The sequence below is a fragment of the Pongo abelii genome, chromosome 11 (genome assembly GCF_028885655.2).
Source record: "Pongo abelii isolate AG06213 chromosome 11, NHGRI_mPonAbe1-v2.0_pri, whole genome shotgun sequence".
Classification (NCBI taxonomy): domain Eukaryota; kingdom Metazoa; phylum Chordata; class Mammalia; order Primates; family Hominidae; genus Pongo; species Pongo abelii.
In genome coordinates, this window is record NC_071996.2 from 89,319,075 (window position 1) to 89,391,163 (window position 72,089).

The 72,089-nt window shown below is 36.4% G+C and overlaps 1 protein-coding gene across 1 annotated transcript; it reads left to right on the forward strand.

Moving 5' to 3' along the window:
• The first annotated feature begins 30,368 nt into the window (after window positions 1-30,368).
• On the forward strand, window positions 30,369-53,954 carry ZC3H15 (zinc finger CCCH-type containing 15). Its single transcript, XM_002812661.5, has 10 exons — window positions 30,369-31,015; window positions 39,773-39,874; window positions 44,725-44,836; window positions 45,832-45,984; window positions 47,063-47,154; window positions 48,588-48,770; window positions 50,001-50,147; window positions 50,290-50,391; window positions 51,266-51,389; window positions 53,139-53,954. Exons 1-10 carry the CDS (start codon window positions 30,941-30,943, stop codon window positions 53,327-53,329), a joined length of 1,281 nt encoding a protein of 426 aa, XP_002812707.1. The 5' UTR covers window positions 30,369-30,940; the 3' UTR covers window positions 53,330-53,954.
• Window positions 53,955-72,089: the final 18,135 nt, after the last annotated feature.

The following is a 72,089-nucleotide window of genomic DNA, read 5'->3' on the forward strand; positions in this document are numbered from 1 at the left end:
TGCTTTGTGTCTCCCTTTTGGGGAGATGGTGAGTATATTTTTACGTTTAAGATATAGTTGCATTATGCTGCATGACATAGTTATTATTGCCTAAATGTGTATAGTTCAAATTTGGATGATGTGGACTCTGCTAGATAATGTGTGTTGATACTCAATGGGATAATATGTAATCCCAAGGGCCATATAAATATAATACATATTGCATGTTTTAAAATATACATTGATGGTGTCATGAATATGTCATCAAAGATATTCAAAGTCATCCTTGCCTGTCTAAGTAAATACTTCCCTCTATCACAAGAATTAAGAGCCTAAAAACTGTATTTGCCAGACACTCTTACAAGAAATTTTCTGGCTTAAATTCTGCCAAGAAGATGCACTCTCATAAAATGTGGAAGTTTGAAAAGAAAGAGAAGCATTGTCCTCCTCCAAAAGCAATGCATAAATCATGTCTTAACTATGAACAAGACTTGAGAGCAGATAGCTTATTTTGGAGTTCATCCAGAAGCAGATAGCTTATTTTGGAGTTCATCCAGAAGCAGAAGAGGTGGAAAAGTGACACAAGGAAGGGAAGAAAGCCAATAAAGGGACATCGACATATGGATTACAGCTGTAGTCAACTGAGGCTCAATCCTGCTGGAAACCCTTGGAGGGATTATATAGAATAGACTTCAGAATTGTTCCACTTTGAGTAAGGAGCTGCCATGTTCATTCACCAACTTCTGATCCTCAGTGGTTGAAGGTTGCTCCTGGAGCATTCATTTTCTGACACTCATGTCCTGCCCCACATGCAGCATGTCTGTACAGCCAGATAAAGCCCTCAGACAGAGAGACATAGCTTCTGAATGTATAGGAACTGATCCCACAAAGCTTCAAGGGGTATTTTAGAGGGACCAAGATCTATAATGAGTACAGAGCTCTTAGAACTCACTTCAGCCCTGCAGGAGGTTGAGATTATTGGCATCAACTTTATGATTCCTGCATTTCTGGGTTCTCTAAATACCAGAGCACTTTCTTCTGATGTTTCCTGCCTCTGATTTCCAACCATGTTGTGTCTAATTTCCTGCATTAAATACCTTCTACCTAAAGTGGTTTCTGTTTTCCTGACCATACTAGCTGATATGGGCAGGATAGGAATAAAGATGTGGAGATATTCAAGAAATATTTAATATCTAAAAAAAATCACCTCAGTCAATAATTACATGACAGAAAGGTGAAAGAGGAAAAATCTATAATGATTAAAGTAGAATAGAAGAAATACATTTGTTCATATTAGACTGAGGGGCAAGGTGAGGGAAATAACTATTTTTCAGATATGTAGAGTTTGATGAAACTTCAATACACTTAATGGGAATTATATTTAGGAGGCAGTTTGATAGATGCATGAATCTGCATTTCAAAAGAGATGTTGGGTTGGTGTCATAGATTTAGAAATCTGAGTTCCAACAATATTTGATACTAGGTAAGATTTCCTATGAAGACTATTTAAAACAAGAATAGATACAAAAATTGAAGGTGCAAGTAAGGGAGTACCTGGGGAGAAAATTGAGGAACTATCAGTAAAATGTAAAAAAAAAAAATAGAAAAGAAGGCAAGGAAGAAGAAAATTTCAAGACTGACCACAGTATCAAATAGAACAGATCTGGAGCGAAAAAAGAAAACCAGAGAGAGAGATTCTAAAGTATCCTTTGAAATGGACAACAATTAGATCATTGGTAATTGAAGCAAAAGCATTCTCAGTCGTATAATTGGAACAACATTTGACAGAAATAGGTTGAAATTTTTAAATTTAGCTGTAACAGCAAGAGAACAAGGGAGGTTACTAGAAAAAATACATATATGTGTAAATATATGTATTATGAGTTCCATAACAAATTTTTGTGGTATTCATTTACCTATCTGTATATTCAACTTCATAAAAACACTATAAATACAAATACTTATTAACTTTTTAAATATTTATTCAATATTGTTTCAGGTTTTTTTGAAGACTTTGTTATTTCTTTTACAAAAGAATCATTTTGTCTTGATTTATATCTGGGTGGTCATTTTACATGTACAAGTTTTCCTTAAGTTTAAGTAATATTAAATAAAAGTTTGTTCTTTCTTACATACTCTAATTATTTAGCTTCTATGCTACTTCCATGTTGAAAGTGATAAAGCTTTTAATACACGAGAGCTGCCTACTAGAAGCTCAGAAATGCTTGTGTTAATTGAGAATCTGTCAGTATGTTACTCCTGGATGCACGTGGATAAATCATACTGGTATTAGTAGGATTACAATAATGCAATGCAATAAGGCTTTATAGCTCTTTATTTTTAACACAATTTATGGCTTGTGGCACACAATACTACTTAAAATGTGAATTTAGAAAATCCTATGCTAAGCACAGTGGAAGCAGCATTTTTTTTCCTGTTTTAGAATTTACATCTGCAGTACTCAAAAAATTCCACGGGTCTGTCATCAATAAACAGTACTAGATTATATGCTAAACACCGGAGATACAAGGATCAGAGAGATATGCCTTAGGACTTTTTTTTCAAACCACAGCTTGACACCAATTAGAGATTTGTTAAATCAGTATCTTAGGTTGCACTGATGTTTCTAATGGGATGGAAAGGAAGGAATGACAATGGAATGGGATGGAAAATATTTGTATACATTACCTATTACAAATATAAATATTATTTCATGAAATTGAATTTCAGTTTTATACATTACTCATGTAAGGATGTGTTTGGTGATAGACATGCAAATAGAGCATTTCAAAGTAATAATATAAGTGCTATGATGAAAAGATATTCCAGTCATATATAAGCTAGAGAAAAGGAATTTAACCCAGCCTGCAGAGACACAGGAATCTTTAAGAAGGAAATAAATGCAGTATTTACCAGTTATACTAATCAACATCAGGTTATTCATTAAATAAAATCCTAAATGTATTGTGGAAGAACAATTTGAAGTGGTGCTATTGGAAATATTTTTATGCCTTATAAAATTCTGTAAAATACTGCTTAGATATTAAGCTACAATGACGTGACCGTTAACCCCACTGAAAAATAGTTATAGCCAGTTATGGCAGCCTGTGCCTATAAATCTTAACGATTTGGGAGGCTGAGGTGGGAGGATGGCTTGAGACCAGGAGTTCAAGACCACCCTGGGCAACATAGTGACATCCTATCTAATCAAAAATAAAATAAAATTAGCCAGGCATGGTGGTTCAAGCCTGTAGTCTTTACTACTCAAGAGGCTACGGCAGAGGATTGCTTGAGTCCCGGAGTTCAAGGCTGCAGTGAGCTATGATCACAGCCCAGATGACAGACCAAGACTTTGTCTCTAAAAGAAAAAAAAAAATTAAACAAAATACTAATATAATAATTTTTTCCACAATTTTCGTTTTACAGTTCACTTTTCTTTTTTTTTTTTTTCTTTTTTTTCTTTTTTTGAGATGGAGTCTATGTCGCCCAGGCTGGAGTACAGTGGCACGATCTCAGCTCAATACAACCTCGACCTCCCAGGGTCAAGAGATTCTTCTGCCTCAGCCTCCTAAGTAGCTGGGATTGCATCTGGCTAATTTTTGTATTTTTAGTAGAGATGGAGTTTCACCCTGTTGGCCAGGCTGGTCTCAAAACTCCTGACCTCGGGTGATCGCCCATCTCAGCCTCCCAAAGTGTTGGGATTACAGGCATGAGCCACTACACCCGGCCTAGAGTATACTTTTCAATTTATAGTTAAAAATATGTCTTGAAAGAAATAATATGTTACTCCTATTTGGATTTTTTTCAAATTAACTTTTTTACTATTTAAAGTCGGTAGCTCTATATTAAGAAGAGGAAGCATAAATACTGAATGCAGCATACAAATTTGAAACATTTACATTAGGTTTCAGAACATTTTCACCAATGTTCTATGGAACAATGGACATATTCTATGTTCAATGGACATACTCACCTTGATTCTATCTTTGATTTTTTTTACAATTCTGCAAGGCCTCTAAGTAATAAAATGCTACAGGTTTCAATAACCAGTTACATGGTGATGATACTCAAGTCTATATTCAGTTCCAGGTCTGCATTTTCCAGTATTGAACAGCTCCTTTTGTATATTCCACAAATACCTCAAAATCAGCCATCTTCTAAATAAATTTATTATTTTATACCAAAAATAAGATTCCCTATGTACAGTAGAGTACATAACCAGCTACATGGTTAGTAGCACCATCATCTAACTAGTCACTTGAGCAAGAAAACTAGTAGTTATCTGAGATTCTCTCCTCTCCATTATATTACCATTTTCAATTAGTTAATAAGACTAGAGGATTTTCCAAACTCACTTTACCCCTCCCTCCCTCCCTCTTCTTTATTCACCTTCCACTGCTTTAGTTCAACTCCTCACTTACACAAATTTAGTATCCTCCCTACCTCCCATCTTCTTCTCTAACTCAACCTCTTCTCTGCTGTCAGAGTAACATTTCTGTAACAGAAATTAAACTACGTCATTCCTCTACTTAAAATTCTGTAATGGCTCCTTATTTCTGATAAAATAAGATCCTTAGTATATAAGGCCCTTCTACTACCTACTGCCTTGTCTCAAAAACAGTAATTCTATCTTAACATCATTATATCTGCAGCCCAACTCTTTAACAAGCTTACTGTTGGTACCTGCTTTCTAGCCACAACTCCCATCACCCTTTCTGCCTCACATGATGCACATCATTTTTCTAGCAGGACTAAATCATCCGCCAGTGCCAGAGGACATAAATCTATCTCAAGCTGTGACTTTTCACAGGCTGGTCCTTTACCTGCTGTTACAGGTTTCTTTTTACAATTCATGCTCCAAGACTCAGTAAAATGTTCCTATATGGTTTCATGCCTTTTTTCCTAATTTTTTTGGATTTTTTTCCAAAATTTCCAACTTTTCAAGACAAAATTAACTATTGCCTCTTCTCTATTACTGTTGCCCTTTGTAGATTTATTATTATTATATTTATTATTAGTATTTTATCAACATAATTGATTTGATTATTTTAACACTTATAATATTGCTGTAACTGCTCAGGTTTTTAACACCACTCCTAGATATTGAACCTTCAAAGTTCAGGATTCTATTCATTTTTATATCTCCAGCATCCATCACAGTCTGGCTCCCAGGAAGTGAACTTAATAAAGGTCTGTTGAATAAACATATCAACATGAGACAAAAATAATATAATTAAGTGATTGGTTGTTACTTTAAATGTTCTCCTCTGAAAAGACATTATGATTAGGGTGTGTGATCATTAGGCTACATCCAAATTAATCTTGGAGATGATCATTGTTGTCATATGTTTATATGCAATCAAAATATTATGGTTATTAGGTTGCTTTTGTCTTTTCCATATCAGAGAGACAAATTTCAACTTTGTCAGGATTTTTTTGTACACCACATCATGTACTTTGCAGCATGGAATATTCTTTTTCAACCCCTAACAGCAAGGGGTAAGGAGGTGGACATAAGAAAGGCTAACTGGGTATGAATGGATCTTGGGACAATTATGCCTCTCTCCATGGCTTGGTTAACAGGACCCTCGACATTTTGCTCATGATCCATTTATCAGACTGTAATTTCTAGTATTCACTTTCTTCCTTCATGGAAATCCAAACTGTTTATCTTTAGGTGCTTACCTTAAAAACAAAAGTTGCTCAGGCTGGGTGTGGTGGCACACTCCTTTTTTGGAGGAGCATTTTGGGAGGCATGGTGGGCAGACTGCTTGAGCCCAGGAGTTTGAGACCAGCCTGGGAAACATGGAGAAACCCCGTCTCTACAAAACAAAACAAAACAAAACAAAACAAAAGTTAGTCAGCCTGGTGGCATGCATCTGTGATCCCAGCTACTCAGGAGCCTGATGTGGAAGAAACACCTGAGCCTGGGAAGTCGAGGCTGCAGTGAATCGTGATTGCACCACTGTACCTCCAGCCTGGGTGATGGAGTAAGACCCTATCACTAAATAAATAAATAAACTAAAATTTTTTTAAGTTGCTAATCAAATAGGATTGGACCACAAACCCATGAGTGAGCCCAGCTAACATTAAGTAGACCCAACCAGCCTACCCATACATTCACAAGCAAAAAATCAGTGCATGTTTTATGTCACTGCTATTTTGTGGTTGCTTATCTCATAGCATTATTGTGGCAATGGATAGCTGAAACAGAATCCTAGTTCAGAAAGTCTCCATTTAAAGTATATCAGTAACAGGTATTTGTGAGAGTTTGCCAGCCCTTTAGTATCCATTTATAGCAATCTTTGGAGAGATGTAGATTTGCCTTCTCTTCTCCCACTGATGGGAGACCAGGCACAGTAGGCAATATAAAAAGAATTAGACCTGAATGTCTGGAAAGCAAAGTTTTAGCTGTGGCTGTACTACTAGGTAATAGGGGCCTCAGACAAGTTAAAATAAGATAATATTAAGATTACAGTTGTTCCCAAATCTGACTATAAAAGTACTGGAGAAATTTTCCAGTGACATTGTTTTTGACATAAATTCCCAGTAGTTGAGAGGTGGTACTATAAAAAAGCTTTTAAAAGTTGGTTTTCTCCAAGATTAGGGGTCTCAAATCCTCATTTGTATTTGCAAGTTATTTTTATGGGTCATTCCAGATTATTTTTTATCATTCTTTTCTTTGGTGAGCTATTGGTATGAATAATATTACTTAGAAAATAAGTGGTGCATTAACACCAAAAAATGAATACAGCCCCTCTCTAATGATGAATTAACCACTCCAATGTGAAAAGGTCTACGTATTTTCTAAGTAAAATGGTGTTTACAATCTACAGTCTGGTTGTGATAGGCAGAATTCTAAGATTTCTGGTCCCTGGTGTATACAAACACCTTCTCTCATTCAAACAAACACTAATCTAGGTGCTAGTGTGAAAGCATTTTATAGATGTAATTAAGCTCCCAAATCAGTTGACCTTAAAGTAGAAAGACTACAATCGCAGAGAGTCTGGCCTAATCACATGAGCCCTAAAAAGGATACAGGTTCTTCCTGATAGAAAAGATTCAAAGCATCAGAGGACTCCATGTCAGGGAGATTATCTAATGCTGGCTTTGAATATAGAGAGGGCCACAGAGCAAAGAATGCAGGTGGCCTCTAGGAGTGGAGAGCAGCCCCTAGATGACTGTCAGCAAGGAAATGTGGACCTCAGTACTACAACCACAAGAAATTAAATCTTGCCACAACCACATGAGCTCCAGACAAGAAGACAGCTAAAACAACATCTTGATTTTAGCTTTCTGGGACCTTCAGCTAAGCCATGGTCAGACTTCTGACCTATAGCAGTGTGGGATAATAAATGGCTATTTCTTCAAGCAGTAAAGTTTGTGGAAATTTGTTGTACAACATTACAAACCTAACACACTAATATAAAGGGTTCTGTATTTGAATTTTGGAATTTAGGAAAGCTGAGTTCCTGGGTCCATTACTGTAATTGATTAGATAGCCTAAAACAAGGCAATGGCTTTCCTTAATGCCTTCCCTTAGCCTGTAGAATCCCATAACAAAGCAGCTTAATATTACACAAAGTAATATATTCAGAATTTAAATACCTCCTTAAAACAAATGAAGAAATAAAATATTCACTTTGTTTTTCTTTTCTTACATTGTGAAGAAACCCTCCTATCTGTCATAAAAATGACTTGATTTTAATTAGGAGTCTAACAAAAAAAGTAACTACAATATTCCAAAAAAAGCTCAGCCATCAGTTCTGGCAAACATTCTATTAATAAATGATGTTACTAGTATTTTATGTATTTAATTTTAATGCTTCTGAAATAATTATTGATATTATAATTTATTATTTAAGTCTACTATTCTATAAGTAAATCTAGGTTAATCTGGCAGAAACCACTGCTCTGAACTCAGTGGAAAAAAAGGAGAGAGAGAAATCTATTCAGTTTACCTTGTAAAATACTCTGAGCAATCTCTTTAAAGCACACATACAAAAATAAGAATTTAGAATTTAACAATTCAGAATTTCAGCGATTTTCATTTAGAATTTCAGCAATTTACATTCTTTTAATAATTGCTTCAGTGTTGATGTTATTAAAATAAAGTACCTGCATTTGCCGTGATGAAGTATCAACACAAGTCATTTGTTTTACAAAAGGTATTGGCTGCCATCTCTTGGACTGTGTGAGCATTGTGCTTCAAAAAGAATAAACAAATTAAACCCTCAGCCTTTGCAAAAATTTCTTCACAAAAGAAATTAAAAAAAAAGGGTAAATAGTTGAGCAGCAAACAAATATTAATTGCATGTATTTGATTATTTCACTTAGAAATATGACTTACGTATGTGGTTAATTTTTCTTGGATGTGTTTTTAAAAGGTTCCAAACAGGAGGCAAATAAATGTATACATTATCCTAATTTTAGATTTTATGTTTTTATTTAAAATATTATTTGCACACTTTCGCTTAATGATTTTTCCATCTTATTCTATAGTTATGGCTACAACACTAGTCACTTCTCTCTTTAATATATGAGTTAAGATGCCAAGTCTGATTCCTTTCTTCTGAACCTAATTGACAGTACAAATCCTTCAGAGATAAATAATTATGGTTTCTCACTAGAATCAAGTTTATTTTCATCTTACAGATATCATGTGGTTGAAACTAATAGGACAAAGAGAACGCATAATTATTGATATAAAACTAAACTACACTCATTTTATGGAAGTTAGTGATAAAAACTCACATTTCAATCTTCTCTCCATTCATGATTGATTCTGTATGGCATCTGTACATACTTTTTTAAATTTTATAAATTAATGATTTTCTAAAAGAAGAAAGTATTTGAGAAGACTCAGTCTCTAAATATATATTTAATTTTACCTATAAGATACCTAACGTGAAAGACTATAAAAGTAAAAACCAAAAAATATTAAAAACAAAGGCAGTTTTTCTGTCATATAAAAGGAAATTGTATCACAACCTACAAATAACCAAATGTAAATTAAATGAGTCTGTTTTTATAGTAATAACTGTGAATAAATGCAAACATCATACTCCCATCGGAGCTCACTATGTATGTGAGAAGTAGAAACCTCCCTTGGCAATTATTGTGTAGTAACAGTGTGTAGTTTTGTAATAGAACATTTTGTTACTTTTTAAAACTTTGGGTTTCTATTATTAAATGTTCTATTAAACAATTTGAGATAGTAAAAAGAAAACCATTTAATTGCTTCTGAGGTTGTGAAAACTCCTTGGGTATTTGAAATGATCTAACTTTAAAATAATTATTATTATGTTGTTAAGAATTGAGTGTTCATGTAATTCATAATTATTTGCCTTCTCACCAGGCAGATCATCTAGGATGAAATTACAGAAAAATTAAGGAATGGTGTATCAGATATACAAGCAGTTTTGAATTCAAATTTGATTATTTAAGTAGTAAAACTCACATGGCTTAATTTCTTAATTACCTAGGCAAAAACTTCAATTGAAATACCAAATATGTGGAAAGAAGAAAATATATGAATACAAAGAGAATCCTGACTCTTCTCACCAAGAGAAGAACAGGGTTGATGTTGCTGGTTTAGAGCTGTAAAGTTGTGACACCTGGTGGATATTGTTGAAAAGGCACGTGATACAGCAAAAGAAACTACTGACAGAGTAAACAGACAACCTACAGAATGGAAGAAAATATTTGCAAACTATGCATCTGACAAATCTATAAGTAACTTCAAACAAATTTAGAAGAGAAAAATAACCCCTTAAATAGTGGGCAAAGGACATGAACAGACACTTCTCAAAAGAAGACATACATGCAGCCAACGAGCATATGAAGAAAAGCTCAACATCACTGGTCATTAGAGAAATACAAATCAAAACCACAATGAGATACCATCTCACACCGGTCAGATGGCTATTATTAAAAAGTCAAAAAATAACAGATGCTGGCAAGGTTGTGGAGAAAAGGGAACCTTTATACACTGTCGGTGGGAGTGTAAATTAATTCAACCATTGTGGAAAACAGTATGGCAATTCCTTAAGAGCTAAAAGGAGAACTACCATTCCACCCAGCAATCCCATTACTGCGTATATACCAGAGGAATATAAATCATTCTATCACAAAGACACATGCTCATTAATGTTCACTGCAGCACTATTCACAATAGCAAAGACATGCAATCAACCTAAACGCCCATCAATGACAGATTGGATAAAGAAAATATGGTACATACCTTGGAATACTATGCAGCCATAAAAAAGAATGCGATAATGTCTTTTGTGGGAAAATAGATGGAGCTGGAGGCTATTATCCTTAGCAAACTAATGCAGAAACAGAAAACCAAATACTGCATGTTCTCACTTATAAGTGGGAGTTAGATGATAAGGACTTATGAACACAAAGAAAGAAACAACAGACACTGGGATCTACTTGACAGGAGAGGGTGGGAGAAGGGGGAGGAGCAGAAAAGATAACTAATGGGTACTGGCTTAATACCCCAGTGATGAAGTAATATGCACAACAAACCCCTGTGACACATGTTTACCTATGTAACAAACCTTCACTTGTACCCCAAAACCTAAAATAAAAGTTAAAAAAAAAGAGAAAAGGCATGTGATAGCCATGTGCAGTTAAATTCAGCAGCCAAGAGCCCCTTGTGGCCATTGAGCACTTGAGGTGCAGCCAGCCAAAATGGAGATGTAGTATTCAAAGACCTTGTATTTAAAAAAATACATAACATCTAATAATATTTTATATTGGTTACATGTTGAGATGATAATATTCTGGCTATATTTATTAAATAAAATATATTAAAATTGATTTCACCTGTTGTTCTCTTAATTTTTCCTATTTGGCTACTAAATTTTAAAGTTATATATGTGGTTCACATTTGTGGTTTATATTTCTATTGGATAGTGCTGTGATAAAATCTAAGGCTTAAATACTATTAAGGTATAAAATTTCTCAGTGTCTTTTTGAGAATAGGAAAAAATGTATGTAATGTATGATTAACACATGGTAGACAAAATTTTAACATGGCTTCCACTGGTCCACATCCTTTTATACCTCCCCACTGGGGTAGGCAGTTTCTGTAAATAGAATGGGATTTCATTCCCTTCAATGAGGGTATATTGTATGGCAACGGTAAAGGGATTTTTGCAGATGTAATTAAGGTTTCTAATTAGTTGACTTTGAGTTAATCAAAAGGGAGATTATGCTGGATGGGGCCTGGCCTAATCAGATGATTTCTTAAAAGACACTCAAAGCAGCAGCAGACACTCACCTACCGGCCTATAAGAAGCAAACTGCCATGTTGTAGGGAAAGCCACGGCCTCCCAAAATGCTAGCGGTATTACAGGCATGAGCCATCTCACCCAGCTGTGTTTCTTCTCTTGACCAGGGATTGCAAAGATGCACACCTAGGCTTCCCTCAATTGCATGTTGTAATTATAGGGTGTTACACATCTCATTTTTGTTATACCTGCCTGTGTCTGCTGATATTAGGTCAATTGATCTGTTTTCTCATATCCTTGCATTTTGGCTTCTTATTTTTGGAAGAGGCCTTTTTTCCCTTAAATTAGTTTTTACTATGTCAACACATTTCCAAAATACTATAAGACCTACTTTTATATTAAATTAATTTCTTGTTACCCTAAGGCAGAGTTAGTTGTTCTTGGCACTATAGTTTCAGAACACTTTGCAGAGTTCTGTCACAGAATTTACCATGTTGTATAGTAACTACTTCATGTCTAGATCTACCATTAAATTAAGAATAGGGGCCACACCTTATTCAACATTGCTTCCCTAACATGTGGCAGGCAATAAAATAAAACAAAATAGAATATACTATCAATTTGAATTAAAACCTCAGTGAACTTCATCAAAACATTTAAAACAAACCTGCATTATTTCCAGTAGTAAACTTCCTTCCCTCTGCAATAAGCTGATTATTTCATTGGTTGAACTAGATCTACAATGGGGTGGTGTGACAAACGGGAAATTGGGGAAGGGGAGGGAGGAGTGGGCGTGGGTTACAATTGTTTTGTGTCTTCTTCCCCCTGCCCTCCACACCCCTATGCCTAATCAACTAACCACTGTCATTGTCTAAGGTTTCAGGGCCAGAACCTCTTAAACAAGTTATTTAAGAAGTTAAGAAGTTGTCAAAAACATGACTTTCCTGCAGGTGAATTTGATGTTTTAGATTACAGAAATTGAAAGTGAGAGTAGGTAAAAAGAAGAATATAGTTCTTAAGGGAAAGAAAAGATTAAAACTATGCTCCTATTTTCCACAGTGAAGGTCGTAAGTGTCCCTGAGGTATTTTGGTTAGCTTCACTTCTCATAACTGGTGATATTTATTTTCATAATTACAGTGTAGAAAGGTTTTTTTAAAGGGAACATTTTCTGACTCCTATATTTATCTGAGTTATTATCTTTCTATGAGACTAGCTATTGTTTGAGCCCATCTCAGCCAAGTTTATTGGCAATTCCAGTCTATTTGCCAACAACTTAAGCACTTATTTTAAACTAAAGTACACCCCAATCCTTAGATGAAATCCTGCCTCAGGTTCATAACGCCAAATCAATAGAATCATTCAAATCCAAGGTTAACCCTTATCTCAGAACCAAGCTCATTCCTATTGATTAAACTTTTATTTTTGTCTTATTATGAAGAAGAGAAGGACCTTGGAAGTGGCTGCAGAAAGAAGGGTGCAATAAACAATCCATTTATGTCCCTTTGAATCAATCGATTTATGTCCCTATGAATCAATTAATTCATATAATTTTTGCTTTCAATTTTATTCCAAATATAACAGTATGTCTCCTTGTCTATAAGAATTATTTTTTCCTGATTGATGGAGTTTTTCAAATACCAACTATTATCAGTGTTTTTAAAAAAATGCTGGGGGAATAAGAGGAATGAGAATAAAACAGACATGTAGCACATGAAACAGTCACAGCAGATTTCTATAAAATTAGAGAAAAAAAAGTTTTTGAATGTTTAAAGAAATAATCTGTTTTTCTGTATGGAGAGTCCTTAAATAGCTAAAAGTAGATCAATCATTCAATCTGGTGATCCCCCTATTGGGTATCTACCCAAAGGAAAAGTCATTATATGAAAAACACACTGCACACATATGTTTATAGCAGCACAATTCACAATTGCAAAGATGTGGAACCAACCTAAATGCCCATCCACTAATGAGTGGATAAAGAAAATGTGGTATATATGCATGATGGAATACCACTCAGCCATTAAAAGGAATGAAATAATGTCTTTTTGCAACAACTTGGATGGAGCTGTAGGCCATTATTCTAAGTGAAGTAACACAGGAGTGGAAAATCAAAAACCATATGCCCTCACTTGTAAGTGGGATCTAAGCTATGAGTAAATAAAGGCATACAGAGTGATATAATGGACTTTAGAGACTCAGAAGTAGGAGGGTGGGAAGGGGGCTAGGGATAAAAAGCCACACGTTAGGTATAATGTGTACTACTCTGGTGATGGCTACACTAAAATCTCAGAATTCACCACCATATGGTTCATCCATGTAACAAAAAGCCACTTGTACCCCAAAAGCTATTGAAATAAAAAAAAATGCTGTATACCTTAAGTAAATACAATTTTGTTTTTAAAAAAATCTGTTTTTAAAAGAATTTTAGTTTACAAAACTTGGCACTAGCAAATGCTTGATGTTTTTATTCTCCCTATCTTTTCCTTGTAGACATTTTGATATACTTTTTATTTTGTCTATGATGACAAAAGCAAATATACAGGTAACCATAATAATAAAAGATTTATAGAGCAAAACTAAAGTTTTTCAGAGAAGAAATTCTGCCTCAAGACTGCAGTATCAATTCTTGCCTGAATTTCCATCCTTCTGCCCTGCCCTACAAATTTTCAGACTCATCAGCCCCCAAAAACACATGAACCAATTCAAAAATAAAGAAACTAATTAATTAATTTTATATCCCTGGAGAACCCTCACGGATAAAATAGGTATGAATGGTATTTTCACCTACAAACAGGTATGCAAGAAATATCAAATTTATTTTATTTAAATCAAATTAATTCCAACTCCAAGTGTCCATCACATAGGCCAGCAGGAAATTCAACCTAGGTCCTAAGAGGTCACAAGCACCCTTTCATCTTTCAATATCATGTTCTCCTTTGATATCTCATTTTCCAAGGTCACTTAGTCGCTGCTATAATTTCAATAGTTGTACCCTCCAAAATTCATGTTGAAATTTAATCCACAATGTGGCAGTGTTGAGAGGTGGGTCCTTTAAGAGGTGAATGGGTCATGAGGGCTCTGCCTTCATAAATACATTAACATATTCATGAATCAATGGGTTAAAAGGTAAATGGATTACTAGGTTATCATGGGATTGGAATTTGTGGCCTTATAAGAAAAGCAAAAAAGACCTGAGCTACCATGTTAGCACATTCAGCCCCCTCACCCTGTGCCACTTTGAGACTCTGCAGAGAGCCCCCACCAGTAAGAAAATCCTCACCAGATGCAGCCCCTCAACCTTGGACTTCTCAGCCTCCACAACCATAAGAAATAAATTCCTTTTCTTTACAAATTATCCAGTTTCAAGTATTCTGTTATAAGCAACATAAAACAGACTAATACAATCAGTCCCTAAAGGAAGACAGCTCTGCTCATCCTATGTCAAACCTCGGTGCAGGAATATTTGTCAAAGCAGACAGTCCCATTGCCCTGGGCCCAGGAGAAACACAAAGTAAAACCACTCAAATGTCTTGCCAGTTCCTGCGGTTACTGTCAGGGAATATAGTGTAGATCACCACTATTCTTGGGAGTCATAAACCTCTAGTCTCAGTTTTGGAGAATTAATCTTCCCTCACTCATTTCCATCAAAGGAATTCAGCTTTCTCCTCTATCCTGAATATTTTTCAGAAGCTCTCTCCATCAAACAAAATCTAAGAAGGCAAGTTATTGACAAGCAACATCTCCTATCAAGTTATAAAAATTCGTCTTGAGAAAGAACAAAGACAAAATTTTCTACCAGTAATGGAGTATAAACATCAGAGGAACAAAATTCAATGTATCAAAAAATGATCATATTCAGTGATATGTTAACCAACAAGCTCTGTGGGAAAGAGGGAAAAAGAACTCTAATTTGTAGGATTTGCCTGCTTCCGTGTTGTAAATGTTCCCATTGCAGATGATTTCAAGATAACCATGTGAACTGAACACAGAGTTGGAAAGAGATGTTCAGTAGCACATAATTATGTAATATGCCTACTACATAGATACAATAGACATAACCTCAAGAGCATGGATAATGCTGATATGTATTACCTTTGTTAACAATACAAATTATTTTCTTGTACATTTGAATTATTTAGTTTTTTAATAATGGCTTTTTCATGGCTGGGGCACACAATTTCTGAAAATTTATCAATCCACTTTTATGAACCAATACTAGCTACAAAAAATGTCAAAAGTCAAATGGCAAGCTGCAGTACAACATTGATCTTAACTACACAATGAAAGACCACAAGCATGACTTTGATAAGAACACTGTTGCTATGCTGTGAATGTCTGTATTCCTCCAAAATTCACATTGAAACTTAAACCCCAAGTTGATGGTATTTAGAGGTTGGGCCTTTTGGGCAGTGATTAAGTCATGAGGTCTCTGTCATCATGAGTGGGATTAACTCCCTTTTAAAAGAGACTTCACAGAGTTGCCTGGCCCATCCATCTCTTTTGCAATGTAAGGACATAGCATTGTCTCTTCTGCCATGTGAGGACACAACAACAAGGCACCACCTTGGAAGCAAAGAGCAAATTCTTACCAGAGGCTGGTGCCTTGACCTTGGACTTCCCAGCCTCCAGAACTGTGAGAAATAAATTTCTGTTATAGTCTATTATTTATAAATTACCTGTCTGTGGTATTTTGTTATAGTAGCAGGAATAGACTAAGACTACCCGTGTAATGAAAATTGGCTCAGCCTCTGTAAACAAGGTAAGTAGACCTAAAGTTTTTTTTTCACTTCTTCAGGACAGACAGACAAATCTGGCCTGCTCAAATGAGAACAGCCCCCCAGGCCATGAGATCAACTTGTTGCTTACCATTTATAACAGCTGCACTCAAACTTCTTGTTCTCATGACCATTTTGAACTCTTAAAAACATTGGGAAACCAAAGAGCTTCTGTTTATGAGAGTTAATCTCTCAATACCTGCCATATTAGAAATTAATTCTGAAATGTTTCATTAATATTTATTCATTTTTAAATAACAATAGTAAACAAATAGGTTGACATGTTTAGTACATTGGAATTTACATAAGAGCATATTTTATGAAAAATAACTATATTTTCCAGAAAAATAAAGTAATAAGAAAGGTAGCATTGTTTCACAATTTTTCAAATCTCTTTAATGTCTCTCTTAATAGAAAACAGTTGGAAAATGGATTAACATAGTCTTATAGTCCATGAGGATCTGAATATTGTCAACAACCACTTAAGTGAACTTAGAAGTGGATCTTCTCCTATTCAAGTCTTCAGATAAGATCACAGCCCTGGCAACCCCTTGATTGCAGCCAGAAAGCCAGAAGTCACAGTAAGCCAAGAGCAGATTTCTTTTTTTTTTGAGACAGAGTCTTTCTGTGTCACCCAGGCTGGAGTGCAGTGGTGCAATCTGGGTTTACTGCAAGCTCCGCCTCCTAGATTCACACCATTCTTCTGCCTCAGCCTCCCAAGTAGCTGGGACTACAGGCACCCGCCACCACGCCTGGCTACTTTTTTGTGTGTATTTTTAGTAGAGACAGAGTTTCACCATGTTAGCCAGGATGGTCTCCATCTCCTGATCTCATGATCCGCCCACCTCGGCCTCCAAAGTGCTGGGATTACAGGCATGAGCCACCACCCCCGGCCAAAGACCAGATTTCTGACAGACAAAAAGTATGAGATGGTAGATGTTTGTTGTTTTAAACCAATGAGTTTTGGGGAATTCATTACATTGCCATTGAGAACTAATACAAATGGAATAGTTGCTCAACATTCATTTATTTATTCAATGAATATATACGTTGAATGTGTGTGTACCAGTTACTGTAAGAGGAGAGGAGAAGCAGATGTGATTCTGACATGGGCCCTCTATCCTTAAGGTACCAGTCTGATGAGGGAGATAAATAGGAAAATAGATGGCATACAATATCTATAATGCAAACATAGGAACAAATTATGTGAGACCATAAAAAGGAAAATAACTAACTCTATTTGAGAAGGCTTCACTAACTACCATTTTGAATAGTTCATAAAGGTTGAGCACTTTTAAGACTCTGGCAAGTGGCACTGATTCAATAGGAGCTGCTACTTCAGGAATCAAATCAAGGAGTCTACATGTAATCATTTCTGAACCACCTACATGCAGTTATTAGATAAAGCCATGAGAGGAAATAAGATTTCTTCAGAAAAAAAGCATATGGAGAAAACCCAAAACTTAAGACTCATGCAGGTGAAATATGAGAAGACAATACTTGATTGATTTGATAATAAATATGATGTCATGCAGTGTTTGCCAGAGACGACTTTGAGGGAAGAAAAAAAAGGCAATTGAAAAAGCTTGCTGAAGGAGATTTTAAGAATTGTTTAAATTATGTATAGAAAATGTTTGCCCATACAAATAAGAAGGAAAATTACTCCCCATCCCCTTTGGTAAAAATGGTGAATCACAGTTTTTACATAGTAAAAATGATGTTTTTAATATTAAGAAATTTAACATCTGAAATCAGCAAAATTGACTGTTACATCTTATTAATATGTCAAGTTAATATCACATGCAAAAACTGGAGTTGTTTTTTTAAATAAACTTTATGGACAGAAAAACATATAATTTTCTAAGTTAATTTAAAACTACAAAACAAAAATTTTTGCAGTTATAAGTTAATCACTTTTTAAGAAAACAATTTCACTAAGGTATATCAAGCAGAGTATCAAGAAGAAAGTTGATAAATACTGGTCAAACTGAAAACCAAACACTAGTAGAGTCTGTGCTACCTAATGAATTAAAAACCTGGACTTTGAAGTAGGAAGAGGGTCCTGGCTCTTCTACTTAAAAAATGACTAGACAATTAATGTAAGCCCCAGTTTTCTAACAAAAACAGAGATTATCATAACTATACCTTCAAAACCAGGTTTTCAGAACTCATATTAGGTAAGATGTGTGAATACACGTTGAAACATTTAACTCATTATATGATTCTTGTAGTTATCCAGGAAAAGATATCACAAATAGCCATTAAAACTATTTTTCGTATTACAGCAATTTAAAAACTTACTTTCTATTTAACCGACAAAAAGGGTATCTTGATTTTTAGCCTCGACATATGGCAGTAAAACACGAATTACAAATTGGATTTGCAAATAAATGTCAGAAAAACTTCCCTGATTTTTCATCTGAAATGTATTTTATTTGGAGGATCTGGTACATTTCCATAGGAAATTAATAACTTGATCAAAGCCATGAAATAAGGTTTGTTGCATTTATTTAGTCTCCTTTTACACAATGGCTTTTCCAAATCTGTGTGTGCTACTTTTGCCCCACAATGTGAAAAGGAGACCATTAACTGCAGGATACCATTTGCTGTGTAGATTTTTGGGTCTTGTTTGCACTTGACATTTGAATTAATATATCCCAATTCTCCCTCCAATTTACTTGTACATTTATTGTAGTTGGTTAAAAGAAAAAAAACTGCAGGTAAGTCAGGTAATAAACTGTGAGTTAGTAGGCCATTTATCTTCTGTAATAAATAGGAGTCAGAAAGTCGCACAGAAAATTGGGCTATAGCATTCAATAAGGCATTCAGTAATGAATCAACGTGTTACTTCCTCCACCCTATTCTGTAGGCCTCAATGAAGTAACAAAAATGTTTTTCCTCTAATAAAAGTTAGTAGTATATTCCTTTTTTAAAAAGTCCTTTCCTCACAAGAACACATCGAAAAGGATATATTTAAATACATTAAAAACACCAATTAGGATGATTTTCTCTAGCAGTACTCAGTAGGAGATGAAAGGAAAGGAGAGAAAAGGTAGACTGTGGAAAGATAGATCAAAAGGAGGGAAAGATGACTTTACATGGGCTCAGCATGCATCCCAGTAAGTTCATAAGTTACCACAATCCCTGCCCCCTTACTTTTAGCCAATGACCACTTCAAAAAAAACAGTCAACTATTGAAAGAAACTCACCTCTGCTTACATCTACCTACAAATACCTATATTTTTGTCCATTCATACTCCAGTTCCTCTTATCTCACAGAGACTGGTACTTTCTTCACTTTCCTAATGAGAACACCTCTCTCTATGTTCTCTATCTTTTCTTCTGCCTCCCTGATTGTGCTTTGTCAATAATTCAGTTATAATTTCTGCATGTAGGCTACCTTCAACCTCTCAGTCTATAAACACATTCAAGCTCCCCACAATCTTAAATATATCTTTTCTTACTTTTTGTCATTCCCACAATCTACTTTAACAGCCAATATCCTTAAGTCATTTATATTTACCGTTCCCACATTCTATTTGATTGTTCTACCCATTATAATACGGCTTCCATCACCATCAACTCCAATCAAGTTGATCTCATTTAAGCCACCCAGTGTCCTTCCAACCACACCCAAAGGGCTTCTTCAATTGTATCATGATCATTTTCCTATAGCATTTGACACCATTTCTCTTCTGAAAACTCTTCCTTCTTGGTTTTCTCAACACAACTCTTTCCTTATCTCCCTTCTACTTCTTTGTTAACTCCTTGTCTTTTCTTCTTCAATGTCTTCTTCAATGTCTTTGTGTTAATTATCTATTACTGTGTAACAAATTATCCTAAGACTTAGTGGCTTGACACAAAAAGAATCAAATACCTAGGAATACAGCTAACCAGAGAGGTAAAAGGTCTGTACAATAAAAATTATAGAACACTGCTCAAAGAAATCAGATGTGATACAAATATATGGGAAAACATTCCATGATCATGGATAGGAAGAATCAATATCATCAAAATGGCCATACTGCACAGCCAATATATAGATTCAATGCTATTCCTATTAAACTACCAATGACATTCTTCATGGAACTAGAAAAAAACTATTTTAAAATTCATATGGAATCAAAAAAGGGACAAAATAGCCAAGGTGATCCTAAGCAAAAAGAACAAAGCTGGAGGAATCATGTTACCCAACTTCAGACTATACTACAAGGCTACAGTAACCAAAACAGCATGGTACTGGTACAAAAACAGACACACAGACCAATGGAATAGAATGGAGAGCCCAGAAATGAAGATGCATGCCTACAACCATCTGATCTTCAACAAAGCTGACAAAAACAAGCAATGGGGAAAGGATTTCCTATTCAATAAATGGTGCTGGGATAGCTGGCTAGCTATATGCAGAAGATTAAAACTGGACCCCCTCCTTAAACCATATACAAAAATTAACTCACAATGGATTAAAGACTTAAATGTAAAACCCAAAACTATAAAAACCCTAGAAGACAACAGTATTAGTCTTTTCTCATGCTGCTAATAAAGACAGTTTATAAAGGTAGTTTATAAGGGAAAGAGGTTTAATTGACTCACAGTTGCACATGGCTGGGGAGGCCTCACAATCATTGTAGAAGGTGAATGGGGAGCAAAGTCACATTTTACATGGCAGCAGGCAAGACAGCTTGTGCAGGGGAAATCCACCTTATAAAACCATCGTGTGAGACTTATTCACTACCATGAGAACAGTATGGGGTAAACCATCCCCATGATTCACTTATCTCCACTTGGCCCTGCCCTTGACACTTGGCTATTATTATAATTCAAGGTGAGATTTGGGTGGGGACACAGCCGAACCATATGAACAACCTATGCAATGCTGCTCTGGACATAGGACCTGCAAAGATTTCATGACAAAGACATCAAAAGCAATTGCAACAAAAGCAAAAATTGACAAATGGGATCTAATTAAACTTAAGAGCTTCTTCACAGCAAAATAAACTATAAACAGTAAACAGACAACCTACAGAATGGGTGAAAATATTTACAAACTATGCATTTGACATAAGTTTAATATTCAGCATCTATAAGGAACTTAAATTTACAAGCAAAAAACAACCACATTAAAAAGTGGACAAAGGACATGAGCAGACACTTTTCAAAAGAAGACATACATGTGGCAAACAAGCATATGAACAAAAGCTCAACATCACTGATCATTAGAGAAACGCAAATCAAAACCACAATGAGGTATCATCTCACACCAGTCAGAAGGGCTTTCATTAAAAAGTAAAAAAAAATGCTGTTGAGGTTACAGAGAAAAGGAAATGCTTATACACTGTTGGTGGGAGTGTAAATTAGTTCCATTGTAGAAAGCAGTGTGATGATTCCTCAAAGAGCTATAAGCAGAACTATCATTCAACCCAGCAATCCCATTACTGGGTATACACCCAAAGGAATATAAATTGTTCTACCACAAAGACACATGCTCGTGAATGTTCACTGAAGCATTGTTCACAATAGCAAAGATGTGGAATCAACCTAAAAGCCCATCAACAGCAGACGGTATAAAGAACATGTGGTACATATACACCATAGAATACTATGCAGCCATAAAAAAGAACAAGATCATGTCCTTTACAGGAACATGGATGGAGCTGGAGGCCATTATGTTTAGCAAACTAATGCAGGAACAGTAAATCAGATACTGCATGTTTTCACTTGTAAGTGGGAGCTAAATAATGAGAACCAATAGAAATAGAGGGGAACAACAGACTCTGGGCCTACTTGAGGGTAGAGGGTGGGAGGAGGGAGAGGATCTGGAAAAGTGACTATCAGACACTATGCTTAGTACCTGGATGACAAAAAATCTATACATCAAACCCTCATGACACGAGTTTACCTGTATAACAAACCTGCCCATGTACCCCTGAACCTAAGTAAAAGTTAAAATAATTTAATAGGGCCAGGTGCTATGGCTCATGCCTGTAATCTCAGCACTTTGGAAAGCCGAGGTGGGTGGATTACCTGAGGTCAAAAGTTCAAGACCAGCGTGGCCAACATGGCAAAACCCCGTCTCTACTAAAAATATAAAAATGAGCTGGGCTTGGTGGCTCAAGCCTTTAATCCCAGCTACTCAGGAGGCTGAGGCAGGAGAATTGCTTGAACCCAGGAGGTGGAGATTGCAGTGAATGGAGATTGCACCACTGCACTCCAGCCCAGGCAACAAGCACAAAACTCCATCTCAAAAAATAATAATAACAATTAAATAGACAATAACTTACTGGCTTGAAACAGCAAACATTAATTACCTCAAAGTTTCTGTTGGTCAGGAATTTAGAAACGTCTTGGGGAAAAGGGAAAACACCCTTCTGGCTTAGAGTCTCTCACGAGGTTACAGTCAAGATATTGGCTGGGGCTACAGTGATCTAAAGGCTTGAGTGGGACTAGAGAATTCATTTCCACAATGGTTCACCCATGTGGCTGTTGGTAAAGGTCTTAGTCTGTCGCTAGCTTTTTACAGATGTCTCAGTTCCTCACTGGCTATTAGCAAGAAGCCTTGGTTCCTCACCACATGGATCTCTTCACAGGCTGCTTGAGTGTTTTCACATGACAAATAGATTTCACCAGATCAAACAATGAGGGAGAGAGAGAGGGAGACAGAGAGAGTGAGAGAGAGAGCGAGCGAGCCAGAGAGAGACAGAGAAAGCTACAATACTTTTTATGCCATAGAAATTATACACTGTTACTTCTGCTTTAATTTTATTTATTGGCAGTAAGCCATTAAATCCAGCCCAACACTAAAAAAAAGGGGAATTAAGCTCCACCTCTTAAGAGTATCAATTAATTTATGAATGTATTTTATACTACCACAGACTTCTACATTTTATTTCCTGAATGTTGCTGTTACTTAAGGGTCTTACCTCTGCCCTCTTATCATCGTATTCACCCTCCCTGGGTGATCTCAACTATTCCCATTGTTTCAATTGTCATCTATATTATAGATGAATCTAAAATCAGTTTCTAGCCTCGATCCCTTTCCCAAACCCATATTTGTATTTTCAACTGCCGATTATCCTACGTCTCCACCTAGAAAGCCAATACAATCTGTCCAAAACTAAACTTCTGTTTTTCTTCCCCCTTGCTCCAATTTGGCTCTTTATATCTTCAACCCAATTAATTACCCACGTTAGAAAACATGAATCATTCTCAATTCCTACTTCTTCTTCTTACCTCTCATAACATTTGATATGGATTTATCCCTACTGTTTATGCCTTCTAAATAACTCTCAATATATTTTCTTCTCATCATCATTACCATCTTTGTACAGGCTGTCATCATTCCTCTCCAAGTCTACTGCAGTAGCCTAATAATTGATTTCCCTATGTCTAGTCTCTCCCCATTCTAATTTACTTTTTGTCAGATTTATCTTGGCTAAAATATAGATGTGAGATCATATATCTCTATAAAAGCCTTGAATGGCTCACCAATAACCAGTTTAAAGAGCTCAAGCTCTTTAAAATGATATATAAGGCCCTTTAAAATCTGATCCTAATACGTTTTAGCTTCATCTCGTCACTGTCTCAACAAACCTTCACCAAATAATTGTCATTCCCTGAAAATGCCATGTAGTTGCACACATTCACATATTTGCATATGCTATTTCCTCTGCCTGCAATACCCACTACTCTCTGCTCTGCTAGGGAAACTCCTGTTTCCAGAGTTCAAATACCACCTCTTTCACGAAGCTCTCTCTGACTTCCCTAGGTGGGAAGTCATTTCATCTACTATGGTTTCACATTATCTTGCATATACTGATGGCATATCTTTGTTAACCTATACTTTGTGAATGACTTTAGGACTGATTCAGTTTCAAACGTTTTGTCCTTTTGTCTTTGTATGAACATGAATAAATGTTTCAGACTGTTTTCCATTATTTAATTCAGAAAATATAATTGCTAGTGACAATTGCTGGCCCCCTCCAGGACTTCCAGAATAATCTGTTGCTGGAAAAGACCTGTCTCACAGAATTTTTGAAATCTTTTCTCATTTTGTGTTGTTAATCTGCATCATTGAAGAAGACAAAGTGCTATTTCGCGTCCACAGCATAAGTAAATATATTAGCAACGTTTTCCTTTCCACGTTGCCCATTTCCCATTCCCCACTATTACAAACCCACATTCCATGATAAGCAGCTGAGGTATCATCAGGAGAACTCAAAAGAAAAGGCACCTACAAATGTATGCATACACGTAGTTAAAGACATTTATCCTTGTAAGTGCCATCTATTAATTTTGTTCCTTTATTGTGTAATCTTGGACTTAGGGACAAATAGCACATCACCATTATTATTGGAAAAATCCCCAGATGTATCAGGGTGATCATAACATCTTGGCACAGAAGCTTTTGTTAAATTTATATTCAAAAGATAAGATAAATACCAAAACTAAATATACTCTTATAGCACAAATGGGGCAAGAACTCTCAGTCAGCTCTAGTTCTCACCCATCTTCTTTTTTTTTTCCAAGACCGAGTCTCGCTCCTTGCGCAGGCTGGAGTGCAGTGGCACAATCTCCGCTCACTGCAACCTCCCCCTCCTAGGTTCAGGCTATTCTCGTGCCTCAGCCTTCCAAGTAACTGGGATTACAGGCATGTGCCACCACGACCAGCTAATTTTTGTGTTTTTAGTAGAGACGGGGTATCACCATGTTGCCAAACTAGTCTCGAACTCCTGGGCTCAAGTGATTCACATTCAGCCTCCCAAAGTGCTGAGATTATAGGCATGAGCCACTGCACCCGGCCGCCATCACTCATTTTTAAAAGCACATTTATTGAGCTCTTTCTAAGAGACAGGTTGCATTAGGCACCTGATGAGAGCCAAGGTTCCTGCTACCATGAAGCTTATATTCTGGGACAAGAGACACCCAAGTAAGAAATGAAGACATAAAAACACAAAGTAATTACAAATTAAGATAAATCTAAAATTAAAGGAGTGAAACACGTGATGACATAGATATTAACTAGGGGCAGAGGGTAGGAGTTGTTTAGATGTAGTGGTCAGGGATAACCGTTTAGAAGAATTGCCACTTGAGCTGCTATCTGTAGGATGAAAATGAGCCAGCCATGTGGAGACCTGTGGGAAGAATATATCCAAAAAGGGAACAAGGGAAATGATACCTTAAATACAATGTCAAAATTACAAAAAAGACCCCTCAAAAATGCCAGTTATCAGCAGACGGCAGTATCCATATATGTAAGAAAAGAAATATAGGTCAATAGAGTTTGAAATATACACTTGTTTCAGATAGCCATGTCTTAAATTGGATGTCCAGTATGATTCATCCTAATTTGGAATGAGTAAGTAGCCGTATTTAAGCCAACTCAAGGCAAAATTACCAGGCCCTGTTGATACTCTACTACCCGAAAAGTTCTTCTCCCTAGGGTCCCTGCCACAGTTGCCTCTTTTCACTTTCCTCCCTAAACTTCTTCTTCTGTATTTACCTTTTAAACATTGTTCCTCACATTTTTATTCTTTTTTGGCTCTCTACAATCTTTCTCAAAGTAATCCATTCCCATTGGCCCCCATGTTCTAAACTCTCTTCTGAGTTTACAAGTCAAATATATACCATTGGATTTTGCCACATAAATGATGCACTAGGACCATAAATTCAGCAGAGCCAAAACTGGATATGTTGTTTCTTGTCCTGGCCACACATTCCAATCATTGCCTATGTAACCTCCCTGGCACCCACATTGATCACTTGCCCATGCTTGCCACCTGGATCCTCTTCTACTTTCTGACTTCTTCCCCTCAGCTCCCACATTCAGTCACCCAATCTCCTGATTTTATATTCTCCATATTTACTGGAGTAAGCTCATTTAGAAATTAATGTATCAATGCTGAATTATTTACTTATCTACACTATGACCTGAATTATATAGTAGTATCCACTAATTATGTGTTTACATGTGCCAAGTACTCTAATAAGTGACTCACATGCATTATGTCATTTCATCCTTCCAATAGCCCTATGAGCTAGGAACAGTATTATTCCTCTTTTATACATAAGAAGAGTAAAGCTTACCAATGTACAACAATTTGCCTAAAGTCACCTATATAAGTGGAAGGGAAGAAATTTAACCCACATATTTTGACTCTAAAACATGACCTTTTATACAGTGTCTCATAAAAAAGAAATGGAAAATTAGCTTTCATAAGAAGAATCTAATTTGATAGTTCTTTTAGGAACAACTTTCCCACTTCAAAGGTTTTAGGATTCAAGGATAAATGACACTAAAACCAGCTATAAGGTGAGATGGTATACAATCCATTAAAACAGTGGTTCTGAAATGTTTTCAGGTAGCAAATACCTGGAACTTATGGTGTTATATGGAAAAATTTTAAATATATTAATAAATTTAATTTCATCAAAAAGACTGTAACATAAGACCATATTTTACATAAATGTCCCCACATTATTTTGAATATATAGGTTTTTCAGTCACATGAAATATTTGATCCATTACTGTTTCTTTTTCTTTAATCTGCTAGCTGAAAAATGCTAGCAATCTACTAATTTTTTAAGAATGACTATGAGGGAAAAAAGCTTAAAATTGAAAAAAAAAAATTTTCTGTTAATTAGAAATACATCATCATTCAATTTAGTAGATCATCTTAGTCCAACCTACTGAACTCTTTCATATGAGCATCATTTGAGAACCACTGAAATATACATTTATTAAGCACCTATATTTAAGAAAATATGCAATGTGTTATGGGAAAACAGAATAAAATATCATGTCTCAGTTTACAAACTTACCGAGAAGAAAAAAAAATTCCTTACAGGGTTTTGATTTTGTCTTCTAAGACTATATAAACGTATGAAAAATGTTTACGCTTACTATAGGAAAATTAACGATTGTAGCTATGGAATAATCATCAATGCAAATTAAAACCTGTATATATGTATATGGGAGGTCTTCAAAGAAGTTATGAAATAGGGTGACACTATCAAATTCATACATTAGAAAATTTACTTTTGGAGTAATGCATTGTGAAAAATTAGATCAAGAGAAACAAGAGGCACTTGCAATAGTCCAAGTAAAAATGTGGCCCTGAAATAGGATAGTAAAGTAGGAAGGAAATAATTTGAAAGAGGATCCTTAAAATATAGAATCACTATGAATTGACTTGACTGGATTTGGAGGTTGAAAAAAGAATCAAAGATGACTCACCAAAGTTTCTAGTTATGATACCTAGATGGAAGGTAGATAGGTTTTTTTTTGGGCGGGGAGGGTGGGGGAGGTATACACATAAGACTATGAAAAGTTCTAAGGCACATAAGAGTAGTGAGGGAATATGAAGGTGGGGAATAGGAAAAGCTGGCCTAAAATGAGGAGTAAGAACTGAAATAACAGAAGATAAAAAGCAGATATTATAGGCTGAGGAAGATGTGGAATCCCTCATACTGCCTTTAGAAAGACACCCATTAGAAAACTATTACTAGGGAAATGACATGGTTGATTTAAATCATTGGAAATGATTTTAGTGTCAACGACGCAAAAAATATTTGGAAATCGTACATCTTGGTTTCTTGACAAATGCCATAACAACTATTATCATAATGGTACCAAGAAATATTTCAAATAGAAACAGAGAATTCACCCACTTAAGTCACCTACTTAAGAAAATTTTGCATCAGTGTAGGCTGGAGTGAAAGTTTACAGTATTGAAATTCAAACTGACAAGGTAAAAGACATTTTATATGCTTTACTGAAACACTGGCAAATCTTTTGTAATATCTTAATTCAGAGGGAAAAAAGTCTTAAAGGAGACTGACTACATGTCAGAATTTTGAAGCATTCACTATTTAAATCAAAATACTTCCTAATATGTACTGCCTCAACCCATAAAACAGATCAGCAATTTATATGGCCAAACGAGTCCCGTCTTTATGACAAAAATTTACTTAGATAAACTAGTAGTCTTGTCTCTGCCCACCACCCCATAGCACAGTTTGGTCTGTTATCAATCAAAGTCTGTCTTAGTTTACTAGGGCTGCAATAACAAACTACCACAGACTGGGTGGCTTAAAAAACAGAAATTTATTTTCTCATAGTTTTGGGGGCTAGTAGTCCGAGATCAAGGTGTCAGCATGTTTGGTTTCTTCTGAGGCGTCTCTCTTCGCTTGCAGATGGCCACCTTCTAGCTATGTCTTCAAATGTGTTTATGGAAATATTGCTCACAGAATCTATAGGAAGCCTGGAAAATCAGGCTTGGAAAATAAAAGAAGCAAGAAATAAAAGCAAAGAATGAAGTAAGGACTTGTATGGATCTTGCCACACTGGCTTGCCACCACCACTGGACTGGTAATACCATATATGCATTCTAATGCCCTGAAAAATTCCTACACTTTGAGTCTTTGTCTCGTTTTCTTGAGATTAAAAGCCTGAGGCATAGGGCTTCCTTCTGTAAGAAGGGCTTCCTTCCTATACAGAAGGACATTAAAATGCTGGATAGCAAACAATAATTTCTATTCAGTACAAAATCTACTGCCTTAATCTATTACATCTGATACATTCCAATAAATGTAAAGTTATCCAAATGGCTATATCCAAGGCAGTGAATTCACAGCCTGTCTACCAAATCGAAGCAGTCAGGTTTGGCAGTTTTTCTTTTAGTTCTTTTATGGTGGGCATTTACCTCAGGTTTAACACTGTTCCCACAACTTCCTAATGTATTTCACTCATCCTGACGCTCAAGTTTATAGCCCTGCTTTCTTGGGTATTTGAATTGTAACCCTTGGACTATGCCTTCTAAGCATTGTTTTGTGAAAGTTTCGTTTGAATTGTAAGGTCAGTAAAAATAGCAGTAGAAGACATAAAATTCCCAGCCCTGCTACCATTTGCTATTTGAGACCAGGAAAAACCATTTACCTTATTTCAAAAAGTAGTGAATTCAATGAGTTGGACTTCATTATTTCTAAAATGTATGAAGAAATAATGTATGAGGGAGAGTGCTATGAGAGCATGTACTATATTCAGAAATATGTATTTTCCACTTGAGGCAAGAAAGGATCTTTGTTCTCTACCTGGGCTACACTTCAGAGGAAAAACCGAAAGCAAAGGTCAGAAGGAGGCAGAGGAAGTTATGAACCATGAAACTGGAGCCATTATCATAACATTATGAGATTCTAGATTCTTTGTAACTTCCCCATATTTGTTACTTATAATTCATTTGCCTCATAATAATAAACAGTAAAATTACTCAAAATCAAAGGCCCAAAGGGTATCTTTGGGGCACTAAAAGTAGGAAGTTAAGACAACTACATTCCATATGCAAAGTCTCAAAGGAGACGATCCCCAAATAATCAAATGGATAATAATACTGAGTAAATAGGGAGCTGGCTGCATCCCTCCATCCTCTGACAAGAACTATGACAATTACAAAAAATAAAGATGAAAATATGTAAAAGGGGGGGAGCCCATTACTCTGCAATAGGAGCCCAAATGAAAAAAAGTGTGTCAACACACACACACCTACCATTCTCGACACAATTCTTTTTAGTAGCTATCACATTTCTTCTACACACACACATACACAAAACATACTTGGGGTTCCTTGACATTATCTTACGTAGAAAATTACTAAGCAAATAATCAATTTGACTAAGTAGGGGGGCTTATCATTTTCTCCCTATTCAATTAATGAAAAAGATAAAAAACTTTTATCTATAAAGATGATTCTTGGTTCCACAATGCTTCTTAACAGAAATAGCTTAAACAATAATCATTTAAAAAAATAACAGCTAAGCATTGTACATTTTTAAAAAATAGTATTTTCGTTTGTACAAATATCAGCGGGTCCCATTCATCATTCAGGTACCTTTTCAAACAGGATCTAACTTTGTAATGTTAGGTAATAGGCATATAGGCTGAAGCCGGACTGCCAAGATTACAATTTCTGGCTCTGTCCTTAATATAACTTTGGGCATCTTTCTTCCTTTCTCTACTTCCTCTATAAAACGAAAACAGTAAGAATTCCCACCTAAGTGTCGTTGTGATAACTAAGTGAAATAGTGTGTGTAATGTGCCAAGGAATTTCTGGAGCTACCAAGCACTTAAACTAAGTTCAAACTAAGTTTGGTTACTTTCACGTTATAAAGGAATTTTTAGGAGTCACCTAGGCACTCTCCTAAAGTCTCAAAATAACTTAATACAGTACTTCTAAGGAGTTCAAGTGCCTCCTTATCTGCGACGCCATCTCAGATGCTCTTCAAATGAAAGGGACCCTTCAAATCAGAGTTAACTTTTTCCATTTTTTTAATAATCCTTGGCAGGAATCTGAAGGACGCTGCACTCACGGGCCATTCAGCTCCGCCTCTCCAGGGAACAAGAAGGTAACTGAGTAACGTGGTCACGGAGCAACCCCGAGTCGCTGCGGCTGCTTAGTAGTCACTCAGGATGGGGATGGTACAGGAGACCATTAACTGGGCCGGCAGGAAAAGTTTCCAGGTGAGGCGACGATGGACAAGAGTCGCCCCATCGTAAGCGAAAGTGGACTGAGAGGAAGCACAAACGCATGGACTCAACCAGCTCGCCCAGATTCATCCTCAGGCCTTTTGCCATCTGGAAAGGGCCTATCGGATGCGCGACATCACGGGTGACGCGTAGTCATTTTCCCACGTCCCGTCCCTGCCCCCTCCTAGTCGGACGCAGTGGGCGCGCACGCGCAGCTCCGCTTCCGGGAGCCGCTCCTCGCTACCCACTATGCTCTGCGACATCGACCTGTCGCAAAGGCCGCGTTTGCGGGGCGAATGAGCGACTCGCTTTCCGTGCGGTGCGGCGAGTGAGGCCCCGTCCTCCTCCTCGTCTTGCCGCAGGGCCAGAACCCCTGACGGTATTCAGCGGCGCTTAAGTCTGGCCGGTGTCATCTGTCTCCGCAATGCCCCCCAAGAAACAGGCTCAGGCCGGGGGCAGCAAAAAGGCGGAGCAAAAAAAGAAGGAGAAGATTATCGAAGTGAGTACCCACCCCTCCCCCACTCACGCCGCGAGCCCTCCGGAAAGCCACTTCCCGGCTCCGGGCTTCCCTGGGAGCCGGCTCCCTTCCTCTGGCCACGTGTTCCTCCCTTAGGCCTCTGTGGCCCACTGCCCCTTCTCCAGCCCCTGATGACGCTAGCTGTCTCTCATTACTATAGTGACGCTGCTGGCGCCCCCGCACCTGGGCTTTGCTCTCCGCCCACACGCCCGTGTTCACCCACCCATGCACCCGGGTGCGAAATGACCCCTCGGGACTGGCACAGGGTTTATCCTTCGCTAGTCCTCTCAGAATTGAGGAGATTTTCCAGGGTTATGTGTGAAGAAATACGCTGAAAGGTCTCGGGCCAGCGTCTTTCTGGAAGACCGACTCATGACGAGTCTTTGTGTTCCTTATTTCTTTACCCGTCACCCAGGGGTGGTACTGTTAGTTCTTTCGAACCAACAAATTACGACCTGGTGGCTTTTTCGATCCACCTCTGAACTGTTTAAAGTCCCATAAAGAATGGAAGGACTTTCCATCACAACCCAGGGTCTTGAACGCAGAGCTTGATACTTACATTCTGAAGTGGATTAAATAGAATAACGCCTTAAAAGAGATTAGGTTTCAGTGTCACTAATTGTGTGAAGTCCCGTAACCCAGTTTGAGATATATATGTGTGTGTGTGTGTGTCTGTATACGTATATATGTATACATCTATGTATGTATATATGTGTGTGTATATATATTCGTTTAACACATTGAGCCTGTAGCCCTTTAATGGCCACGGAACGCTATTGACGTTCTTACATGTTGTGCACTTGTTTTCCAACAACTGAATTGAGTTTCCTTAAAAGATGAACCATATTTGACATTACATAAACATACCATACAGACCCCAACGAGGTATTTCTTCCCTCGATTTCTGCTATTAACCCTCCTAATTAAATAGGACCTCTTGTACTATGGATATAATTAGAAAAAGCCATGACCATTTTACCGCATAAGGTGTAAAGTCTGCTCATTGGATTTAAGAAAATGCTTAAGAATTTTGGTATCTTTGGCCAGGTTCCAACTTTGAAGCGGAACTGGTATTCTTATTGCTAATTTGTACAGTTTAAAACTGTCATGAAGTACTATAGCCAGACACTTAAAAACGAAATATTACCTTCACATCTGTGTTTTCTATTACCTTATTTGAGCAATCTGGATTGGTGGCACTTAGGTAAATTTCAGGGGTTGTTGATCTGATGGCATTCACTTTTATGAAAACCAAGGACATTTTAGGGATGTCGTTTTCCTTGAGATTGGACCGTGGTACGAAGTAAAACTCCCATTGAAATTAAATGTTATGTAATAATTTAGGCAATTTAAATTATACTTCATGCATTGTAGAGCTTTCTCTATATCTAATTGTTTTATTTTTAATGAGTAGGACTAGTATTCTTATTTTAAGGAATTATGTGTGAAAGTTGTTTATAGTATCCATCAACTTTTAAAATGATGCATATGTTATGATTCTAGTCATCTTGTGACAAAATTATTTTTTAGGTAAAGAGAAAGCAATTTTAGTTTCAATAATGAAGGTATCTCCAAAGAAAAATGCAAAATAAGACAACTGCACTTTTTAACTAAAAATATTAACAACAACAAAGTGGTGAAATTAAGCCTGATTCTGTGTTTTCCACATTTAATATATATGTTTTTTAATTTATTTTTTGTTGAGGTATAACTTATGTAAAATAAAATGTACAGGTTCTAGATGTATAGTTCTATGTGTTTTGAGGAATGTATTCACCCAGGTAGCTGCCACCCTAATTAAGACTTGAAACATTTCTATCACCCCACTAAATTTGTTTTGTGCCTCTTTATATTCTTTCCACACGTGCAACCACTAATTTTTTTGACAGGATAGATTAGTTTTTACCACTCCAGGAATTCATATAAATTATACAGTAGGTAGCCTTTGTGTCCTTCTTTTTGCTTTCACACCACGCAGTGTTTTTGAGATCCACCCGTGTTGTGTATATTTCTAGTATGTTCCTTATTGCTGAAAAGTATTCTCTTGTATGGGAACCATTACAATATGTCACCTTTTGTGTTTAGTGCCTCTCTCTACTTGGAGGAGCCAAAAGACATTATAATTGACGCTTGAAAAACAAACTTAGGATTCCAAATTGAGTTAGAGGCAGTGTTTGTTAAAATCTCGGCAGCCAGAATGGATTATTTTGTGGCTAATGGAGTCATCTGTAGGGACCGTAACCTTGGGGCATACGCTGAGTTGGCATGAGAGTGTCCAATCATTTGTATACATTAGAGCTACAGGATAGGCATCATTAGGGGATCTGGGTGGTGTGTCTATATTTCTCTGGGAAAGACTGGTCTTGACTACACCCTCAGGTAATTGCAGTTGTTGAGCTTCTTGCTTTTGCTGAATATGCTTGCATTTTGCTTTCTTGTGTTTTGTGCTATCATTCTTTAACCTAACCTGCAGTACCGTTGGATGTATGTCTTTGAGGCCATTTCTTTCTGAAGACTGAGGTTTGGGTATGGGTTCTTAGTGAACAAGATGTTCAGATCTTCCATTTGTTTCTCAGTGATCATAGTTTGTTTCCTTTGAAATGTGTCCGCTTGCCTTTAAGAAGGTCCTCCTAGCCTGACGTCTTGTAATCTAGATGTTCTTTTATGTTCCACTCCACCGACCTGATGAGCTTTTTCAAAAAATACTGCAATAAAGTTTGTCAGACTCAGGTGCAACATTGATATTTGCTACTACTGGAGAGGCACAACAATATTTTGAATTGTAGTGTTAAGTTACAGCATTTGTGAAATTAGATTTATGAGACTATTCTGTTATTCGGCCTGGTTAGGAAATGATATAGTCTGCTTCATTATATAGGCAACTTTTTTTTTAAAGTTCCCTAAAAGCCTAGCACGTCTTAGTGACTATTCCGAGAAGATAATTGATCTCTGTGACTGTTATAATTTTGGAGGGGGAAATACTACTTTTTTATAGTCTATTTTGACATATAAAGACTGATACTTATTTCAGAATCTGGTTAACTTTGGGAGGTTTTATAGCTGTATGACCTGAAATTCTAAATTGCTTAAAATTAATAGTTAACTAAAACATGTATTTTTAAGCAGCACTTTTCAATAGACTTGAAAATAATGGTAGCCCTACCCACCTCTTTCCTCTTCTGTACCTGTTCTGCTGCCACCTCTATGGACCCTCACTGTGCAAAAATCAACATGCAGGTTTTGGGAACTTTAAGGAAGTAAAAGAGACATCAGATAGCACAATTTAATGAAAGGAGCAGTAGCTTTGGAGTCAGAGACCTGGGTTTGAGTCCCATGTTTCAAATTACTAGCTCTAGTTTTAGACAAGTTACAAAATCTAGCTGGAACGCAATTCTCATCTGCAAAATGCAGCTAGTTCCCGTGAGTTAAATGAGATAATACATGTAAAGTGCCTGCCATATGGTGTATATATTCATTAAATGGCAGCTATTGTTATTGCCTATTTTGATAGTGTATTATAAATAAAAACTAGAGGACATCAGACTGATCTGTACAGTCTATACAGTGCTTAGTTCCTGCCCATTTTTTAATATTGCCTCCATTTTTTTATTTGCCTCTTCACATGCCCCAAAACTTTATGAATTCATTTGTATTAATACTTTCCAAAATGAATACGTCAAACAGGATTATGGTTCTGTTAGAAATTAGCACATTAGTCCGAAATGGCATATACCATTTGCTTTCTTACAACTAAAATTTAGTGACAAATGGAGTCAGTATTGAGCAATAGAAAGTTTGAATATGGAAAGAGGGAAATAATCTTGGGCTTAGGGCAAGCAAATAAAAGATAACCAGCTAAGAACTTGTATCAGCAAGGAAATAGTAATAGGGACCTATAGAGACAGGATCCAAGTGTTGTGAAGGATGGAGCAAGAGAAATTGGTTGCCAGTGTAGAACAGCTACCAGTAGCCAAAATCAAATGTTGAATACTTGAAGCTGGATTAACCAGTTGCATAATATATATTGCATGGATGGACAACAAAACTACATTAATGCATTTGGGAGAAAACTAATGAGGTAAAACCGTGACAGCCTCTGCCTACCCGAATGTCCCAAGAGGTAGACTCCATTATCTTGGAGCACTATTCAGTGTTGACCTGCCCTTCCGCTGCTTCCCTTTTTCCAAACATCTTATTTAAGGAGTGGAGGCTGGCCCGTAAAAGAAATGGGATTACTTACGGATGGGAGGGGAGTTTTAAGTGAAGCCTGGAATTTACTGAGTGTTAAGGCTCTTGGAGCCTCAGGAAGTCATCCTTTTCTTTCTAGACTCCTCTCTATTCATGTCCCAAGTTGTCTTCTGAAACACACGTAAACACGCAGTTCCTTTACTATCATGTTAACTTTTGGGACCTTATTAATACAATGAGGACCATTATTCTCCTAGTTTTATTTTAACTGTGGTTTGGGGTTGACTGTAACCTCCTTTTTTTCTACCTTGTAATTCAGGTTAATCTTTAGATAGGGCTGTGTCCTAAACTCAGGAAGAAGCCTTTTTGAACTTCTCCAAATTGCAAATCATTCTATTTTCAAGAGGTGCTATTGGTATCTCAGATCTGCAGTGTGATATTTAGAAAGCTTATTGCGCACCAACCAGCCCAATAACTTAATGAGGTTTCTCTGAGAAGTAGTTTATTAAAAACTGTAGAAAGAACAAGGAATTTGCTTGGAGTCAAATATACCTAGGTTCAAATATCATCTGTCACTTAATAGTTAACATTTACTGGCCCAGACAGGGTTCTCAGTGTTTTGGGGAGAAGGAGAGAAGACAGACAAGCCAACTACAAGTGATAAATATACTAGCTCCTTTGATTCTCTCAGTGGGATATGTATTATTACCCTTTTTACGGTTTTGAAAACAGGCATAGATATTAAATAACTTGCCCAAGTTTACTAACCTGGCAAGTAACTGTGCCAGGGATTCTGACACAGGAAGTCTGCCTCTAGAGTCCTTGCTGTCCACCACTGTCTCTCTGAGGTAAATCTTTTAACTTTCACAACAACCCTAAGTGAGACTCACTTTACAAATAAGAAACTGTGGCAAAGAGGGTAATTTCCACAGCTCTGTTTGGGATTAAAATTTGGGCAGTTTGGCTCCAGAGTTTATGCTTCTAAATCTTTGCACTATACAGCCAGCCCCTTATTAATGACTTAACTTCAAATGAATTTATCATTTCTGAGTTTCTGTGTATCATAGAATTGTTGAGAAGATTCAATAAAGTATATATTCAGAGGTTATGTTTATGTTTAGTGAATGCTAGATAAATAAGTGTCCCCTTTCTCTGTGGAAAAATGTTAATTTCTGAGCTCTAACTTAGAGGTGAACACAACTCACTTATTATCTCTTTAAACTGGTTATTTATGTGCCAGAGCAGTGTAATGAAACCTGATTTTTTTTTTCTTCTGGGATCGGGAGTTTATACAGCTTTACCAGAAACTGCCATTGTGAGTGCTTTCTTTTCTTACTGGCCAGGTCCCCTTAGGGGACATTTTTCTTTCCTAAGTCTATCTGGCAGTATCTACTTCGCTATTTGGCCTTATTTATTCGTTGTTTCTTCTATATAGTTACAGATGGAGCATGGGTTGAACCGCAGTTTATTTTCTCTGGCAGAGCACCTGTAGATGCTGTTTAATCCTGATCACATTTTTTTCTAGAGCCTCCTCTCCCTCCCGTGAGAGCTCACTTTTTGTAAAGGAAAAGTATGGCGTTTTATACTTAGTTGCTGCACTGTGTTCATCTGTATATATCACATTATGTTGACCATCTTTCTTCAAATTGAATTGAGTGTTAAACTTTATAGAAACAAGGGAAGCCATCCATAAAAGGCTCAGTGCAGAAACATCCAGCTTGTTTGTGCTTCCTACCTTTTTTCATACACATAGGCTGTAGAAAATTCACGTAGAATTTTGTATAATACCATGTTGGGATGTTAAATCATGAAACAAGCATTTAAGTAGAGGAAAGCAAAGTTTTGGTATATGGATATAGATGTCATGTATAAAGAGATATTTCCCAATGAGAGACAACCATTTAGAAGCAAAACCCTCTGTACTTTTTTGTCTTAAGACTATTGAAAGATCTTTTACTGATTTTGAGGTTGCTGTAAACATTATGTCATGTTGGATGTTTTTAAATACTAATTGTTTCAGTACTATTGTTTTCTTTTTCTAGCTTGTCCACATGGTGGTATTTTGTATCTATTATTCTTTCTACTCATTATTACTTTTCCTTTCCCTTAGAAATAATAGCAAAATAAAGACTATAAAATGACCACTTGTTTCATACTAAATGCCACTCAGAGGGTCTCAGATTACTTTGAGAAGACCTTTTTGCCTCTTCTTCCTCTCTAAAACCACCCATAAACAAGAGAATGAGAAAGAAATACAAATTCTATTTTGAAATTAGAAGACATCTGTAATCTTGAACTTCAACATATGAAGATTGGTAGTGGATGGATGAGTTGGTAACTGACTTAGAGCAGAGCGGTTATGTCTGAGTGCCTGTCTAGGAGTGTGCCTGTAAGAAGCAAGTGCATTTCCTCTGCAAAATTATGGGGAAAAAAAACTCAACAATGGGAAGCACTAGGTAATACAGAAGGCAAGAGGCTGAAAACTAGAAGTTAAAAGTGTTAGGAGTAATTAATAATTCTTACCTACTACAACTCAGCCAGGTGACTGCCTCTGCAAGAAACAGGAAGGGTCTTCTTGGAGGTGGGAGGTGGCGGGGAACAGGCCTCTCTGCTTCTGGAACACTAAGCACAGAGGAGGTGGGATGTGAGCCTGAAAATGGAGGCTAGTAAGTCTGTACAGTAAACTGAGACCCCTTCTACCTGCTCTTTTCTTCTGTTTACAGTTAGACTTCCTGCCCTCCCAGCTAGAGGATCTTTCTCCAGAGAACCAGAAAAGACCCAGAAAAAATATTTCAGATATTAGCATTTGGTTATTTCTTGTCAGGCTTGTCACACATTCACCTTAGAGAGAAGCTCACTAGTCAAGCCTGCTATATGAGTTTCTTAGGGCTGCTGTAACATGACTACAAACTGGGTCACTTAAAACAACAGAAATTTATTCTCTCAGAGATCTGGAGGCTAAAAGTCTGAAATTAGTGTCAGCAGGGCCATGCTCCCTCCCTCTGAAGACTGTAAGGAAGAATTCTTCCTTGCCTTTTCCTGGTTTCTGGTGGCATCTGTCAATCTTTGGCATTCTTTGGCTTATATAACAGTGTTACTCCAGTCTCTCTGCCTCTGTCTTCACATTTCCTTCACTTTGTGTCTGTGTGGTCCTTATTAAGGCACCAGTTATTGGATCTAGGGCCTACCTTAATCTAGTATGATGTCATCTTAACTCATTACATCTGTGAAGACCTATGTCCAAATAAAGTCAAATTTAAGGTCAGGTGGACTTGAATTTTGGGGGCATTCCAAAATTCAGTCCACTACAGACCACTGCTCCCCTCCACACACACACTTGCTCATACTTGTGCAATGGCTTCTATGTTTTTGTACTGCATACTTATTTTTTTTAATGTTTTTCTCCCCCCTGCCGCATACTGCATACTTACTAAATATGAGTAGATAGCCAAGGATCACCTTTAGTGCTTAGCACATGATGAGCATACCATAAGTGATAGCTGCTGTTATATTGAATATTACCAAGTTACTGTATTAATAGTCCAGATTTAAAGAAAATGTTGCTTTTAGTTTACATACTTTTAGTATTTCTATCTTAGCAATAACTAGGAATGTATACATTGCAGTAGTTTGATTTATTAAATTTAATTGTTTTTGAGAGGATAACATTTATTAACTAAAAAACCAGTCCAGAACTGAATGTATCTTCCTCTTCTTATGTAGTAGTCCCAAAAATGTGTTCAGTATTGTGTAACCTCTCTAGATACTCTGAGTAAAAATGGATTCTGCTACAAAGGAAGATTTGGAGGTGCTGCATATTATATTCCCTCTGATAAGGGCTGTAAGATACCTTGTGCTTAAGAATTAAGAATCCTTTTAATCAAGCATTTTCCTAAATGTATTTAACTATATGACTTCTTATCCCAGTATAAGAACTTTGCACATCCCATAGAACTGATATCCAAAACATGCTTTAGAAAAAGCTTCATAGAAGCTGAAAACCATCATTCTCAGCAAACTATCACAAGGACAAAAAACCAAACACCGCATGTTCTCATTCATAGATGGGAATCGAACAATGAGAACACTTGGACGCAGGAAGGGGAACATCACACACCGGGGCCTGTTGGGGGGGGGCGGGGGCGGAGGGGCAGGGATAGCATTAGGAGATATACCTAATGTAAATGACAAGTTAATAGGTGCAGCACACCAACGTGGCACATGTATACATATGTAACAAACCTGCACGTTGTGCACATGTACCCTAGAACTTAAAGTATAATAAAAAATATATATAAAAAATAAAATTTTAAAAAGCTTCATGGAATAACAGGTTTAATGATGATAATGGTGAGTACGTATTGAATTGTAAAGAATCTGGGTGATGATTTAAGGTCATATATTGCCTTGACTTGATGTTTAGTGTTTTACATGTTTTTATATTAGTAAAGAATAATTATCAATAAATAAAAGAATGATTTTTAGATATCATTGGAGGATATATATGGTAACATAAATTGCTAAGATATTTCTGTGCTCTTTCTCATGTAGGACAAAACTTTTGGTTTGAAGAATAAGAAAGGAGCAAAGCAACAGAAGTTTATCAAGGCTGTCACACATCAAGTTAAATTTGGTCAACAAAATCCACGTCAGGTAAGTAATTTAAATTTCCATATCTTTTATAAATGTAATATTAATATAGCCTCTGTTTCAGATAAAATGTCTGGTATTATTATATAATTGTATTTCAAAACAGAATCCTACTTGAAATGTTTTTGCACCTTGGCCTTCCTTACCAGCAGTATCTCTTGGATATTGTCCAAGCCATTTTGATATAGCTCTCATTTATTCTAATAATGATTGCATGCTGTTCTACAGTACAGGTGTGTTATATTCATCCATTTCACTGTTCATAAGTGATCACTTTTGTTTCCAGCTTTCTGACACTAAGACCACCTCTAGAAGAAATACAGGAGTTCTTACATGTGTTTGTGCTTTTATTTCTGTGGCATAAATTAGCAGGTAACAGACTCCAGATCAAGGGAAATGGATTTCTACTTTTAACATTATAAATTTGCCAGATCACTTTCCGTAGAGGCTGTAGTACTTCACATTTTCATTTGTAGTACATGAGCAATAGATACTAAGGTTCTTTTTAATGTGTTCCAATCTGATAAGTATAAAGTGATATCTTATTGTTACATTGTTTCCCTTGCTACTAGAGAGTATCTTTTGTATACTTGTTAGCTGTTTGGGTTTGCACTTCTGTGACTTCCCTATTGAAATTATTTGCTTTATTGGTTGTCTTTTTCTTGTCAATTTATGAGATACCTTTTGTCTGCATTGTAGATAATTGGTGATATTTCAGTTATGTTTTGCCATGCACCAATTTTTAACTTATATGTATATATAGAGTTTAATATTGCTAGATACATTGCTAGCTTTTTAAAAATATGGTTAAAAGGTCTCCCCTGCCACTGGATTCTGCATATTTTTCCTAGATCATTTCTAATTATTTTATTTTTATAGTCTATGTCATATGAATTAATTTTATATATCTTAAAGTTCTCACTCTGTTGCCCAGGCAGGAATACAATGGTGTGATCTTGGCTCACTGCGGCCTCTGCCTCCTGGGTTCAAGCCATCCACCCGCCTCATCCTCCTAAGTAGCTGGGACTACAGGCGCATGACACCATACCTAGCTAATTTTTGTATTTTTTGTAGAGACAGGATTTGGCCGTGTCACCCAGGCTGGCCTCACACTCCGCCTGCCTTGGCCTCCCAAAGTGCTGGGATTACAGACGTGAGCCACCATGCCCGGACTAAGTTTGTTTTCTTTTAAATGAATAGCTGCTCATACCAGCATCATTTATCCCACTGAAATACCACTATTGACCTACAGTCATAGTCATACATTGTTTAGTGATGTGGATACAATCTGAGAAATGTGTCGTTAGGCGATTTAGTCCTTGTGCGAATATCATAGAGTGTACTTACACAAACCTAGATATTACAGCCTACTACACACCTAGGCTATATGGTATAGCCTGTTGCTCCAAGGCTTCTAATTTATACAACATGTTACTGTACTGAATACTGTAGGCAGTTATAACACATTAGTAATGATTTGTGTATCTGAACATAGAAAAGATAGAGTAAAAATATGGTATTATAACCTTACAGGATTACTGTCATATGTGGTCCATCATTGACCTAAATGTCATTAATTCTGTGCTTGACTGTACATTAAAGTCTGAAGGCAAGTCTTTTCCCCAAAATGGTATACATTTTCTATTTACCCGGTTGTTCTTAGGCATTTATTCTCTCATACGAAGTTTAAAATGAGTTTATCCATTGGCAACTCATTTGAAAAAATGTAGCCCCTTTTTTTTTCAGGTTCTTTAGACCTCTCACTTCTAAAGATTTCATAGACATGGATCTTTATTTTTAAAGTACATCTTTTCCACCATTTCTATCTCCTTTTCATTAACTTCTGGAAACACATTTTTGTAATGTAGGAGAGAATTTCTCATGTGTTTACAGATTTTTTAAAAATCTGCTAATACGTATTTGTGAGATAAGTAAATTTCTCTTGCTCATGCTGTCTGCTCATCAGTGACCCAACACTTTCCTTTCACATCCATTTTCCCAGCTTGATTCTAGAATCTAAAACTATTGCTCTTCCAAACTGCTAACTTAATAGCCTGGTTTAATAAAAATTAATGTTTAGAGCTCACACCTGTAATCCCAGCACTTTGGGAGGCCGAGGCAGGCAGATCAGCTGAGACCTTGCAGTGAGATAGACTTGGGTGTGAATCTTCCTATCTTTTTTGTTACATGATCCTTAAATAGCAACCCTGGTCTTTATCTGTATTGTGGAAGTGCAGTTATTCTTTGTTGGATTCTTCTGGTGGTTAAATAAGAAAATAATGTAAATTTTCTGGTGAATATAGATATCAATATGTAAGAAGAACTCACTTTCTTCACTTAGCCCGTTTTTCAATCCTGTTTCCTCTTCCCCAACTTTTTCTTCTAGTGGGAAGTGTTTTGAGTGGTAATATCAGAATTCATAAACCTGGGAAAGTTATGAAATGTGTGTGCTGGTAGTTAGCTTTGATAGTATATTTAACATTATATTTTTGATACTTGCGTGGATAACTGGACTTTTATCTGTGAGCATGGGGTACCTACCCATCATATATAACATCGGAAATGAGCAGTAGTGCTGCTCTTAGAGCTGGACAGGAGGTATCCTGGTCTAGGCCCTGTGATACATGTGTCTTCTCCAAACTGCTGTCTCCCCTCAGGTAAGGAGTCACTGAAGCCAAGGAGATGTACCTACCCAGATTTTGCAACATCTCTTCCTACAACAGTCTGACCCTGGTTTATCTGCCTACAAAGGCCTCTCCACCATGCCCATCTCTGTCCATTGTGCTACTAATATGTCTGAGGTAGCCAAGAGAACAGTGTACACTAAGCGTTTGAACAGAGCCTGCATCCATACCCTTTCCTTCCTTCCTGCACCTTTACCTCCCCCTACACCCAAAGTGGAATGAAACGGGGTGGGAAGAGGAGAAAAAAGAGCCCGGGGCTAACTCTTTTGTTACTGCCATGCTTCAATGTGGAACTCCATGGAGTCTGAGCATTTTAAATTTGAACCTGTCCTTCCAGGTCATAAAGTATATTTGTCAAGTAGGGTTATAGACCATATTTTATTCATCATGAACTTGATTTCTAATTTTAAATATTTAGATAAATGGCTTGTAGACCTCCATTGTATTCTTGCTCAAACATTGCCCCACAAATGTTTGAGATGGGCCTGATGAGCAAAGGATACTTCTATTAAAAATTAAGTGACTTAAATTTTTTCTTTTGAAACATTTTTTCTGTTTAAACACATCCACCATATAGAGTCACATTCAGGATTTGGGATGTCTTTGACCTAATTATAGCATTTGGCCATTCCTTTCCTAAAATTTCCTCTTTCTTGAGCACATTTTGTCCTGGTTTTCTGCCTGCTTCTTTGATGTTTCTAGGTCTTTTTATTGGGCTTTTTAGGTTCTTTTGTCCCATTTTATATTGATTTTCTTCAAGGAAGTGTCCTTTACTCTTGCCACTTTTTTATGCTCTCCTTAAGTAACATACACCCAAAGTTTTAATTGTTATCTGTAAGCTGCTATTTCTAAAGTCTTTATCTCAAAGCAGACCCTCTCTGATTTCAGTGGAATCAATATGCATGTCCATCTGCCTTCAAAAGAGCTCCACCCAGATGCTCTGTAAGCATCTTGCACTCTGTATGTCTAAAACTAAGCTCATCTTCACCTCTTACCCTGAAACCTGTTCCTCCTGTATTCCTTGTCTTGTTTAACAGCACTAACCATATACATGATAATCCTAGATTCCTCCCCCTTTATACTTCATGTTCAGTCAGTCCTATCAGCTCTTGTCTCCTTTTCGCCATCCTCACCAGTAATGCTCATTTTAAGCTTTTGTATTTTATTGTGTACAGCAGTTGCAACAGCCTCTTGCCTTTATTCTTGGATTCCCAATCCATCCTCCACAAAACTTGCCCTCTTGATATTTTATAAAATGTGACCTGATCTTGTTATTGGGTTACTTTAAACAGTTGAGTTGAACTCTGTTGAATCTACTGATACAATCTAAGCATCTTAGTGATGTTTCTCATACTTTGTTCCTCTAGTGCCTGTAACTTTGCTTTGGCTGGCTCTTTCTGTATTTCTTTTCTTGCCCATCAAGAAAAACTCATCCATAAGGTTATTGGCTCAATTTAATTTTATCAGGTATATGGGCATTCTTTGTTCCCAGAGCACTATATACTATGTTACAGTTGTTGACATGTCTGTCATCCTGCTAGATTCTGAGCTTCTTTAAATAAGCATCTTTGTCTTTTCATTGTATTCTCTGTCATCTAACATAGGACCTGACATATAAATGTTTGGATGAATCCTCTAATCATATTAGGTATGTAAATCGTGTGCCTGGAACTATGTTATATGTCATGTTTTGTTTTGAATTGTTTTGTTTAATATCCTACATTGACCTAACCCAGTGTTTTTCCATGAGGGCACTATATAGGTTTTTGGGGTGGTATAATTCATTATCATGTGGGACTGTACATTTCAGGATGTTTGCTTCTCTCATCTTCAAAATGAACCTGTACATTTCTGGGGAGTGGGTTGTTTTCACAGAAGAATATTGCAGGTGAAAACTATTTGCTAAAAATGCTGGGCATGTAGTAAATGCTTAATAAAATGCTTCTTGCTATAAGCTTTTGCTTTTAACTAGGCATGGTACCATCATTACAATTTTGTTTAATAGTTTAACCACAACATTTGAATAGACTCTGTAGGGCCATTGTAACACTGATGTTAAAAGGTAAGGACTATAAATATGCAAGTGTCTTGTTATGGTGATGCTAACTTTGTAGTAAAAACAATTTTGTAAACAATCAAATTTACATTTTAAACCTGGGAATATTATAGGTAGCACAGAGTGAAGCTGAAAAGAAATTGAAGAAGGATGACAAGAAAAAAGAATTGCAGGAGCTAAATGAGCTGTTCAAACCTGTAGTTGCTGCTCAAAAAATAAGTAAAGGTAAACTTAAAATTTCAGAAGTGTGATTTTTTATCAAATGTAGTTTATGCTAAAAACTATTTATTTTGATGTTTATTTTCTTTAGATAATAAGACAGTTGTATCTGCAATGAAAATGTTATGTTACTCCCTTCATCAAAATTACCTATGTCAGTGGGTTGCTTATGGTTCCTCTGTATATGTTCACATCTGTGTCATTGTACAGCTAATACAGCTAAACTGCAGCCATGCACCCCACACTTAAGGCAAAATTAGTAATTTAACAGACTGCTAATTGATTTATAACATTCAGTCTTTGGTAGTAGGTAAGCAAAACCATAGTTGAATAAACTGTACGTCCCAAGTTTTTGGCACTGTTCTGTCATGTATGTTCATTTCTTTTTTGCCTCTTTTTTTTTTTTTTTTTTTTTTTTTTTTGAGATGGAGTGTTGCTCTGTCACCAGGCTGGAGTGCCGTGGCACCATCTCAGCTTACTGCAACCTCCGACTGTCTGGTTCAAGCCATTGTCCTGCCTCAGCCTCCCGAGTCACTGGGATTACAGGCATGCACTACCACGCCCAGCTAGTTTTTGTATTTTAGTGGAGACGGGGTTTCATCCTGTTGGCCAGGATGGTCTCGATCTCTTGACCTCGTTATCTGTCTGCCTCGGCCTCCCAGACTGCTGGAATTACAGGCGTGAGCCACCATGCCTGGCCTCCTTTTTGCCTCTTGCCCTGTTGACATGACCTAGACAAAGCCTGTGAAATAGCCTATGTTCTTGTTTGGTTTCACACTCTCTGCCACCTTTCATAGTCAGAATAAAAGAAACAAAAGTAGACACAAAATGCTACAAAAAGAACTTTAAAGAAATGTCTTGCTAATCACCCATAAGTGCCGTTTTCCTCTCACATCAGTGAATGGAAAATAAGTTAACCAAAATTAATCATATTTCAGGTAGAATCTATACTTTACAGCCTGGCAGATTATAATACAAATACCATATGCCATTTGACATAGGTGCAGATCCCAAGTCTGTGGTATGTGCATTCTTCAAGCAAGGACAGTGTACTAAAGGCGATAAGTGTAAGTTCTCCCATGACTTGACTCTGGAGAGAAAATGTGAAAAGCGAAGTGTTTACATTGATGCAAGAGATGAAGAACTTGAAAAAGGTAATTTTTTTAAAAACATTCTCTTAAAAATAAATGTTTAATACTTTCGGTTTGCTACTAAGATATTTATTAAATTGAAGAACATTTCAATCTTAATAGACTGTTTATAAAGAATAATTAATTGGGTTTATTATTTTTTATAAAATCTGAAAATTACCATAATATGCCCTTTAAGTAAATGAAGATACTTTAAAAAACAGTGATTTATTTTGGATTTGTCTGTCACCCTTTCCTTCAGTACTACCTGCTCATTTGTCCAAAGTACTTAGGAAGCTTTGGTGAATAATTTTCTTTTTTTTTTGAGACGGAGTCTTGGCTCTGTCGCCCAGACTGGAGTGCAGTGGCACCATCTCACCATCTCAGCTCACTGTAGCCTCCATCTCCCAGGTTCAAGCAATTCTCCTGCCTCAGCCTCCCGAGTAGCTGGGTCTACAGGGCCGCGCTGCCACGCCCAGCTCATTTTTGTATTTTTAGTAGAGATGGGGTTTCACCATGTTGGCCAGGATGGTCTTGATCTCCTGACTTCGTGATCTGCCCACCCTGGCCTCTCAAAGTGCTGGGATTACAGGCGTGAGCCACTGCTCCGGCCTTGGTGAATAATCTTAAAACTATTTATTTCTGCCTTTGATGTTTTAAGAAAACTGTGAGGCCAGGAGCAATGGCTCATGCCTATAATCCCAGCACTTTGGGAAGCCAAGGCAGGAAGAATCACTTGAGCCCAAGAGTTCAAGACTGGCATAGGCAACATAATGAGACCCCCATCTCTACAAAAAAAACAGAAAAATTAGCCAGGCATTGTGTTGCATACCCGTAGACCCAGCTACTTGGGAGGCTGAGGCAGGAGGAATTGATCGAGCTCAGTCAATCAAGGCTGATTGAGGGAGGTTAAGGCTTCAGTAGACCGTGATCATGCCATCACACTCCATCCTGAGCAACAGTGAGACCCTGTCTTAACAAAAAGAAAAAGAAAAATGTGTTAAGCCATGAGTCTTATAACACAGCATTAGTGTCTAAGGAGATATGTGTTGTGGGAATAGTAGATAAAATTACAGTATTTAATCTTCATTTCTTTATTTAGATACTATGGATAATTGGGATGAGAAAAAGCTGGAAGAAGTAGTGAACAAGAAGCACGGTGAGGCGGAAAAGAAAAAACCAAAAACTCAAATAGTATGTCCTTTTCTTGAATTGAGTTGCTGTGATATTTATCATTAGGGAGAATTATGTGGCAAGGTATTTGCTGCTATTTTCTATTAGATTATTCTGTAAGTTACTGGAAAATTTGATTTCATCAAGATAAGGTACATGAAGCTTTATTTTTGGAATTTACAAGTTAGATTTTATAGATTCTTGTTCAGAAATAGCTGAACAAGAATAAAACTATGTTACTGAAGTCCTTTAAATGCCATTTTCTGAGGTGAACTTTCTCAAATACGGATAAACAAAATTATATATCCAGATAAAAATCCCTATTTTTTTGCATACAGTGGAAGGAGGCCTGTTAAACTAATAATAATGTATTTAGTTTTAATAGGGATAGATTTTTAAATTTTAAGGTTTAAAATATTTCTACATATGAATTCCAAAATGAATTTTTGGTTAGGTAGTGGCTCTAATTCCAGGAAATGTACCTTTAAAAATTGGTTCTTGACGTCTCAAACTTTGCATTTATGTCTATATTTATAGTGCAGTTACAGTGAAAAGTCTTGCTGTGCTAGAATAATTCTAAATACTACATTCATACACATCTGCTATGTTTGTTTTTGGGGGCGGATACTGTTTGTTTTCTCTTACTTGCAAAGCTTAATACTTGAGGCTTAAATACGATTGTATCTTCTATCCAAGTTGTGAAGGGTCAATCTCTTTTGTATTCCTTTTGTACCTTGCTCCTGTATACTGCTTGTGATTCGTTTTTATTTAGGAAAGATCAAACCAAAGAAAATCATTTATTATATTTATTTTTGAGACGGAGTTTTGCTCTTGTTGCCCAAGCTGGAGTGCAATGGCGCAATCTTAGCTCACTGCAACCTCTGCTTCCCAGGTTCAAGAGATTCTCCTGCGTCAGCCTCCCAAGTAGCTGGGATTACAGGCATGTGCCACCACGGCCAGCTAATGTTTTGTATTTTTAGTAGAAGTGGAGTTTCACCATGTTAGCCAGGCTGGTTTTGAATTCCTGACCTCAGCAGGTGATCCGCCCGCCTCGGCCTCCCAAAGCGCTGGGATTATAGGTGTAAGCCTCAACGCCTGGCCTGATTTTATTTTTTATAGCTAACTGTATATTCTGATTTGGGGGCGTATATTTACAAAGGGTAACTGAAACAAGTAAGTCATTTTTGTATGATTTAGAATTTAGAACAAATGAAAACTTTGTATAGATTCGCCTTTAAGGGAATTTGCCATTGTTGTAAATATTTTAAGATAAACTTCTGTTGCATTTCTGCACAGAATAGAGGCTAGACAGAGCACCCTTATGTGCAGAAATGAATAGAATGTACTTGTGTAATAGAAGGTACTTGTGTGTATACTTGTTCCGTATACTTAGGCATTTACCTTGGAAATGGCCTACACTGAGCCACCGCTTGTGAATAATATTGTCTCTATAGGTGTGCAAGCATTTCCTTGAAGCTATTGAAAACAACAAGTATGGCTGGTTTTGGGTATGCCCTGGAGGGGGTGATATTTGCATGTATCGTCATGCACTTCCTCCTGGATTTGTGTTGAAAAAAGATAAAAAGAAGGAAGAGAAAGAAGATGAAATTTCATTAGAAGATCTAATTGAGAGAGAGGTAACTGGTATCCTTTTCCTACCATAAAAACTGAAAGCAGTATTTATTGTGAAATTCTAATACTTACCACTTGGGGGCAATAGCCTTTTATGAAAGGAAAAAAAAAATATTGTGATCTATTCCCAAAGTTGCCCTACTTTAATTATTCTTGTATGTGTAAAATGTTAACCTAGCCATAAACATTAGCCAATCATGACATTAATTTTAGGATTGTGAAACAGTCTTTTAAGTACTAGCTACTGGCTTATCAAATTGTTTCTGTAAGATTGAGTTACTAAAAATGCTTAGTTCTCAGATTGATTGAATTTTTGTAGTTTTAGATTTTTCGCCCTGATATCTTTTTTCACTAGTATATTAGTTATTAGCATACGTATGGAGGAAGACAACACTCTAGTTTTTAAATTATATGTTTTATCAGCTCTGGACTCAAAACACTCCCTCTGCTTATAGAAGGGAATGAGTCTGAAGAGGATATTCAGCCACTTGTCTTTGGCTCCGTACAAAACACAGTTTTATTCTATGAAAATTTTGAGATTATTAGAAACATTAGATTTAGGGTTGCGTATTAAAAACTATATCCATTTTGCCTTATTATTTAGTGTCTCACTCAGGATATAACATACTATAATAGAAAATGTAGACTTCAGAGTCAGGTATATTTGAGATGGTTTGTATACTGGTTCTGACACTTGTTAGCTATTCATCTTTGGTAAATTCTTCGTTACCCTTTGTTCACTTATTTTTGGGGATCAGTGCATTAGTGTGTGTAAAGCATTTAATACCTGGCAAGTGTTCAGCAAATTTTTTGTTCTATATATTTATTATTTGATTATTGGCCCTGAAGAGCAGGTGTTTGTTTGTTTGTTTAGTTTTATTTCTCATCTCCTCAGGAACACAAATGAAACTTGGATATTGTTATGGTGCTTTTTATAATATATTTATTATTTTCAGCAATTGATTCATGTTAAAACAATTTCTTATGACAAGTTACTCATCTTCAATGTTGAAAAGAAATCTAGCTCAGAATAATATATTTTTAGTGTTTGTATCTCTGGATACTCATTTTGCTCATTGCCATGTAAAGTAAAAAAATACATATATTAGCTTATTCAAATGTAATATCTTCAGGATAGTCATGGGCAAGGAATTAATCACATTAAGAGAAAACTGCTACTAAGCACTATTTGAGGTGACTTCTGTGGAAAAAAAATTAACTCTTTATCATTGCAGCGTTCTGCCCTAGGTCCAAATGTTACCAAAATCACTCTAGAATCTTTTCTTGCCTGGAAGAAAAGGAAAAGACAAGAAAAGATTGATAAACTTGAACAAGATATGGAAAGAAGGAAAGCTGACTTCAAAGCAGGGAAAGCACTAGTGGTATGTCTCAGACTCACCCAAACTGATTCTTTATTCTTCCATTTTCAACTTCTGTGTCATGCAAGATTTTGTCCCTATTTCATCAGTGACAAAGAATGTTTAGATTTTTGTCCTGAGTTGATATATTTGTGTGTCTGAATAGATCAGTGGTCGTGAAGTGTTTGAATTTCGTCCTGAACTGGTCAATGATGATGATGAGGAAGCAGATGATACCCGCTACACCCAGGGAACAGGTGGTGATGAGGTAAGAGGAAGCTTTGTGCCTTATCTCCTTACGTTAATTGGAAGAAACAATAGAAAATACTGCAACATGGTTAAGAGCCACCAACATCAGAGCCACAGTGCCTGGGTTCAAATCCTTACTCCAACCATGGGAAATTAATCTAGGCCTCCACCCTCATCTAATATGGACATAACGATTATCTCTACATCATAGAGAGTATGTGAGAATTAAATGAGTTCATGAATTAGTAGTTCTTTATACAGCTTAGGACAGTGCCTAGTATGTGGTTGAGTGCTATATGTATTACCTGTAAAAAGTATGTTTTGTCCTCCCTCTAAAAGAAAGAGTTATTTTTTGTTTAATATTTTATGCTTAAAGTTATGGGACAAGTGCACTAATTTAAAACTGCAATGTGGGGAGCATGAGACAATAGCACAGTCATTTGGTTGTTGACAGATTTCGTAATAACAGATAACTTACTGTTCATTTTTTGTGTACTTACAAAATTCTGGCCTCTGGGTTGAAAGAAAAAAATCATACTCTATATATAAAAATGTGATGGCAGAGGAAGAAGTTTCATATAACTCCTTGCTATTCTTTTTAAAAGAAGTTTAGAAAAAATAATTTTGACGATAGATCTTTTGTTTTTGTTTTTTATAGAGACAAGGTCTGGCTTTGTTGCTCAGGCTGGTCTCAAACTCCTAAGCCCAGGTGATCCTCCACCTCGACCTCCCAAAGTGTTGGGATTACAGGTGTGAGCCTCCACACCTGGCCAGTAATTGGTCTTTTGTTTTCACTTGGATCAGTGATAATTTTGGCTCATTAAGGTAAATGTCAGAAGTAAAAGAAAACTGTTCTTATTTGTAACAACTTTCTTTTCTATATGTTGTTAAAGGTTGATGATTCAGTGAGTGTAAATGACATAGATTTAAGCCTGTACATCCCAAGAGATGTAGATGAAACAGGTATTACTGTAGCCAGTCTTGAAAGATTCAGCACATATACTTCAGATAAAGATGGTAAGTATGCTAACTTTTGCCTAATTTTAAGAAGTAGGAAGTTATCTAAGGGGGGTTATACCAGGCTTGGCAAACTTAGATGTGTGCAGGTACCAGATTGGTAACATAAATGTGTGGTTTGACCATAAATAAAAGCAGTAATAAATAGTGAAAGGCTGTAGACATGAGCAGCTGGGTGTATATTAAAATCATTAATGGAAACTAGAAGGAGACAAAAATGAGCTTGGAGTTAAAGTCAATGAGTTCACTTTGGGACCTCACGAGTTTGAGATTTTTTGATTATCAAAAGTGCACTGTCTAGGATATTGTGTAGACATGAACACGCTGCAAAACATCAGTGTTTTGGGGTAGGTAAAAGAAGAAATGCTTAGGAAAGACATTGAGAAGGTCAGAGAAAAATTAAGAAACAAGTTTCCAAAGAAGCAAGTAGGATGAAAAAGAATATAAATAAGTTACTAGTTGTAATTGGTTATACGAATAGGGTGCCAGTTTCATTGAGACTGCAATGATAACAGTGAGAAGAAAAATGAATACAGTCCTCTCTCTCTTAATGTTTAGAGGGAAGACATGGTCATGGGAAGGGCTTTTTAGGATATGGAAAACCTAAATGTATCTGTAGCTCAGAGGAAGAGGATCTGGTAAGGAGGAAAAATTGATGATAAAAGATTAGTTGTAGAAGCAAGACATGAAAATATATAAAAATATAAAAAAAGATTAGTTATAGAAGCAAGACATGAAAATATATAAATCATGAGTTAGGTATGAGAATGGAGGGAAGGCTGTCTAGGATTGTTGGTATAATTTATGTCTAATTGTGCCTTGAGTTAGGTACTTGAAGAAAGGGGTAAAAGTTTGGCATGCTTGCTCTGGGAGAAAACGGCACAAGAAATGCCCATTAAGGCAAAAGCTGAGACAGAAAAGGCTGAACATTATTTTTACAATAAAAGCACGCAAGCTGTAACTTGAAAACCAGCTTGCCCTCCCAAGATCTGAGAGTGTTAGCAAACCACTATCTTGCCAGTATTCAGATTGACTTGCTCTTTGTAGAAGTAGGGGCTTTGGTGACAATAGGCACAACTGCAAATAATTCAGAGATTATAAAATTCCCAAGACTTTGTCATCAGAGATGTTTGAAATAACTAAAATCTAAATTAGGCTGTTAAAAAATGTCTGTGTAAATGTCAATGGCATTGAACAAGAAAAGGCAGCATTTTTTTCCTCTCATTTATAACCTAGAAGGAAAAGTAGCTGTATAGCACTATGTTTTTTTAACAATTTGAATACATGAAGAAGATTTTCTGCTGTCACAATCACAGCATTACAACAGCATGATTTAAATACTATTTGCAAAACCAAAAGCCAAGTAGCTGCTTATATTACAAACATTTTTTTGGTTTCCATAACCATTTATTCAAATAAAATATTATATGGAAATTGACTATTTAAAATCTAATTGCTAGGTCATGTAGGGAACACAGAGGTGTAGAAGATTGATCCTGCCTTCAAATGTATAAACCATTAAGCAGTCAAATGTCTACAGTGAAAAACAGTATTTTATAGTAGGTGTAGATAATTGGCACAAATAAGCTCAGAAAAGAATGATCAGTTCTTGCTGGAGTAATTCTAGGGAAATGGCTTTCATGGAGAAAAGGAAAAGAGGTAGTGTGGTATCAGTCTATGTTGTCTGTTGCTAATGCAGAATGGTGTTTTCTGCTTCTACGCCTTACTGATTCCAGTTTTTATTTTTAGAAAACAAATTAAATGAAGCTTCTGGAGGTAGGGCTGAAAATGGTGAAAGAAGTGACTTGGAAGAGGACAACGAGAGGGAGGGACCGGAAAATGGAGCCATTGATGCTGTTCCTGTTGATGAAAATCTTTTCACTGGAGAGGATTTGGATGAACTAGAAGAAGAATTAAATACACTTGATTTAGAAGAATGACACCAAACACGTCGCTGAAAAAGTTAAGTCAGCTCAGCCTGAGTTGAAATTGACTACATTAATTTCTTTCCACCTAGAATCAACAGGATGTTTATTTCCTATGCTGATTCTGGAGGAGTTAACCTCCTGCAAAAAAGGAATATTGTCCCTTCGTCTTCTCTTCTGACTTTGGCTACATCTCATAGTAAGTTCAGAGTAGTTAATGATAAATTGAAAATATAATGGTCATTGCAGAAAATGATTGATTGTTGTAACTGTCCACCCAAGTAAGAAGTGTATCTGCCTTTCCATCTTTTGGTTTTCATTTGGGCATGTGCTATTACCAGAAACAACAAACTTACATTTAAAGTACCCTTCATTTGACACAGTTTTTAATGAGTGATTTAATTTCCTTTGTATTTGTATGTTTAGAAGACTGCCTAAAACATGAGCACTGTACTTCATAAAGGAAACTGCGTGTGCAGATTCAGTATTGTATATCTTTGGACAATTAGATGGACATTTAAAATGGAACTTCTTTTATCTGACAGGATCAGCTGCAATGCCCTGTGTTAAATTGTTTAAAAGTTTTCCCTTTTTTGCCAATAAAGTTGTAAATAAAGACCATCGTACATTAAAATCCAAATATGGGCCTTTTTTTTAAGTTTTTCTATGAAAAATTTAACATTTCTAGCTTGAGGATTTTAAATACCTGTTATAGTATCACATAAGGCATGTTTTCTTAATATTTACTACAGAAGCATCTAGAGTACTTGACAGTACTACAATGAGTTTAATAACACAAATACTAAGCTTCCAAAAAGAGACTATAGGAGATGTTATATAAAAGAGTAACTTCTGAATTGATACAACATCAACCAAATTAAATATCACCTGCAGTTGAATCAAGTAATGCTTAAGAATTGTTGTTGAGATCCATGGTGTTAAAATAGTACATACTAATGTAAGTATAAACAAATTCACCAGAAAACTTTGGGCTAAGGGTCTTTGGCACTAAGAGCCCCTGAAAAATTAGGGTGATAATACCTTTAAAATGGACACAATTTGCTAATGACATATTTAGTACTAGCTACACCTTTTTTATTGTTACGTTGTGTATTTTCAAATAATATGCTGCTTTTGTTATTTGCAAATATAAATGGATTTTAAGGCAACTAAGATAACAGCACTAAAATGTCAGGTGAGCTGGACCCTAATCTCATTTCTGCCTCAGATAAATTATATGATTTTTAAATCTCTGAATCTTAGTTTCTTTATTTGCATATTAAGGTTAAGATTCAATCATCTGGCCGGGCATGGTGGCTCACACCTGTAATCCCAGCACTTTGGGAGGCCAAGGCAGGCGGATCACTTGAGGTCAGGAGTTCAAGACCAGCCTGGCCAACATGGTGAAACCCCATCTCTACTAAAAATACAAAAATTATCCGGGCATGGTGGTGCATGCCTGTAATCCCAGCTACTCAAGAGGCTGAGGCAAGGGAATCGCCTGAACCCAGGAGGCAGAGGTTGCAGTGAGCCAAGATCATGCCACTGCACTCCAGCCTGGGCGACAGAGCAAGACTCTATCTCAAAAAAAAAAAAAAAAGACTGAATGATCACTAACGTACTTCTAAGTTGTAAAGCCTAAGAAATTCATGATTGCAAATCTTGTCAAATGATAACATCAAAGTTGATAGAGAAATTGACTTCCTAGTTGTTTAGTACTAGTACTATATAACTGACAGTTTTTAAATATGGAACATCAGGAGCCAAGTTTATTTCCAGCTACAATGAAAGTGTACTTAAATACTTCATATATATACTTTATATATTTAAAAAAAAGCTTGAGTTTTAAAGTTTATGTTCATGAAAGATTTGTTCCATTTTTTTGTGAAAGTTTAAATGGTACTTGCTGCATTATTTAATAATGAAACATTTTCAGAATAGTCTAAAGAGCTTAAACCTTTTTTCTATTTTGAAGTCATCTAAAACATTTTCTAAGAATTTATCTTATGTATAAAAGTTAGAATCCGTTTACTTTAGACCAAGCTTTTCCAACCTGAGGCCCGTGTGCCACATACCACCCAGAATGGCTTTGAATGTGGCCCAACACAAATTTGTAAACTTAATTAAAACATGAGATTTTTTTTTTGGCAATTTTTTTTTTAATCTCAGCTATCGCTAGTGTTAGTATATTTTATGTGTGGCCCAAGACAATTCTTCCAGTGTGGCCTAGGAAAGTCAAAAGATTGGACACCCTTGCTTTCGACCTTAAGTTTGGGGGCTTTTTTTTTAATCCTGTATATAAAGTAGGGCCATATAAACAAAAGGATGCTGCAAGATTTTAGGTGTGTTTAAAACATTACTATCTTACAGCAAATAATGTGATCTCAAAAGTCAAGTTGTTTTTTAGTAAGTGTATCGATATAAAGCAAAATGGTTCAATGTGGAGGTAATTTTTTATACCTGCAAGTCTTTAATTACTGAGTGGCCTTCCTCTACCTTGCCCTGAAATTTCTTCCATTATTAAGACAATACATGCACAGAGAATGCAAAAGTATTTTAATCTGAGAGAATCAAAGTGCAAAATTAAATCTGCTTCTAAAATTATAGTACATTTCAGAGGTTTATAGAAATAATTTTTGTATTCTCAGTATAGTTACTCAATATTGGTACAGTTAATCTGAAATTGGCTCTACTTTTCCAAACCCATTTATATATAAATAACCCTTACAGCCTATAGTGATCCCATGTTTGCCGGAATCTTTCTAAATTCAAAATAGAGTCATGTGTCACATAACAAAGTTTCAGTTGCCTCTGAACTACATATACAAAGGGGTCCCATAAGATTATAGTACCTGTATTTTTACCTTACCTTTTCTATGTTTAGATACACAAATACCATTGTGTCATAATTGCCTGCAGTATTCAGTACAGTAACATGCTGTACAGGTTTGCAGTCTAGGAAAATAGGTTATTTCATATATTTCATATAGTGGTAGATGGTAGGCTTTACCATCTAGGTTTGTATAACTATGATGTTTACACAACTGAAATCACCTAACAATGTGTTTCTCAGAACATATGCCTTAGTTAAGTGGTGCATGACTGAAGTTACATTGTGAATTTTACCTTATTTTTGCACAGATGGTTTATCAGATGCTGTAAGCCCATCATACATGGACTGATATAAATTGTATAATTGTACAATATATTTTTAATGTGTATTATTCAGCGTTGACCGTTAAGTGATTCAGAATGTGATAGCAGTGAGATTACAGGATCAGATCATTAAGAAAGCATTGCATCTATCAGGTTTTAACACATGAAGTGGACAAAGGGAACTTATGGCAGACGTTCATACAGATAATTAGTAGAATTATTATATGAGTTCTCTTCTTGTTCTGGGTACTTAACTTTGTATAAAGAACTTTCAGAATCACAGACGAGATTTCTACCTATGTTAAGTATATAACTGTGATGCTGATACATATATATATCCACATACACTATTATGTTAATGCTTCTAGGTACTTAGCACACCATTCATATCATATGAACTCAGATATATGTTGTAATAAATTCGTTTCAAGGAATACCAGATGAGAGGATAAACTCCCAAAATCTTGTGTTTTGGGTTTTTGTCTCTTTTTTTAAGCATATATCTTACTGATGATAGGTGTTCTCTGAGAATAAAGATAACACTTTACTTTTCAATTAGTAGAAATTACTAGAAGCTGAACTCTAACTAGAATCTGACATCTGCAAAATTTTATAATATCTTTAGAAACAAACCCAAATGAAATAATAGTGCAAAATGTATTTTCACATTTTCTCCTTTTAATGTTGTATTTTTTAATTGTTACTCTTTGTTAATGTCGAAAGAAGCGAAAAGGAGATTAGTTTTCATTAGTTTCATTAATATTGTGTGCTTTGCCACACGTACAGTGCTTGTATTGGGCACTATAGATAGCGTGAACTATATGACAGTTTAAGACATGGTCTCAGCCTGATTTGAGTATACATGTTAGAATGAGAAAATCACTATATAAGGCAGAACTAGTAAGTTCCTGACCATTAACAAAGATGCCTTTTCAATTAGACTTTGCAGTATTTTACATTCAGTTTCATTGAGTTTTTTTTTTTAATAAAGATTTTCTTTGTGAAGATAATATGATGGACATTTTTCAGACAAAGGTGGTTATTTTGTACTCAGTCCCCAGAGGCATACATTTCTGTTACAGCTGATCTGGTTTTCAAACAGATACATGTAAAATGAACTAGTCCTTACGGGACTTAAGCATCAGGACTTAGTTTCCTGATTCCTATGAGGTTAGCCTTATATTATAAACCAAAAGACAATGAAATACTAACTACTTTTTTTTGCCAATTAATCTCTAGGGTGTTTTCAAAGGACCATATATCAGCTTCATTCCAAATGTGTTTCATTTCACCTGTGTGACTCCTTTAAACTATATTTTTATCTAAGTCTTAGGAAACTGTATATTTCAGTGACAAAGATCATCAATATGACTTAAGAATTTTTTTATGTTGCCATATTTAATTGATGATTATGTATTTTGAATTACCTTGTTTTTACAGCATGTATGGAAATATATCAAAGAATGTATAATTAAAAGTATTTAAAACCTCTCAAGTTAGAAGTATAGTATATAATATAGTAATTATATGGATCACTTCATGATTGTGTATTATATATTGGACATATTTCACATAAAAGAAATTTAATGCATGAGAAGTAGAATCCAATGTGTTAGGAATCTTCATCCGTGAATTTTTACACGGTGCTGAATAGGTACTGAAAGTAAAAATTTTAGTAACTAAATCTGCCGGGTGCAATATCATGTGCCTGTAGTTCCAGGTATTCTGGATTCAAAGGCGGGAGGATCACTTGGTCCCAGGAGTTCGAGCCTGCAGTGCACTGTGATCTGTGACCAGCCACTGCACTCCATCCTGGGCACATAGTTGAGACCTTGTCTCTTTAAAAAAAGCAGGGAAGGGGATGATTACATCTTCTTTGATAAATTGATTATGAGAATATTTCATTGAAAAACTAGATAATTTGTGGAGATACATTGTCAGTTGTATACAGACTAATTAACTACATTGGTGATTCACTCCATGGACCATTTTCTTCAGATATGTTTGGAATTATTATCTATTCCTACACTTATTGCACTAATGACTCACCTTAGAAGGAAAAGAAAAATTTTAATTTACTTTTAAAAATGTTTTTTGATTGAATAGATAATTGTGTATATTTGTGGTTAATTATTATTTTACACTCCAGACCTATTTCTGCCCCTGTAGGAAAGAAACTTAATCACTGATATTTTCAGCCTGTCAGATACCACTGATATCTTCAGTCTAGTTTTAAGAAAAACTAGGACTAAGAAGAAGTATATAATCAAGTTCAAGCTAATCATGGCCATTTTTAAGTTACTTGGTCTTTTTTAATACTTTTTCCCAGAGCAACCTTCTAAATGGAAGGGCAAAGCCTCAACTATCTAAAATGCAGCTTTTAAGGACTCTTAGGTGTATGAAATGCTTTATGTACGGGAGATTCCGTCTATGCCTTGACACCCACACCACTCCCACCCCTGTTCTCTCTTCGAAGAAGGTTTTTGGCAGCAAATAATTCTCTTTAATTATTATAATTAAATATTTTTATATATTTAATTCACATTAGGGATAACAACTAAGAAAATTATTTAATTGGCAGGTTTATTAGGTAGTTATTGATTGATGACATGTATAACAGTCCAAATGGTATGATAGGTGAAGCCAGTGCAGTCTCACATGCCTGCAATCCCAGCACTTTGGGATTGCTTGAGCCCAAGAATTCAAGGTTGCAGTGAACCATGATTGCATCACTGCACTCCAGCCTGGGTAACAGTGTGAGACTCCATCTCAAGAAAAAAAAATTTGTATAAAGGGTGAAGGTTTACCCTTTATTAAAAAAAGAAAGCAGAATCAATATTAGAAGAGACAGAAGTATTAACACAGATGAGTTGTCTATAAGAAGATGAGAAAAAGTGAGCTACCACCTCATAATGTTTAAAAGGCTGCGGGGGGATTCACAGGAACATAGTTCTATAGCATGCTAATGATTATATACCTCTGTGTTCATATACTGCATGCTACTGTACAAAAATAAGACTATCTAAAAATACAGGAATGCAAGGAATAAGTGAATATCATTTAAAGAATCAGTTCTCTTGATAATCCATTTGCACAAAATCGAAGGTTTCTTATGGGCAAGTACATAAATGTACTTTTCACTTTTTACATGTGAGTATCATGTGCATGTAAAAGAAAGGGAGAATCTCAAAGACTTCTATAGCTAGAGATGACAATATTCTTGATATTGAATAATCATGTTGAATGCCTTTTAAATCTCTCTGAATGCGTTAATGTAAAATATAACACTTTTAAAAGGTAGCACAGTTCCCTTCCACAAGTTAGCTGACCTCCCTATTTCAAAATTGTGGAATATGACTCACCAGAGAGGCATTTGGCAATTAATTTCAATCAACTATTGCTAATAAGGGATAAACTACAATAAAATCCTCAAAATTAAGAGCCAACTATTCCTTGCTCAGATGTCATCCCCCCTCCCCCAGTTTGATTATGTAATCTGTACAATTATACGAAGAAATACAAGATTAAATAAGGTGAACTTCTGTTGAAGAGAGAATACCAGATAGTACACTTCTTTTGCAGATTTTTTAGAAATACTGAGTTTGAATTTTCAAAGGAAAGAATTTTAGCATAAGATAGCCATATCAAAGCGCTTTGTCATTTCAACAAGCACCCTGAAATTTTTTATGTTAAACTAGAAGTGCTGTGAAAGTGCAGTATAGAATATAATTTTTATTGTGTTTAGAAAAGCGTATTATACTTATTAAGTCATTTTTAATCTTTTTACTGAATACTTAAATGTTCCAAAAATGATTTTCAGAGCATTACTGGACATTTTAATTAAAAATAATTAGTATGAGGAGATAGAGACAATGGTAACTATCTACTACTACTCCCTGCCCCCAGCAAAAAAAGTGCCATTCAGGGAGTAGGAAACCGCAAAAGTAGAATTTAAGTTTTCCTGAATGGATTTAACCTGTTAGCATTTAAAAATAGTATTTTGTGGTCAGTCATCTTAAGCTTGTCTCTATTTTATCTATATTTACATAGTTTTTATTAGAAATAACACCCACTAAAATTTAACAGAAACTTTGTATGCTGCCTAGAATGCTACTAGTTTATTGGAAGTCAAATAAAAATATAATTTTTTAAGGTTTCAATAAGATTCTTATGATTCTTAAATGTGTAATATAATATATTACTGCTCATTCTTCTTAAACAGAATTGCCTACTGCTAACAGTTTTGAAAAGATTGTCCATCTTTTTCATCTCTTCCCTTTGATAGTTGAAGATCAGAAGACCAAACACAAAATTCACTGTCAGAACTTGTCCGGAGGCAAACAGTAAAAGCATAGGAAAAATATTAAAGTGAGCCAATAACAAACTTAAGAGCTGCTAACAGGTTTATACTTGCACTTACATTTTTATATCTGGCTTAATTGCATAAGTAAATGAGAATCAACATACTTGACTGTAGAAATGAGAATGAGCCCTCTATGAGAAACAGAACAATATTTTGGATTGGTTTTGCAATGGTTTTTACATGGAAATTTTGGCCACAGTTTTAAGTGAAATATATTTTTCTTTTTCAAAATGGGAGCTTATATAGTGACTTATTAACATCTAAAAGTATAAAATAAACCAAATTTCAAAGAGGTAAATTGAGAGAGATGTTTGATTAATTCCTCTGGTAAAACAAAATAGCTTTTCATAGATCTTTACTAAACTTTTTAAACAGCTTTAAGGTATATTTGACACAATAAACTATACATATTCAAAGTGTACAATTTGGTGTTTGACAAATACATTTATTTGTGAAATCGTAACAAGATATAATCTACATATTCATCCCTCCCAAAAGATTTCTTATGCTCCTTTGTAATCCTTTCCTCCCCAAACACCAACCACCCACCAACTCCAGACAAGCACTGGTCACGATAGATTAATTTATAGATTTTTAATGATTTTATATAAATGGAATCATATAATATGTACTTTTCATTTTACTTTTACTCAGCATAATTATTTGGAGATGTATCTATGTTATTGCAGATATCAGTACATTCCTGTAAATTGCTTAGTAGTAGTATTTTGTATGGATCTGACACTGTCCATTCACTTGTTGATGGACTTGTGTTGTTTCCAATTTGGAGCTACTACAAATAAAGTTAATATGAATATTCACATACAAATCTTTGTATGAACATATGGTTTCATGTCTTTTGGGTAAATTATAGGAGTGGAATGTCTGATTCATATGTTTTAAGTTTTTAAGAAATTTCTAGTGTTCTACAAAATGGTTGTGCTATTTTATATTCCCAATGGCAGTTTGTAAGAGTTCCAGGCTGGGTGCAGTGGCTCACGCCTATAATCTCAGCACTTTGGGAGGCCGAGGTGAGTGGATCACATGAGGCCAGGAGTTCGAGACCCACCTGGCCAACATGGCAAAACCCCATCTCTACCAAAAATACAAAAAATTAGCCAAGTGTGGTGGTGCACCTGTAATCCCAGCTACTCCGGGTGGGGCTGAGGCAGGGCAATTGAATTAGGAGGTGGAGATTGTAGTGAGACAAGATTGCACCACTGCACTCCAGCCTGAGCAACAGAGTGAGACCCTGTGTCAAAAAAAGTTCCAATTGTTCCACATCCTCAGTAACACTTGATGTGGTCAGTTTTAATTTAGATCTGTAATCCATTGGGGTTAAATTTTGTATCTAATCAAAGTTTGAATCAAAGTTCACTTTTTTCCTTGTGGTAAACAATCCAATTGTTCTAGAATCATTTGTTGAAAGGACTATCCTACATTATCTTTGCACCTTTGTCAAAAACCAACTGATTATCAGTCAATGGTGCTTTGTTTTTTTAATTCTGTTTTGATTCATTTTTCTATTTGTCCATCTTTACACTAACACCATACTGTCTTAATGACTACAACTTTATAATAATTAAGTCTTGAAATCTGATAGGATGAGTCCTCAACTTTCTTAATCTTTTTCAGAGTGACTGGCTATTCTAGATTCTTTGCATTTCAGTGTACATTTTAGAATCGGCTATTGATTTCTACCAAAAGAAACTGCAGGAATTTTTGTTGAATTTGCATTAAATCTGTAGATCAGATTTATGGAGTTGACATCTGATATAGTTTGGCTGTGTTGCCACCCAAAATCTCATCTTAAATTGTAATCTCCATAATCCCCACGTGTCAAGGGAGAGAACAGTTGGAGGTAATTGAATAATGGGGCAGTTTCCTCCATGCTGTTCTTGTGATAGTGAGTGAGTTCTCGTGAGCTCTGGTGGTTTTATAAGGGGCCCTTCCCTCGTCACTGGGCACTTCTCTTTCCCGCCGCCCTGTGAAGAAGGTTTCCCCTTTGCCGTCTGCCAGAATTGTAAGTTTCCTAAGGCCCCCAAGCCGTGCTGAACTGTGAGTCAATTAAATTTCTCCTTTATAAATTACCCAGTCTGAGGCAGTTCTTTATAGCAGTATGAAAACAGACTAATACAATGTCTCAATGTTAATATTGAGCCTTCTGACCCATATATATATTCATGTGTTTAGGTCTTTTAAAATCACTTCAGCAATAAGTGGTTTTTTAAATTTCAGTTCACAATTGTTTGTTGTTAGTATATAGAAATACAGTTGACTTTTGCATTTTAATTTTATCATGCTACCTTGCTAAACTCACTTATTCTAGTAGCCTTTTTGTTGATTTCACATTGTCTTCTACATAGACAATCATGTCCTGTGTAAATGAAGATGATTTTCTTTCTTTCCAATCTGAATACATGTTATTTCTTTTTCTTATGTTATTGCATGAGTCAGCGAACTTATAGACAGTTTTATTGTTTATGTACTGTCTATACCTGCTTTCATGCTACAATGGCAGAGTTGAGTAGTTGCCACAGAGACTGACAGAAAAAGTTGGTCAAATTCTGCCTTACTGTGCTGGTGATGAGAGCAAACATTCTTGCCTTGTTTGTGATCTTAAGTGGAAAGCATTCGGTCTTGCATGATTAAGTAATGACGTTAGCTGTATATCATAAATGCACTGAGGAATTTTTTTTTTTTTCTGTTCCTAGTTTACTGAGACTTAGTGGGGAGTTCCTTTGTATTTTGTTTTAATCAAGAATGGATTTTGGATTTTTTCAAATCTTTTTCTGAATCTATTGAGATGATCAAATGGCTTTTTTAAAAAACTTATTAATATGGTGAAAACAGCCTGAATTCCTAGGATAAACCCCATTTGAGCCTGATACATTTTCTTTTTATATATTGTTGGATTTGATTTGATAAAATTTAGTATACTTGTTTCTATGTTCATAATTGATGAATTAATCTGTAGTTTTTGTATCAGGATAATGCTGTTGAAACCAGCTCAGTAGTCCCATAGACTGTTATTTTTGATTAAACATAGAAATTGACCCTTCTGCTGATAAAGCTTGAAATTTATATAGGTTGGTGCAAAAGTAATTGTCAACTTTTGGTCAACCCAAAGAACCAGCTGATGGTTTCACTGATTTTTCTCTATAAATTTGCTGTTTCACTGATTTCCCTTCTGATCTTTATTTCTTTTCTTCTGCTTACTTGGGGTTTAATTTGCCTTTTGTTCCTTAACCTAGCAGTTGAGGTTATTGATTTGATCCTTTTTCTAAAATAAGCATTGAGTACTACAGAACCCCCAGCTAATTCCTCACAGCTAGATCCTCATGTTTACCCAGGTAGCTTATGTTTTTAATCAACACTACTCTACTTTTGACAGAAATAGCTTTGCTAATATTGAGAAAGTTAAGGTTTAAGACAACCTGAAAAGAATAATCTGATTTTTCTAATAACATTCTTTCTTAATGGCCAACATGAATGATACTTTAAGCATTTGAGTAGAAATCCTTTATATATGAATGGAGTATGAAATATTAAAATCTCACTAAAATAACATGTAATATAAATGTCAAGAACTGTAGGAGAAATTAAGAGGTCTGTTGAATTGCATAGAGTGTTTTTGTTGTAGTACATGTTTCCTTTGACTTCACTGTTTAAAGTGATTCCATTAAACAAAAAAGATTCCCCTAAATATATTGCTTTTATGTTGAAACCACAGTAACTACTAACAAATCATTTAAAACCCTATAGAACTTTATAGGAGCTGAAATAGTCAGTGGATGACCTTCTCAGAAAAGATACAGATATATCATTGTCTCATTTTTATTTTCATGTGTTCAGATTAAAATTATTGCTTTAAATTGGATATTAGAGCTCAAGAAATATTGAGACACGTTTGACCACTTTTGTTTCCTTGGTTCATTTACTTGTCCACACACTGAAGACTACTGTAAAAACAGGGAAAACATTTTGAAATGACAACTTGTTCAAAATCTAAACTTTAAAAACTAAGCTCTAGAAATTCAAGGAATATAATAAGATGACATTTTGTTTTGCCTCAAGCCCTGAACACATCATTGGTATAATCATTTAGCTAATGTCAAACAACATAGTGTCTGGCAAGATTTTAGCTACAGTCAACTATCAGCTCTCCACAGCTTATCACTGAAATAACAAGCTTCACATGACCATATTAAAAATTATCAGTTTTACATTTGAAAGGCCCAATGCCAACCTGGAAAAAATTGCTTGCATTGATGAGTAATAAATTCTGCATTTTGCACATTCTCACAACTGCATGAATTCATTTCACAATGTTGGCAAAGAATCTGAATTATTGGCGGCACAGGTCCTCCGTATGCTGAGCGCCGGTCCCCTGGGCCCACTTTTCTTTCTCTATACTTTGTGTCTTTCTTTTCTCAGTCTCTCATCCCACGCGACAAGAAACACTCACAGGTGTGGAGGGGCAGGCCATCCCTTCATCTGGTGCCCAACGTGGGTGCTTTTCTCTAGGGTGAAGGTACGCTCGAGCGTGGTCATTGAGGACAAGTCGACAAGAGATTCCCGAGTACGTCTACAGTCAGCCTTGCGACATTTGAAGTTCTACAATGAACCCATCAGAGATGCAAAGAAAAGCGCCTCCACGGTGACGGAGACACCGACACTGCAATCGAGCACCATCGACTCACTAGATGAACAGAATGGTGATGTCAGAAGAACAGATGAAGTTGCCATCCACCAAGAAGGCGGAGCCTCCAACTTGGGCACAATTAAAGAAGCTGACACAGTTAGCTAAAAAAAAAGCCTAGAGAACACAAAGGTGACACAAACTCCAGAGAACATGCAGCTTGTAGCTTTGATGACTGTATCAATGTTGTCTGCAGGTGTACCCAGCAGCTCCAAAGAGACAGCAACCATCAAGAACGAGCCATGATGACAATGGTGGTTTTGTCGAAAAGAAAAGGGGGAAATGTAGGGAAAAGAAAGAGATATCACACTGTTACTGTGTCTATGTAGAAAGAAGTAGACATAAGGGACTCCATTTTGTTCTGTACTAAGGAAAATTCTGTTTTGAGATGCTGTTAATCTGTAACCCTACCCCCAACCCTGTGCTCGCAGAAACATGTGCTGTGTCGACTCAAGGTTTAATGGATTTAGGGCTATGTAGGATGTGCTTTGTTAAACAAATGCTTGAAGGCAGCATGCTTATTAAAAGTCATCACCACTCCCTAATCTCAAGTACCCAGGGACACAAAACACTGCGGAAGGCTGCAGGGACCTCTGCCTAGGAAAGCCAGGTATTGTCCAAGGTTTCTCCCCATGTGGTAGTCTGAAATATGGCCTCATGGGAAGGAAAAGACCTGACCGTCCCCCAGCCTGACACCCGTAAAGGGTCTGTGCTGAGCAGGATTAGTAAAAGAGGAAGGCATCTGTCTCCTGCTCATCCCCTGGGCAATGGAATGTCTCAGTGTAAAAACCCATCGTATATTCCAACTACTGAGATAGGAGAAAACCACCTTAGGGCTGGAGGTGAGACATGCTGGCAGCAATACTGCTCTTTAATGCACTGAGATGTTTATGTGTGTGCACATCAAAGCACAGCACCTTTTTCTTAACCTTGTTTATGACACAGACACATTTGTTCACATGTTTTCCTGCTGACCTTCTCCCCACTATTACCCTATTGTCCTGCCACATCCCTCTCTCCGAGATGGTAGAGATAATGATCAATAAATACTGGGGGAACTCAAGAGACCGGTGCCAGCGCAGGTCCTCTCTATGCTGAGCACCGGTCCCCTGGGCCCACTTTTCTTTCTCTATTTAAAAAAAAAAAAAAAAAAGATTCTGAATTCTTAACTGTAGTATACATACATATTTCTCTTCCAAGCAGGCATTAAAAACACATTGTCTGCTTCTCAGAGAGTTATAGTTGAGTTACTGCACTATGTCTTTTTGACAGTAGTTTTAAGGTTTGGAACGTATTGGAGTTGCTTGAAAAGATTCATTATCCTGCTTTATTAATGTAACCCTAGTCGGCTGAACCATTTGTATTCAGATACATGGGGAAATATGTAGTCTACTTTAAAACTGTTTTTCCACTGAAAAAAGAATTTTGTTAAATGAGGGGAAAAAAATAGGTAAATAATTGCAAAGTCAGTGTTTTCTGTTGGACTGTAGTAAATTATGGATATTACTGGTACTTACTGAAGCATCAAAGTTATTTTAAAAACAGAGACAAGCACAGTAAGCATGCCAGTACTCCTACTGCTTAATTTCAACTTCCCGGACAGTTAAGTGAAGTTTTGTTTTGGATGTGCTTCCATATGGCTTTGTTTTCTGGGCAAAAGAATATGAATTTGCCTTACACAATTTTAATTTTTTTTTAGATGGAGTCTTGCTCTGTCACCCAGGCTAGAGTGCAGTGGCACAGTCTCGGCTCACTGCAACCTCTGCCTCCTGGGTTCAAGCGATTCTCATACATCAGCCTTCCAAGTAGCTGGGACTACAGGCACACGACACCGCGCCTGACTAATTTTTGTATTTTTAGTAAAGATGGTGTTTCGCCATGTTGGCCAGGCTAGTCTCGAACTCCTGGCCTCAAGTGATCCGCCTTCCTCAGCTTCCCAAAGTGCTGGCATGAGCCACCGAGCCTGGCCTGAATTTTTTAAATGCACTTTTTTCTCATTCACAGCAGCCATTAAATTCAAAATACTTTTTTACATAGATCAATTCCATATAGTAATTTTAAGGTGTACTTTGCCTTTCAAAGTACATTTATATAGAGTTACATTTATATAACTCTATATATAGAGTTACATCTCTATATAAATGAAACAGTAAGTCATGGGCTTTCACATGTGAACACTAAGTGACTTGGCAGTGTACCATGTGGTTGTGAGTACATTGATAATACTGAGATAAATTCTGTTTTTCAGTCTTCATGTCATCACTGATGAGGGAGAACCCTCAGCTTGACAGTCTAAGGCAAGTTATGTGGGAAACAATAACATTATTACAGATGTGCTAATGTACGGGAAAGTGACAGAAAATGGAGACACTTGAGTGGCCCACATCAGTTACTGCTGTATTTACCTTCTTGTATCAATCCATCTAGTCTTGAACTAAGAATACATTTATAACATGACCCTCAGGAGTTCACATTCACAAGAAAAATGGTGATGAAAATGTCATGAAATGATAAGCAGGAAGCACACTGTGAAGTTGTCCTTTGGTATCCTGGCCAGCTCCTTTCAAACGCAGCATTCCATGTGGGCTGTTGGTAATTTTCACTGGGCTCAAGATGATTAAGTAATTATAGAACTGTCCTTAACCTCATTTGGTATTTACACTTTGAGGGTTTTTCTAAAGAAGTGTTCCTTTTCCATCTTTGATTATTCTCTATCCCTTGGCAATCTCATTCACTTTCATGATTTAAATAATTGCTTCCATATGAACAATTATATCTTCAGCCTCACATGTCCAGTAAGCTACTTACTGCACAGCTCAACATGAATATCCTGCCAGTTCTTCAGATTCCAAACTAAAGTTGTTATTTTGTTTCCTAAATCTTTTCCTCCTTTTTCCCCTTTCTCTTTTTTCCCTGTTATTGAGATTTTATTATCCAGCCAAGTGGACTAAAAAATATCTATTGGTTATTTTGCCAGACCAAGATTTCTCCCACATCCATCCTCTTTTCTATGCACATGGCCACTATCTTATATTACTCAGGCTCTCATCTCCTTTCATAATTAGTCACATGTAATTTATCTTCCAAACTGAAACATTTTTTGAGTGAGTGTGGAAGGGACACTATGGAGAGTGAAGAAAACTCTTAGTACTTATATTAGACAATTGGTATACATTGGAACTGTCCTTTGCAAACTTGGGCATACGGTCACTGTACTTGTAATTAATTTAACCTGTTTCCTTTCCTTCCTGTAACTGATCCATCCAAAGCATTGCTGGATTTATCTTCTTAAGCATAGTTTTAATCATGAGGTCTCCCACTTCATAATTCTTTAATGGCTCTAAATTGCCTACCAAATACAATCTAAATATTTAGACCTAATCTTCAGACTCTCCTCTGGTGGCCCCAGCTTCCCTCTCCTACTTTCTTATTTCTTTATCAAGTAACTCACAATGTAACGCTTAACTTTTTTGATCCTGAGTTACCTCATTAGTAAGGTAGGGATTAAAATGTCTCTTCCTCAGTTCTGAAGCTGTAATGGGGTATTATATGTAAAGAAAGTAGGTTGGTATATAAGTACTTAGCAGCAAGTACTTAGTACATAGGCACTGAGGTATTAGTAGCTATTACACACTGTAGGGTTGTTTGTTTGTTTGTTTTGCTTTGTTTTGTTTTCTGAGACAGACTCATTCCGTCACCCATGCTGGAGTGCAGTGGCACAATCACAGCTCAGTGCAACCCCCAACTCCCAGATTCAAGCAATTCTTGTGCCTCAGCCTCCCAAGTAGCTGGGATTACAGGCACTTGCCACCACACCCAGCTAATATTTGTATTTTCAGTAGAGACGGTTTTTGCTGTGTTGATCAGGCTGGTCTCAAACTCCTGGCCTCAAGTCATCCATCCTCCTCGGCCTCCCAAAGTGCTGAGATTACAGGCATGAACCACCGCGCCAAGCCCATACACTGTAGTTTTCTATGCCTTTTCTATGTGTTCATACTTCATGAAATATTCTCTCTCACATCCCTTTTGACAGTGTTCACATTCCTAAATCCTTCCTATCCTTGAATGTTTTGAAGATGTATTCCCATGAAGACTTTGATTCCCCGAAACTGGGGATTCAAAATTCACATGGCAATTAAGAATCTGTTTCTACCTTGTTTATGTGTGTATCTTGGCTCTTATAATAAGAATGTTGTTTCCTCAAGGGCAGGAATTCTGTCATTCTTTGATGGTGCCCTCTCCCTTAGTGCTGTACATTTAGGCAAAGAATATTTGTTAACTTTTTTTAATTTTTTAATTAATATTTTTAATATTTGTTAAAATTTTTTCATTAAAGGGACCATTCCTTTGGAAATATTAAGACTGAGACTTACGGTACGGCCTTTGCCAAATATAGTACATCCATGCAGTAAAATACTACACAGCTGTTTACAAGAATGAGAAAAGATTTTTCCATGTACTGACATGGAAAGATGACCATGATGTACTGTTGAGCGTTTTTTTTTTTTTTTTTTTGGAGATGAAGTCTCACTCTGTCGCCCAGGGTGGAGTGCAGTGGCACGATTTCGGCTCACTGCAACCTCCGCCTCCAGGTTCAAGCAATTGTCCTGCCTCAGCCTCCTGAGTAACTGGGACTACAGGCGCATGTCGCCACGCCCGGCTAATTTTTTTGTATTTTGGTAGAGACAGCGTTTCACCGTGTTGCCCAGGCTGTTCTCAAACTCCTGAACTCAGGCAATCCGCCCTCCTCAGCCTCCCAAAGTGCTAGGATTACAGGTGAGAGCCACTGTGCCCGGTCCTTTTTTTTTTTTTTTTAAAGACAAGTATGGCTGTGTGTGGTAGCTCACACCGGTAATCCCAGCACTTTGGGAGGCCAAGGCAAGAAGATCACTTGAGGCTGGAAGTTTGAGACCAGGCTGGGTAATGTAGTGAGACCTTGTCTCTACAAAAAAAAAATTAGCCAGACGTGGTGGGTCATGCCTGTGGTCCCAGCTACTTGGGAGGCTGAGGCAGGAGGGTCGCTTGAGTCCAGGAATTTAAGGTTACAGTGTGTTGATTGCATCTCTGCACTCCAGCCTTGGCAACAGGGTAATATTCCAGCACTTTGGAGGCTGAAGCAGGAGGTTCACTAGAGCTCAGGAGGTCAAGACCTGCCTGGGCAACATAGTGAGAGCTCATCTCTACAAAAAATAAACAAAATAAGCCAGCTTATTTTGGTCCCAGCTACTCGGGAAGCTGAGGTTGGAGGATCGTTTGAACCTGGGAGGTCCAAGCTACACTGAGCCAAGATTGTGCCACTGCACTCAAGCTAGGTGAGTGTATAGTGTGTATGTGTGTCTGGTATGTTCTTTTTTTCTGAAGATCTAGAATTCATAGGCCTGTTAACAGTAGTCGTCTTTGGTGTTTGTAGGGTGGAAGAGGTGTAACTATAGAGAATTTGATTGTCATGTTTTTGTTGTTGTTTTCGGGTTTTTATATTGTAAAAGACACCTAACAAATTTACCACCTTAACCATTTCTAAATGTACTGTTCAGTAGTGTTAAGTATATTCATGTTGTTGTGCAACAGATCTCTAGAACTTTTTCATCTTACAAAATTGAAACTCCAAACTCATAAAACCCTAATTTTTCTCCTCCCTGCAATCCCTTGGCAACTACCTTTCTACTTTTCATTTCTATGATTTTGACTACATTAGATATTTCACATAAGTGGAGTAATACAGTATTTGTCCTTTTGTGACTGGCTTGTTTTGCCAGTATAGTGTCCTTGAGATTCATCCACATTGTTGTATGTGACAGTATTTCCTTCTTTTTTAAGGCTGCATACTATTTCATTGCTTGTATATACCATGTTTTCTCTATCCAGTCATCTCTCCAACATTTGGATTGCTTCCACCTCTTGGCTATTGTGAATAATGCTGCAGTGAACATGGGTGTGCAAATTTCTCTTCCAGAGCCTGCTTTGAATTCTTTTTGATATATACCCAGAAGTGGATTTGCTGGATCACATTCTATTTTTAATTTTTTATTGTTTTTATAATGGCTGTACCACTTTACACTCCCTACAACAGTGCACAAGGGCTCCAATTTCTCCACATCCTCCCCAACACTTGTTATTTTCTGTTCTTTTGATAGTGACCATCCTAAGGGGTGTGAGGTTATATCTCAGTGTGGTTTTGATTTGCATTTCTCTCAATTAGTGATGTCAAGCATATTTTCATATGCTTGTTGGTCATTTATATATCTTTAGAGAATTGCCTATTCAAGTCTTTTGCCCATGTTTTAATTGAGTTATTTGGTTTTTGCTGTTGAGTTGTAAACGTTCCTTTTATTTTCTGTATATCAGCCCATTATCCAATATATGATTTGCAATATTTTCTCCCATTCCATAGCTTGCCTTTTTGCTCTCAGTTATTTCCTTTGATGCACAATTTTTTTACATTTGATATAGTCACATTTGTCTGTTTTTGGTTTTGTTATGTATACTTTGGATGTCATATCCAAGAAATCTTTGCCAAATCCACTGTCCTGAAGCTTCTCACCTATGTTTTCTTC

What these genes read in the sequence shown, in the direction of transcription:
- ZC3H15 (XM_002812661.5), top strand. Translation starts at nt 30,941, where the DNA reads ATGCCCCCCAAGAAACAGGCTCAGGCCGGGGGCAGCAAAAAGGCGGAG. An exon ending in AAGCAGGGAAAGCACTAGTG is followed by an intron (nt 50,148 to 50,289) that starts GTATGTCTCAGA and finishes GTGTCTGAATAG; the next exon opens with ATCAGTGGTCGTGAAGTGTT. An exon ending in ATATACTTCAGATAAAGATG is followed by an intron (nt 51,390 to 53,138) that starts GTAAGTATGCTA and finishes TTTTATTTTTAG; the next exon opens with AAAACAAATTAAATGAAGCT.